This window comes from Tachypleus tridentatus, chromosome 1, assembly GCF_004210375.1.
Source record: "Tachypleus tridentatus isolate NWPU-2018 chromosome 1, ASM421037v1, whole genome shotgun sequence".
In the NCBI taxonomy this organism is placed as follows: Eukaryota; Metazoa; Arthropoda; class Merostomata; order Xiphosura; family Limulidae; genus Tachypleus; species Tachypleus tridentatus.
Window position 1 is genome coordinate 162,765,534 of NC_134825.1, and position 72,089 is coordinate 162,837,622.

General features: G+C 35.2%; 1 protein-coding gene across 3 annotated transcripts; it reads right to left on the bottom strand.

Moving 5' to 3' along the window:
* Positions 1-12,518: 12,518 nt before the first annotated feature.
* LOC143229402 (uncharacterized) lies at positions 12,519-34,630 on the bottom strand. Of its 3 annotated transcripts, XR_013015849.1 has the most exons (4): positions 34,467-34,630; positions 22,738-26,258; positions 14,724-14,817; positions 12,519-13,538 (listed from the first exon to the last, which is right to left on the bottom strand). XR_013015849.1 is itself a non-coding variant. In XM_076461692.1 (2 exons), the coding sequence occupies exons 1-2, from the start codon at positions 34,494-34,496 to the stop codon at positions 25,074-25,076; spliced, it is 1,215 nt and encodes a 404-aa protein (XP_076317807.1). In that variant the 5' UTR covers positions 34,497-34,630; the 3' UTR covers positions 20,775-25,073. The 3 variants fall into 3 exon arrangements, 1 of the variants encoding a protein (XP_076317807.1); XR_013015850.1 differs by lacking the exon at positions 14,724-14,817; XM_076461692.1 differs by lacking the exons at positions 12,519-13,538; positions 14,724-14,817 and having other exon boundaries at positions 20,775-26,258.
* Positions 34,631-72,089: the final 37,459 nt, after the last annotated feature.

Genomic DNA, 72,089 nt, shown 5'->3' on the forward strand with positions numbered 1-72,089 from the left:
TTTACCGAGTCCACCTTTTAATACGGAATCCACTCTTGTGGAAAGTTTCTCAATTATAACCTTTATGACAATATAAACATTTTGTTTAATAATTACACTTTTCTTATTGCCATTTAAAAAAAATGTTTTTTTGAGAGAAAAGAACAAAGCTTTTTACCAGGTAAAAACAAACAAACCAATATACTGGTCAAGGTACAATCTCTTGTAAACATCTGCCCATGTTCTTTGTAAAGTTCAGATAATCCGCGAATATATGGAATGATATAAAAATTACCTTGTTCAGTAATAATCGGGATTTTTCTGAAAACCTCTGGCTTCCTATTAATAACATCCAGAGAGAACTTATAACATTTAACTAATGTTGTTGCATACGTGTTTATTGTTGTTGTTTAAGTCAAGATTCTAGGGGGCATGTTTTAAAACGTTTTTAATCAGATAAATATTTTTAGAAACGTTATAAACTGACTTCCTCTTAATATACAGATCTCTATGAGAATGTCTGACTTCCTCTTAATATACAGATCTCTATGAGAATGTCTGACTTCCTCTTAATATACAGATCTCTATGAGAATGTCTGACTTCCTCTTAATATACAAATCTCTATGAGAATGTCTGACTTCCTCTTAATATACAAATCTCTATGAGAATGTCTGACTTCCTCTTAATATACAGATCTCTATGAGAATGTCTGACTTCCTCTTAATATACAAATCTCTATGAGAATGTCTGACTTCCTCTTAATATACAAATCTCTATGAGAATGTCTGACTTCCTCTTAATATACAGATCTCTATGATAATGTCTGACTTCCTCTTAATATACAGATCTCTATGAGAATGTCTGACTTCCTTTTAATATACAAATCTCTATGAGAATGTCTGACTTCCTCTTAATATATAGATCTCTATGAGAATGTCTGACTTCCTCTTAATATACAAATCTCTATGAGAATGTCTGACTTAATATACAGTATAAAGTAAAACGTGTTGTTTTGTTTTGTCAGTCCAGTTACTTCTTCTTCAGTAAATTCTGTGAAGAAATGTTTCAAATAACCACCAGGTGCCGTCGATATGTGAATGTGTTTTTCTTATAGCAAAGCCTCATTCGGCTATCTGCTCAGTCCACCGAGGGGAATGGAACCCTTGATTTTAGAATCGTAAATCCGTAGATTTATCGCTGTACTAGCGAGGAACACCATCGATATATGTATCAAAATACAACCCAAAGTTTATATTATTCAACTTTTTAAATAACTAATAAAACATTAGTAAATAATGACCTAAATAACTTCCCATTCTGATAAAACATTGAGCCAATGATGGAAAAAAAATAAAGTCTTTCTAAAACATGGGTTGATCAAAAAGCTAAATTTTTTACTTTTTAATATTTAAAAAAACTTAGAATTAAACTGTTAGAGTTTGAAAGCAAAATATTCACTCTTTGTAACAAAAAAACCCGTTTGAGACTCAAACAAATCATAACTTCAGTTAACAAAAAATAAATCATCTTAACGTGGTAAAATGTAACGATATTTTATATTCATCTTAGTTGTTTTTAACCATTTTTGTGAGTAACTAAAGAACCTTTGCCTTATTTAAAAATAATTCATTCAGTGTTTTACTGTTCGTCCTCACACTTATATTTCATGTTACTAAAACAACGCTTAACTCACAGAAGTAGAAATGTGTATACTTCAGGGTGAAAAAAATACACAATTTATTTTTTAGTTTAAATGCTTGAATATTTTATTTCACAATCACATTCAAATACATTTATTGCTTTAAATAATATTATTTACATCTTCTATCTCTCTTTCTTCTTCTGAGAATATTTTATATCAGTTTGATGATGAAAGTATACAAACTAGCATTACCTATGCTTGTTTCTTTTTTCACTTTCCTTCCGTTTATTAAACTTTGAACTCTCAGATGCAACAAAACATTGTAGTGGTTTTTGAGTCTCACAAATCGAAATGTTTCAGAGAAGCCCTTGTGTTTTTATTAATTCTATCCGTCTTTCACATCTCACTGCTGATTTATATTCTTCATTTTTATTAGGTTTAGTCACGTGAAACATGCAAAGTATTTGGATGTTCTTGGCATGTTATTGGTAACTAAATTTGTATTTATTATTGATATGTAATTATTAATTATGATTTGATAATACTTACGAGATGGATAATTGTTTTTTCGTAATTACAAAACCTTATATGGATACAATACAGAGATGAACAACAAGGAGATGATTTTGCCAAAGTTTTCCTCATTTTGGAGTTGTCTATAGCAAATATAGTCCTTTATCTTGTCTGACTCAAATCTATGAGCTTTAAAAGTCATACAAAAATGTTCAAGATGGTAGAAAGAACGTCATTGGATGAACTGGTAATGCAACGGATGCAAATATGAGACACTACTTTAGTATAATAAACTGTTTTTGTTACTAAGCTATTTTTCACCTTTATTTGTTTGTTTGACGAAACACCGAATTAACGCAATTTTTGTATTTGTATCATTGTCGACTGAAAACAATAGAACATTATTTATTTTCAAATGTGCCATAGCCTGCTGCATGATATATAAAGTTATTACGAAAGAAGAAATTCTTTGAGGTTAATTATTGCCAGAATATAAATTAATAGTTTAGAGTCCACGTTTTACTTCTGAGCCGAAGTAATGTTTTTGATAAGATCTCGTGAATATACGCAATAGTCGTTAGCTTAGAAAGTGCTCACTATTCATTATATGAACTTATAGCTTTTAAGGCCTAGCAGATTAATGTTATTCTCTATACCCAGAGGTTCTATGTGTGTTCCAACCAGGGTGGTAAGTTAAACCTTTAAAAGATTGATTATACTACGACTAAGGAACGCCTCCCTTATCAAGCCACTTAAGTCTGAGCGGATTTATTGCGTCATACAACCAATGCGTATGCTTCCTTTTCGCTTGAAATATGGATGGCAGATCATATGATTAACTGAGTTGGAGTACTGGACAACCTTGAAACGTATCTCGTGATAAATAACAATAAACATTTGCACTGGTGTTTTATTTAAAGCTGTAGCGTTTCGTTTACAAAACAAAACAGAAATTCATTTTTATTCCAAGTTTTTAAGCTGACTAACCGTTTCCTTGTGTACGGCCTTGCACTATAACACACTTGAAGAAAACCAAAAGCCTTACACACGTTCATCAATACATGATATGTCACCATTCGTCAGAACATCTTTCACTGGCAGACCATAACCCTGAATTATTGATCAAGGCCAGAAGTGTCGAGTATTCAGTTAAAAACACCACAGATTTAATGTGAATATTTCTGCTGTGATCTTAAGGCAAGATGCCAAATTACAAAACTACTAAATTTCCAGCAGAACCAGAACTGATTTCAATAGGTTATTACGTCGAAGTGTTTAGAAACTATTATTTCCAGGACCAGGTACCAATTCGGCATGACATGCAGAAATGTTTATGTGATCCCGGAAAAAAACGAAGGAAAATCAGTTTTTCTTTTCCTTTTTTATTTTAGGTTCTTATGTTTTAAAGTTAGTAAAAAAAAACACGTGGAGAGTAATAGTTATATACAGGTAGATCGAGAAACCGAAAAAAGCAAACTATTTCTTTGTTTGAAAATATCTAATCCGTTTCTGATTTGTCCGTTTCAAGTTTAGTCTGTAACACACACCGAACAGTTTTAGATTTACTTATACACCTCTGGTTAACATTATTAAATATATGATACTTTGACTTTTACCCAGTTGGTCTACATACATAAACACATAACGCTTTAGCTTTTATACAGTTGGTCAACATACAGGGTGGCCCGTAAGTCCCTACCCATCCATATGTTATTATAAACAACGTTATAATACTAATGATGAGTTGAAGGCAGCTGTTACTACGGCATTTGGAACGATAACCCTGCTATGTTGAGGAAAATGTCTCACAGAACATGGCGTCGCGTAATATTATGCAGCGAGAATGAGGGACAGCACGCAGATACACTAGATACATAAGATATATGGATGGTAGGGACTTACGGGCCACTCTGTATAATACTTTCATTTTTTCACAGCTAGTCAATATGTATAAACATATAATACTTTGACTTTTACACTGTTCGTCAAGATGTATAAATATGCAGTACTTTAAATATACTAAACCCATTCAAAAGTACCGTTATTCTGTGGATTAACATTAACTTTATTTGATTACGTATTAAAACATGTAGAGATAACACGAAGTGGAGGTATTTATTTTTATTATAAAAATAACACTTTGATTATTAAATCCTGATTTGTAACCTCAACTGAATGTGTTACTAAAAGCGATTCGACAACACTTAAACAAGTAGAATGAAGTAATTGCGTGTGATGTTTAATATTCTGTTCCTCAAGTCGAACAGGAGTTGTTAAGTTACCTTAAGTTTCTTTATTACAATATTATCTTTATTAAACAGATCTACAGTTTGAATCTTTGGGTTAGGATGAATGAAACAAAGGTTACGTTAATGCATTCCTCTTGTTAAGTAATGTCAGAACCAGAACTGTTTGTTACTAAACGTTCTCGACGCGTCTTTTTGTTTTGTTGCTGTTGTTTGTTTTATCCTGTTGTTGCTACACTTATGATATGCTTCATATATTTCAGAAACATTCGATATGTGCAAAAGTTAAGATAAATTAAATGCATAACGAAACGATAAAACCTTGGAAAAATTAGCTCGTTTAAAAGCTTTGTTTTGTGGTTTTTTCTCTAAAGAAACGAATCACTGTATTGATTGTTAAAGCTACTGGGAAATATAAGCTTCTTGTTAGGCAGACAGCCTGATAGTTAGAGTGAATAATTACTCATATGTGCGATTTCTCACTGGCATAAAAACGTGCGTCGTAAGACTGAAGGTTAAATCCCATTTTTTGGTTAACTCTAGGAAAGAATCTCACCCCCAAATAGAGGGAAGGTTAAATTTCATACCTGTGAATATCGTTAACGCTAAAAAAGTAGGCTTAACGTTATGTTTTACAAGTTTACATATACGTAGTTGAGAGAGAGACAGCTTTATTGTTCGAAAAGGCACTCTGAAAACATAGAAACGTTTTCTTTGTGTGTGTGTGTTTTTTTCAGATAGCAAAGACACATCGGACTATCTGCTGAGTCCGCTAAGGGGAATCGAACCCCTGATTTTAGCGTTGTAAATTCTTAGACTTACCACTGTACCAGCGGTGGACTCCTAAGAAGTTCGAAAAGTATCACAAACCTTCATTAAAACGACTTAGAAACGAAGGAGTTCAAATATCCCCGTGACACCAAATATACTCGTGGGGGCGTTAGAATGATACGATCAATCCCAGAATTCGTTGGTAAAAGAGTAGCCCAATATTTGGCGGTGGGTGGTGGTGACTAGCTGCCTTCCCTCTAATCTTACACTGCTCAATTAGGAACAGCTAGCGCAGATAGCCTTCGTGTAGCTTTGCACGAAATTCGATAAAAAACAAACAAGCAACCATTGAGTTCCAGATCACGTTGCTTATACGACAACAAATCCCATTCATTAGATAATATACCGTAGATACGTTTAAAACGTGAATATTGAAAATTTTAACGTTATAAGTTTTCGTACTTACGGCTGAGTTACCCTTAAAACTCCGAGCAAACCAATTAGACCTTTCACGAGCATATAAGATTGCACTTTGTAATCTCAATGACGTAGAGTGCAGTTACTGAAAAATTTTAACCATTAATTACCCCATGAACTAAGTAAACTATACAAGGCAACATAATATTAAGTTCGTATTTAGTTGAATTTTTGTTGTAAACTTATTGTGACTTGAAAACAAAAAAGGCAGAGCTCTACTAATTTATTAAGTTTTCCTTTTTTTATTTATTAATGTGAATACTTCTTAAGAGAAAATTGATATTAAACATTAGATAGAAACAATCTTAGAATCAAATAAAACATATACCGTGAGAGAGGTACTGTTCTCTTTGACACGGCAAGGTAGTTAAAACCATCAACTCGTAATCTCAGGGTCACGGGTTCGATTCCCCGTGACATTGAGAATGTTCGCCCTTTCAGCCGTGGGAGGCGTTATAATATTACGCTTAATCCCATTGTTTGTTGGTAAAAGTGTTGCTCAATGGTGGGTGGTGATAACTGGTCAGTCTTTCAGTACTAAATTAGGGAAGGCTAGCGCAGATAGTCCTCGTGTAACTTTGCGCGAAATACAAACTAAAAAACTACAAAAAAAACTTTTATCTTCACTGTGATGCTTAGCAGCAATAAGTTGTTTACTAATATTTACTTTATACTAAAACGTCACTCAATTAAGAGCTTTACTTAATTTATTCATAATTATATAACCATAATATTATAAGCAAAGCTGTCAGATCCTTAGAATAGAGATATGGTGACTAAAGTCTTCTCATTGGTCAATAGCTTACGATTAGGAACGGCGGTAAATAGCTGTACCATAAATACAGTGAATTTAGCTGTTTAATTATTTAAACAATTAGGACAGTTTTATTCGTTTAGGCTAGTTTTTCTTCTCTTAACAGAATGTGTAAAGAAAGGAAAATATTTTAATCGTTTATCAGAATGACCGAGCATCTTAAAGTGTGAAAAATACTTTGCGATGACACACGGCTTGGAACAACAACTCCGAAATTCAAAGCTCTACCACCCAACCAGTGAGCTGGTAATTTTTCTTTTATTTTACAGATACTGTGATAATATACATGGTTACACGTCCTAGCCTCTGCACTTACCAAAGCTCTGGATGTTAAGACTCAATTTACCGTTGTATGAACATCAGCTAGGTGTAGAAAATATGTATTGTTTTTATTTGACGAAGTACTACGGTAAACGGCACATCAGTTTCAACCAAAGTTTAATTGTTTTTGAGTTTTTGTAATGTTATACAACACACTAAATGTCATGAAACAGCTGTCTTGAAACACGGAATAAGTAAGAAAAAGACACATAAACGAGCCCTAGATTCTGGGAACGTTAATAACCCTAAAGGAAAATCCGAGCGCAGTAACGAGTTATTTAATTTCAATCAATTATTCTTGGAATAAACGATGACAGAACAGTGTTATTAATTAATCATGTTAACATGGTTGTCTGGTCAAACCTTATCTTTGCATAACAAAGTGTTAATTTCTATTAAACTATATTATCGGGATGGTAAGAAATGTTAGCGTTTTTTGTAAGGTAAATGATATTGTATGTTAAGCTGTTGTTTTTCAAGAAAGTTATTTTTTTAAAGTAATTGTTAGTAAAGACCCAAAGCATTCAGCTTTGACGTTTTAACTCGAATAATATGTTGGCTCTAAATATTATATGATTTATGGTCAACATATTGAGAATAGGTACAGTCGTGTCACTCTTTCAGCACAAACGATTTTAATTAGTTTTGAATGTGTTCTGTTGTATACAAACAAGAAAGTCTTCTGTAATAATATAACCTGAATTATTTACGGAGTTATTATTGTTAATACATTCTTTATATAGAATTCGAGAGTCGATCCTTCATTAGAGTGTGTTTTTCTTATAGCAAGGAAACATCGGGCTCTCTGCTGAGTCCACCTAGGGGAATCAAACGCTCACTTCAGCGTTGTAAACTCGTAGACTAACCGCTGTACCAGCGGGGTAACTAGTTGAAAGTAAAAGTTAAATCGTGTATAGTTCTGAAATCTGGATAAAAGTAAAAGTTAAATCATGTATATTTCTGAACTTTAGTTAAAAGTAAAAGTTAATTCATGTATAATTCTGAAATCTAGATAAAAGTAAAAGATAAATCATGTATAGTTCTGAAGTCTAGCTAAATGTTACAACTGAAGTAACAAATCAAATATAGTTTCGTACTTAATAATATATTTATTAGGTGATATTGGTAATGTGTATTTGCTCTTCAACAGTTGTATACTGTCTTTAATGTCCATAGACAGCAAGGAAAACAGTTCAGTTCCAGGAACAATTTGATTAATAATAAATTATAAATCACAGTTTGTATTTTATTTGTGTATTAAACAATTCTGATTTTTAAAACATGCGTGTTTATTTACAGATTTGTTTTTTATCTTATTTATTTATCGTGTTTATTTACAGATTTGTTTTTTTTTTGCTTTAAACGTAAAATTATTTTTTTTCGACTATGTGATCGTTTAATAACTTTTCAAGTTTCCTTTTCTGGAACTTTTGTGTTTTGGCTTTAACTCAGTGGTTAACCTTGTGGTTTCTCAGAAATCTTGTTCTTCTATGAAACCAAATGTAAACCAGGCGTTATTCGTAAAGATAAGAGGTTACAGTTCACTTGAGCAAAGAGTGTTTTTCCAAACTTAATTTATTATAATGCTTCACATGCCATCAGTTATCGTGTTACACTTGTCTGGCCTACTTTATCTGTTTGAGACTTCATTTTTTTATAAGCACAAAAAAAAAAAACAGAAGAAACTGTCGCGAATTAGAATACATTTTTTTTTATATATAAACAGAAATGACACGATATTTCCCGAATTGGCAAGTCAGTGAGTAAAACCAAAGGTCACGATCACCAGAAGAAACGAACAAATGGGTTGAAAAATTGAGAGCTGAACGTAGAGAAGAAATTAAAACGTTGTGTGTTACGTTTCGTTAAAGTTGCATAATTGCGATTGAAACGTTTTAAACGAAAATAATTTCTATTGCCTTATACTTCACTTCTTGGATTAATCTTTGATAAGGTCTCAACAGCACTGGTATTACAATTATTGTGTGATATACCTATGATTAACTTATAGTGTGACTGAAATTGAGACACAATGGAGAATAAAAAAACTCATAATACTTTTAGCTTCTGGCGGTTCTTCTTGCGTAAGCAATGAAAAAATTGCCAATCTGGCAAGTAATAATCAGTTTGTTTTTATTCTTATTTCTACTTATAGTAAATAGCAATATACGAAATATCACACCGGTTGAATTTCGCGCATAGCTATAAAAGTGCTATTTGCGCCAGCCGTCCCCAATTTAGCAGTGTAAGACTAGGGAGAAGGCAGCTAGTCATTACCACCTACCGCTAAATCTTGAGCTACTTTTTACCAACAAATAGTGGGATTGACCACTACGTTATAATGGCCCCACGGTGTTTTGTGTGACGGGGATTCGAATTCGAGACTCTCAGATTACGAATCGAACGCCCTAACCACATGGCCATGCCGGGGCCCACGCCGATTGAAAGTGACACAATTTTAAGATCAGTGTAGTTTCTACCAACTGTTCTCATTACATTGGCAACTTCCACTGATGACTAGTACCCCCTCCAATGACACAGCAGTATATCTGCCCACTCACACCGCTAGAAACCAGATTTCGATACCGGTGGTGGGCAGAGCAGAGGTAGCCCGTTGTGTAGCTTTGTGCTTAATTCTAAACAAACAAAATGATGTCTAGTAAGTAAACTCCAATAAGGCCAATGTTGATTGCAAATAATACGATTTGAAAATCACTTAACTGGTCTTTCTATCAGCGATTCTCATTATATAGACAAACTTATTTATAATTATTACTGTGCGAAATACACTAAGAACTGTGCCAATCTTTAGAGACTTCTAGATAATTTTGATACTGTTACAATTTTTCCTAGTAAAGTTTTTTTATTAAACGAATAGAATTCGTTGACGACCGTTATTTGAAATTCAAGAAAGACCAAGGTGATAGCGATTGCATAGTATTAAAGACATTATTTGCAATACTTTACCATAGAAACAACAATAAAAGGAAACTTTCTTAAAAATTGAAATTTATGAAGATGTAGAAAATATCCGGAATCCAGTCATAGGAAACGCCTAAGGTGGCGAAACAAGTTCTTTTTAGCCTAACAGAAACAGTTGAGATTACTCTTAACTGAATATACTTTTTCTTCAAATTACCCATAATTGTTCTTTTCCTATAGATGTTTAATAGAAGGTTGCGTAAAAATAACACTTGCTGCTTTTCTCTGCCATACGTACCTGTTCAGAACACTTTTCGTTTAGCACGGATCTAAAGATTTATATCTAAACAGCTTAAAAGCCTGGCATGGCTAAGGGGGTTAAGGCGTTCGACTCGTAACCTGAGGGTCGCGGGTTCGAATCCCCGTCGCACCAAACATGCTCGCCCTTTCAGACGTGGGGGGTTGTAATGTGACAGTCAATCCCACTATTCGTTGGTAAAAGAGTAGCCCAGGAATTGGCGGTGGGTGGTGATGACTGGCTGCCTTCCCTCTAGTCATAAACTGCTAAATTAGGGATGACTAGCGCAGATAACCCTTGAGTAGCTTTGCGCGAAATTCGAAACAAACCAATACACACCAAATCAGTTTCCAACTGAATATTAAACATATTAACTATCACTTTATATGCTGTCAGGCTACAGAGAAGTAACTGCACATTATACGAAATATTTAGTCAACAAATTTTGAAGAATTTAGTTTTTATTAATTTCCATTATAGCTGAAGAACTCTCAAAGTGAAAGCTATTGTTACGAAACAGAACCTCTAGACCCAGAACGTCATTGGAACAAAACTGGGTACAAGGCTGTGAAAAAAATTAAGCTTAATGAATTCTCACAAACAAAAATTCCTTAAGCTTCCAGCCACAACTCGAAATCCGAAATCAACGGTCGTTTTCATGAGAATGATGACCATTTCTATCAATGGCCATTGATATCATAAGAATGCCAGCATGCTTGTAAATATTGGCCGTCAGAATGAGCACAATTGACAACGGAGAAAGTAATTCCAAGGATAGCATCAGTTATTAGTCTGATATGACAAGACGTCTGGGGCGCTCGGCTCGCAATCTGCTGGTCGCGGGGCTTAAATTCTAGTCCCACCGAACATGTTCGCCCTTTCAGTCGTGGGAGCATTGTGATGATTAACTCCAATATCCGTTAGTAAAAGAATAACCCAAGAGCTGGAGGCGGTAGGTAGTGATAATTAGTTAGTTTTTCACTGCTAAATTAGGGGCGGCTAGCGCAGATAGCCCTCCTTTAGCTTTACGTGAAATGCAAACCAAATCAAAGCACGAGATCTGGAGCAGCTAACCTCGATAGAACCCAGTATATATCACATTACGGTTGATTCCTCGAAATAGGAGGAGTCGTGAAAGCAAAAGCGCAGTTATTCATAGAGAATATTTCGATTACTGTCTGTCCGCTATGATTTTAGTGACCTTGAGGAACCATGAGAGTGTGTCGTGAAACCTTATATGAGTAGTGAGTGTTGGTATAATAAGCTTAAAGTAAAGATATAGTGTGGTATCACCTAGTCTAGAGCCAAGTGTTTAAAATTTATCATGAAATTAAAAATATCGAATCACATTTAAACTTAAATTGTTTGGGATTTAAACTGTTTGCTGTTATATCACCAAATATTCAAATAAACAAATACCTCTTAAATCAACGGAGACTCTAAACTAAAAAGTAAACAAATTTATATATATCATTTTATTTGAAGTTAGAGAGAGTTTAATAAGTAATTTTAATGTGTATTTTTAGGAGTACACAAAATTACTTGACATTTCTAGACCTCAAATTGTGCCAACGCCAATTTTTATGCTGGATACATTTATCTTCAAAGGAATAATCTTTTAAACGTTCCCAGGTGGCTCAGCTGTAAACGTGAGACCTTATATCGTTAATATTTGTGGTTTGATACCTAATTTGGGAACGGTTTAGATAAAGTACTGACAAGACCTTTCAAAAATATAGAAACTGTTATGTATCTAAAGAAAAAAAGATTTAGACATAATATTATTATAGACCGGTCGTGCCCTAGTTGTTAACTTGACTAGGCTATGAATCTAAGAATTCCAGGTTTACAACCCATTGCCATTAAAACACTAATCACATTTTGCGCATTAGAAGTGGCGATTAAATATTCCAACAGACTAGAGTTGGCGGTGGGTACTGATAACTAGCTGCTTTCCCGCTAGTGAGTCAGTTTAAAATTAGCAACAAAATTTTCGTTTCTCGAATTTATCGACTGGAAATTAATGATTAAGTCTATTCCGGTTCATAAAAAAATTCCTTTAATTAAAATATACAGTTGTTCCCAATTAACTCCATTAACCTGTAGACGTTAAGAGCTCGAAGGACCAAACATCTTCATAAGAAGCTTCAACAAAAGATAACAGTTAAATTAAATAACGTTTGAATAAGCTAAGAAACCAAGTTTGAATCAGAGCTATCAAACAGTTTTTGTACTGCAGAACGGCTTGGACATGTCCAAAAACAATTTACCTTTACTAAACGGTTTCAAGTCTCAAGACTTCCCGCAAACTTTCTTTCTTGTATGTTATTTTATGTAATAAAATCCTTTTATGCTAACTGCAACTGAAAATGTGTGTTTCATACACATGCTGCATATACACACAAATATATGTATATATTACACTCAATATCGACATTAAAATGCGTTAAATCACCTTTAATTTCCACACCACCTTTGCTATTCAAAGTTTTGTGTTAATTACATCATTTAAAACGCATTTTATCATTAGATGTATTGTGTCAATGTTTTCATTTTCTCTGCTGAGAGATTAGATTTAACCTTCAGCTTTTCGATTTTGTCTGCTACAAGGTAATATTCAGCCCTCACCGATTCGGTTTTGGCCGTTTTATTCTTCAACGTTTTGGTTTTTGTCGATTAAGGGTTATTTTATTATTCAATCACGATTTACACAGGAATGGTTTATCATAATAAATATGCCGTTTCCTAAAATTGATATTAACCTTAAAGCAGTTAACCTCATTTTGTATAATATATATATAGATATAAAACAATATTAATAGCTTCTGCTTTAGCATATATTGGTTTGACCTGATGGCTCTAACGAAGGGATCAAAGCATCTCGGTGAAGAGCTGAGCGTGGCTGAAACCTGTTTTCTACTCTTTACTCTAGTATAACTTTCAGATCAAACAATATATACATCAATATTAGTCAAGCGTCTTCTTTCTTTCGTGTTTTTAATTTATTAAAAACGCAGGTTCAGGATCAACATAAAAAAAAACGGACATATTCATTTTTCTACACCGCCCTAGAGCAATAAAGAATGATTAAATCTGTTTCTTTATTAGTGCATGTAAATTAACACTTTACCAAAGTGTAAGTGGGTATTTTTGAAGGACATATTTCAAGGTCATTAAGTCCTCAAACCTGTTTAAAATCGCTGTCGAAGTGGTGCATTGATAATCTCCCTACCTTGTTATTAATCTTGTTTATTATTACACCTGTATGTTTATTTCACAACTGTTCATACATTGTAACTAATCTGAAGTTACGTGATGTTAAATATATTCAGATTTTATTAACAAAATCCTGCACCAATAGCTGTTTCAAGTTGAATAAAAACATCGAAAAATTAATAACACTTTTATAACGGACAACTGTGCGTGTGTTTTCTTCTTGTAGTAAAGCCACAACGGGCTATATGCTGAGCCCACCGATGGGAATCGAACCCCTGATTTAAGCGTTGTAAATCCGTAGACTTACCGATGTAGTAGCGGGGGAGCATAAAACACACCTATACGAGAAAAAGATATAAAAACAGAAATCGTGTAATTCAAGCTAAACTATTTCGCATCTGGAAAAAAAAAAAAAAAACATTTTTATTTTTCACAGTCAATATTCGAAACTTTTAACTAATAAAACAACCAATTATAATATAAACGCTCAAACACAAACTCTTACAAAATCAAACACAGTCAAATCAAGGCTAACGTAGTACTAGTATAATTATAAAACTTCTCTCTTCCCCCATCCAAACACGTATAGTAGGCATAATGTTTAACAAGTTAATCTGAACAAATTATGTTTAAAAGGAAAAAAAAAAAAATCACTCAAGACTCTTAAAAACGTGGCACAAGATTTATTATACTTGGACTGAAATATTATAATAAAACAGGTCTGCAGTGATTTTGTTGTCTTGGAATTTGTACATGTTCTTCAGTAATTGCTGTACACTGAATCCAAAAATGATATCCATTTTTCTTTATCACTTACAGATTTTTCACAAAATATAATGTGTACATTTACATTCGTGAATCATTTTCAAGGAAGTCGTGCCACTTTTTGTTATGCTTAAAATGTTGACAACTGGCTATAGATTTCTCTAGACCAATCGCGACGTGAGAGTCTTATCGAATCCGAACATAACAAACATAATTATAAAAAAAATCATTTTGGTAAATAAAATAATAATTTGATCTAATTATAAGTTATTTTCTCCCCAATTTGGTAAGGCACTAGACTCGTAATCCGAGGGTCGCGGGTTCGAATCCCAATCATACCAAATGTGCTCGCCATTTTAGCTGTGGAGCGTTATAATGTGCGGTCAATCCCATTATTCGTTGGTAAAAGAGTAGCCCCAGAGTTGGCGGTGGGTGGTGATGACTAGCTTGCCTTCCCTCTAGTCTTACACTGCTAAATTAGGGACGACTAGCGCAGATAGCCCTCGTGTCGCTTTGCGCGAAGTTCAAAACAAACGAACCAATCAGCTGAATTTGATTCTTCCACACAGGATTTCCGACGTTAAAAGGAAAAGAAAAGTAAAAACCCTTGGCTAATTGTTAACAAGTAAAATTCAGTAGATATCTGTTGCTTATGTTAAATTATGCCTGAATTCAGTATTGTTCCAAAACAAAAATATCATCTGCTAAGGGAAAAAAAAAGACAAGTCAAAGACATTTAAGAATTCAAATACAGTTACCTCCAGTTTTGAACTGCTGGCACTAGAGAAACGGTAACCGGTCAGCAACAATCGTTTCCACAAAGACTTTTTTTCTTTCATTCCACTCTTCGAACTGAATAACCGAAATAATTATCATTTTTACGGAGGTTGATCATCTTATATAAAAATTATTTTGCATCCTCACTGTGTAATTACAGTCAGTATTACCAGGTTCGAAGTTGTTCTTTATGATGACTGTATTTTACATTACAAAACAAGCCTAGGTAAGAATGTTATGTCCAAAGCACACCACTCCTCTGCGATTGCTTTTTTTAAAACACTTTCGACAAGGATTATGATTATGCGAGTCTTGTTATAACAGTCCGATCATACAGAAATGCACAGACGCTGCATCTTACGACTTGACTGGTATGTCTTCAAATGGGATAGCATAAATGTTAGTTTCATTCTCCATTTGCTTGAGGCATGACTATGGTGTGTATTGGCCCGCCCCGCTAGTACAGTGGTAAGTCTGCGGATTTAAAACGTTAAAATCAGGGGTTCGATTCCCGTCGGTGGGCTCAGCAGATAGTCCCATGTGGCTTTGCTATAAGAAAAACATAAACACAGACTGTGTACTGTTGCTTGGGGCAAAAGGACAGCTTTTGCCACTGAACTATATGTTGGTGGATTCTTACATGCTAGGAAACGTTGCACTTCTAAGGTATGACTAATTGCAGGTCTTATTCAGAATAGTATTAGTACTCCAAGGCAATCAGTGTGTTCCAATGTCGTTTAGTAAAAGGGTAATCCCAGTTTTGGAAATTTTAAATCCTCAGTGAGAAAATGTCTTTATGATCTGACTTTAAAATTATTTCGCATCTTAAAAACTGTTATATATACTTCCCAAAGTTGATGAAATTTTGGTGGATTCACAGTTTCTACGAAAAGTCCCCCACCCCAAAAAAAAAGGCGAAAATGTAGTTGTGATACATTCTGTTCCATCGCGATTTTATATTGGTTGTGTTTGTTCAGAATTGTTTTAATATAAAGTACTCAGCTCGTCATACGATGAGACTGCAACTAAAAGTAAAGAGTTTTTCAGCATCATGTCTTCAACCTTCGAACCACAACTTGACATGCTAATAACATGCCACCTTTTATTTAAACCAATTAAGAAATCATGCTATTCCCTATAACCAAATTAGATTTTTCAAATTTCTTCCACACTGAGACTTTTTACTTTCTCAAATAAACCACGAGCCAAAGGGTTGAAGTTATTGAGAATATTTCACGTGGGTTAAGTTAATTTGTTTCATTGAATGTCTTCCCATTTGGTTTGGTTTGTTTTGAATTTCGTGCAAAGCTACACCAGGGCTATCTGCGCTAGCCGTCCCTAATTTAGCAGTGTAAGACTAGAGGGAAAGCAGCTAGTCATCACCACCAACCACCAGCTCTTGGGCTACTCTTTTACCAACGAATAGTGGGATTGACCGTAACATTATACGTCCCCACGGCTGAAAGGGACAGCATGTTTGGTGCGACGAGGATTCGAACCCGCGACCCTCAGATTACGAGTCGCACCTCAACCCACCTGGCCATTTCGGGTCCTTCCTATTTGGTCGATTTAAACTGACAAGCACCTGGGAAATAAAATAAATTAAAACAGTGGCTCTCAACGTTTTTCCTTCCATGATTCAGCAAAAGCTTTTGATGTAAAGTTAAGAATGTATGAGCTTGTCATTTTGTTTCATAATTTAGCTTATTTTAGAAAGCTTTGATCTGAAATAAATTCATTTATATTAATGTAAAAAGAATACTTTTCATCTTTTTCTAACACGCAAAAATTATAAATTCCACCAAACTCGCTTATATTACAGTTTAAATAATAAGGAACAAGTCTATTCACCATTTTTTAACACGGAAAAAAATTACAAACTTCACGAAAGTAAAATATTTCGCTGAATCTTATGTTTACTTTTACTTTTTTTAACTTTATGTTTCAGTGGTTTGGAACCAATACATTTTTTTCAGAAAACAAATTACGACGTTATTTGGTCTCCATTACATATGGAATTCCTGGTTTAATAGATGATAAAAATCGTCATTAAATAAACTTCATAAGGAATTATTTCGCTACATAAAATCAATTCAATACGTTTCTTTTTTTTATCGTAAATAGCTGCATCAAACTTTTAACGACTGAGAAATAAAATCCATATATCTTATATCAGGATTAGAGTAGAAATTGGGATTTAGCGAAATAGTTTCTGTAAAACCACCTGGTGGACTGGAAGTGAAACGTGTTAAAAGTGTTTTGTCTTTTTTTACTCGAGATATAAAGGTTTTTATAAGCTAACGTTTTAAATTGTGTCAAGCCATTGAAAATTAGTTCATGCTATTTGTAAACGTTTAAGGAGCTACATGGTACGCAAAATTCATTGTTTGAAACTCGCTTGTATTACAGTGTAAAAGGAAAGAAACAACACTTTTCACTTTTTCCTAATACATGTAAAGAAATTATAAAGTTCGCGAAATTCTAATACTATTTAATAAGCTTAGACCAATCTAGTTCCTATCTTAGGTCAATCCCACTATTCGTTGGTAAAAAGTATACCAAGAGTTAGCGGTGGGTGGTGATGACTAGCTCTATTTTCCTATATGCTCACACTGCTAAATTAGGTATGGCTAGCGCAGATAGCCCTCGTGTAGATTGCTCGAAATTCATAACAAACAAACCATTCTATCTCAGGAACACCTAGCATGTTCAACTACCATCTCTACAGATTCGAATCCCAACAATGAACATTATTATTCTTTCAGCTTTGGGATCAGTATAATCTCACTCTTCTTTGGTAAAAGAGTAGTCTAAAAGTTGGCGGTGGGTGTTGCTGTCTAGGCACATTTAGTTTTTAGAGTAACATCGACGTTAAGGACGACTAACGCAGATTGCCCTGTAGTAGTTTTGAACGAAATTGGAAAAAAAAACAACTATCTTATCTTTCTCAGGTCCGGCATAGCCAGGTGGGTTGAGGTGTTCGATTCGTAATCTGAGGATCACGGGTTCAAATTCCCGTCACACCAAACATGCTTTCCCTTTCAGCTGCAGGGGCGTTATAATGGTAAATAGTAGCCCAAGAGTTGGTGGTGGGTGGTGATGACTAGCTGCCTTTCCTCTAGTCTTAAGCTACACGAGGGTTATCTGCGGTAGCTGTCCCTAATTTAGCAGTGTAAGACAAGAAGAAAGACAACTAGGCATCACCACCAACCGCCAACTCCTGGGCTACTTTTTACAAACGAATAGTAAGATATTAAGGTGACATTATAACGCCCTCACAGCTGAATGAGCGAGCACGTTTGGTTTGACGGGAATTCGAACCCAAGACTACCAGATTGCGAGACGAGTGTCCTAACAACCTACTTGGCTATGCTGAGCCTATTTTGAAATGAAGAATACGATCCTTTGTTTTGAGGATCAGTTGGTTCGGAGCGCTGATGGCAAAAATTATTTAGTGAAAATAAAGAAAAAAAATTTTTTTTTCTTGACATCTTAAAAAAAAAGTGCCAAACGCAGAAAAAACTAATAACCAAGGTGAAAACACGCACAAACAGAACAAAACGGTAAAAACAAACTAAAGGTAAAGTTGTAAAAGTGTTGATACACATCATAGTTGACGAAAGTCGGCTATCCAATTACAAGGAACAAATAAGTTTGCAGTCTCATTTATATCACTTGGTTTGGTTACGTTTTGTTTTCACTATAAAAACATAACTGACGTATTTACAGGAAACTGACGCTGCGGTACAGATTAGCCCTGCGGCAGATCGCTATATTTCATAGCTGGTGAGTCGGGCTCGCATCTCCTTATTTTAAACTATGTGTGCTTTGTAAAAATGACATTCAATCCATTAGCGTGGATGGGGGGTGTTACTGTCCTGCTGACTGACTGTATTAATTGCGGTCAGTTGATCAAAATAAAGTTCGGCGGCAGATAGCCTTAATAACTTTACCATAAATACAAAATAATGTTGTATCCATCTTTAATCTGTTTAGTAACTGACACTCGCAAGGTGGCGGGAGTTTGATGATTTATTTTTAAGTCCTAAAAGAAATACTCTTTTCCAATTTGTCCTGTTCTGAATAAATACATAAATGGTAAACAGTACTCTTTGATTGATTATCTTCATATCGATCTGTATTAGCGAGCATAACATTGCATGGTCACGTGGTTAAGGCACTCTACTGGTAATCTTAGGGCCGCAGGTTCGAATCCCCGTCACACCAAACAGCCCGCCTTTTAAACTGTGTGAGCGTTATAATGTGACAGTAAATCCCACTATTCAAACCAAACTTATCTTTTAAAAATTTAAATGCACCCCTTTCCAGCGGTATGTCTTCGGACTCACAACTGCTAGAAACCGGGTTTCGATACCTCTGGTGGACAGAGCACCGACAGTCCGCTGTGTAGCTGTGGATAATTAGTGACAAACAAAAGAGTTTAAATAAAGGTTAATAATTGTGATAAGACTGTTGAAAAACAAGTTAATTGGATTCTTCGATCGCGCTGTTTTTCCTTTGTAGCAAAGCAGTAAATAGGGAGATAAAAAAAGGGCATTTAAAGAACGAAGGCATACAAAGAACACGTGGTGTTTTTGTTGTACGAAAGTCTCGAGGATAGACTGTCGATTCTAGCACGCACGCACGTGCTGTAAATCAAGACAGAACCGATACGCATTTCTTTAGGTATCGTGTAATAGTTACTCGGCAAGCTGAGTGTATCGGCTAAAACAACTGTGGATTTGGAGTGACATACTTTGGAATAGCACGAACATCCTACGCGACGTGAATATTATAACATTCGCAGGCGCACTGAACCGCTTCGAATGTTCTCGTTGATTCCACGAAACTAGCACATGACTAGAAGACATGTGAACGATCGTGCATATCGCGTTTTGAGAAAACAGAAAAGTGGGTTTTTACCATGGGTTGCGTCTGCGTATTGAAGTGTTAACCATCCATACAGAACAACTGAAGTACACGATTAAACCCTAATTCAATTAAATATTCCAACTACTGTTTCACGAAATAAATAATTTAATCGGTGAGCTATAACTTAACAAAAGTTTTAAACATGTAACTCCAATTTTCTATCGTTAAACTAAGACGTGTAATACATGAATAGGTAAATCTGAAATTTCCTAAAGATAAGCGCAACGTAATGTCTTTCATTAACTAAACATATATAAACGATGTAGCTGGACAACACTAAAATATACAAAATTGACCAATTTAACTTATTTCATTGTACGTATAAATGTATAACATTGTTATTATTTGAGAAAATATTACTTAAACTATAGCACCGTATTATTAAACATGTAACCGAAAATGAAATATTCCGTAATCTGTTATTTATTAACTATTTAAAGCACATTGCTAAAACAGCTCCATGCCTAAAGGGCCCTGATGCCTGTCGTATACCAGAAATATAAATATGCTGTTAAATAGCCATAATGTTAGATATTTACCAAAGGTATAACATAGATTTCTGGGAATCCCATCAGTATTATTTGATAAAGTCATGAAACAAATATGTGTTTACATAACTAGAGAATTCCATTTTCTATTATTTACAACACATGTGTATATATTTATTAAGCCTATAGAATAGAAGGGTGACGAAGATTTCATCAACAACGATATTTAGAAAATAAATAAAGTACATTTTCCTTATCCTAATAATATTAAATAAAGATAAACAAAGTTACTAATCAAGAAAGTTAAACACACAACTGTTAACAAACCCGTAACTGGACAAACCTCTGTATGTGTTAAGAAACAAACCTATTAACCACGTAACTGAACAATGTCAGTGTCTACTGATAAACAAAGCCATTAAACACGCATTTGGGCAACTTTAGTACGTGTTAGTAAACAACGCTGTTAAAATGTATAACTGGACAATGACATTATCAAAATGTCACATTAACCAAAAATTCATATACTACAAATGTTCCAGAAATATTAAAATGGTTTAGGGTATTTTGGGTGTATGTTTGGTGATACAAAGAAATCGTGACGCCGTAAGAAAATGTTTTTTGAATATATAATTTAATAACTTTTACTGTCTATTTTACATCTGATAGGAAACTGAACAGATATGTAAATAGATACATTCCATATAGAGAAACACATTTGTTATACAAATCTACAACATCAACTTTTCTTTTTAATTATATGGCAATTTTCATCTCACACAAATAGAGAGCTGTCATTGGTAGAAAACCAAAAATAAAAAAATATTAATAAAGACATTTCGACAAACACTTTAATAGACAAACACCCATAAAACACATATTTATAATAGTCTATCATATTAGCTGAAATGGGAGATGCTTCTATTTTTGTCATATTATTTATTTATTATGAGCGTGATTAGTGTAAGAGTACTAACTTATTACGCAGTTGGTCCTGCTCAGTTTGAAGACATTGTTTTACTATATTGTTTTAACTACAAACAGAACTTTAAGTCAAGTTTCTACAAAAGAGGAATCTATTAGCTTTCACTTCATTCCAATTCCACTAAATCCAAGAAAGAAGAACTAGAAATATATTAAAGGTTTCTTACTTTCTCGTAACTTGAGTAATGTCCGTTTATTTTCTTCATCAAAAACTACGACACAAAGTTTTTAGGGTAGTGTAATAAGGAGATTCGTACTTTCATCCAAGTAGGACATAAAATTTCGTTAATAATACACTAGTGACGTTCAATTATAGAAAATAATCTAAGTAATACGTATTTAATGTGCGAAGACACAGGTATGATCAAGCAAGTCTTTATTTATTGTATATAACGGTAGAGTACGCCACTTACACAGTAAAAACTTCTGACCTGATATCTTTGTTGTTGTTGTTACTAAAACTATATCTCAAATAAACATTTTCCGTCGAAAATCATACATTCTTTTTATCCAAAATACGTTTCGCAAAACCATATTATAAATAAAACACATTAAAACGTGGTATGTTTATATATATATATATTTAAACAGAGATAAAAAAATAATGTTATATCTTATGTAAACAGAAATAATATAAATGACTTTGAAAACGAAGTAATGTGAGCATGATTTAATAAACTATCATGGAAGTAGTTGTGACACATAAAACTACATGTATTGTAGCACACTGTAGTACAGTGGTATTCCTCCGCTAAACAAATAAGCTCAGGTTACTCACCCTTGATGAATTTTTATTGTTTTTTTGAAAGAGTTAACTCACACTTATTACTTTACTCTTAATTATCCATATAATCTTATATTTTATGATATAACTGGAAACAAAACACTGCATATAACAGGAAATAATTTGAAATAAATAACTTTACCATGTGCTGTACATCAAAGAAATAACTAGCACTGGACTCTATTTGTCCTGGTATATTTGACTATAGAAATAGATCTCCATCTTACCCTATGCCTTCTTTTTTTAACATTCACGCTTTCTAAATCTGCCAAAATAGCAGAAACGAAGGAAGAACATTAGTTTAAAAACACTCTCCACATTTACGGTTGAGCACATAAGAAACATTTCTTGCATTCTTTAGAATGTTGCTGTCCTTAGAATGCTTTAAAAAATTTATGCCACTTAAATTTTATTTAAGTATTTTCCACTTTTGCTAAACTCATTTGTTAAGTTATTAATAGTTATTTTTGTCTAGGACTGCCTGCATGAAGCTAGGCAACCCCAGTTTTTATCTTGAAGTAAAAATACCAAGCAGGTAACTAAATGCAATATCCATGTTTCTATACACCCCATTTTAAAACTATTTCTTATGTCAAAGTCCTGTCTTGCTGCATTCAGAATTCACCGATTCATAATAAAATGTTATTATCTCTGAGTGAAGAAACGTTTTTCTCGTTATAAAATATATATACAAACACACACACACATATATATATATATATTACGTTTTTATCTTAACGTCCCTAATCAACTGAAAAATATATTTAGTCTTCAACAAAAACTTTAACTTGAATCTAAAGCACATACTTGATCCGGATTTTAACTTTTAACGCCCTTCTATCCCTCGTCAACAGGTTTAATAATATATATAAAACCTGCACAATTACTGCCAGGACTAGCGAAGCTGCACCTTAATAATCCTGTTTCCTGGTTGACAAGGACTAGTAACGTGGCGTCGGTAGTCTTTGGTTAGAGGAGCTATTATCACGAGTCGCTTTGTGACCAGTAACCTTGGCCAATAAAGAGGTCTGATAAGGCTATGGATAAGCAAGATATTGCCTAATATATTGTCGAGTGAAGTAGATATGGATCGCTGTTTGTAATTTAAATTTTTTATTATCTTTTTTCATATAGTTTATTAGAAGTTTATTTATGTTTTGTTATCTGTCTCGCTTAACGTTGGATTATATGTTGTTGTAAAAAACACATTTTTTAAAGTTCGCGCAGATACATAAGATAACATTTTTATGCTTATCTAAAACAAATTAAAACTTGAAACTCTAGATAGCGAAAACATAATAACTCATACTAAACTTTCAGAATATACACGTGCAACTTCATAACTATGTAAATACGAGAGAAAATGTGGTGCTTCTGTTACTTATTTAGGCACTTTTACATCACTTATTGTTTAAAAAGACGAATCACATACTTGGGCAGTGACAGATGTAATGTTACTGTAGAGATGGCGTCCGGAAATTACGTAAACTAAAGTTTTGTTTGCTCCAGAGACAGAAATCATAAATATGTGCTAGCATGCCTATTAAAATTATATTAGACCAGCGACGAACCATTATCGTATGCAAGGAATATCACGACAGCTCTACAGGGGCCTGAGAGGACTTTCAACACGTTCAGATATAAATGTTAATTTATTGATATAGTTTTTCAGACATATATACAACGTGCTTTGCTCAGTTGTATTTCTTTTACATTTCAGGTAAAATTCATAATACTTTTATGTAATATGTAACCTTTATCCACGCGTTTAACAAACTGAGCTCTTTTTAAACTGCTAGTGTACTAAACACAAATTTGTTATTGTGATGTAATTCGCACGAGCACAGAAAATATACAGAGATATATGATCGATTTCTGCAGCTGTAGGATAAATCCTGAAGATTATGTAAATATGTTAAACGCGCGTATTATACGTAGGCGATGTTTTCTTTATTGCAACTTGAATGGGCGATTATAATTAACCCGGTGGTTCTATAGACACAGCCTCAGGTTAAGCATATTAAAAACATAGAAAAACGCTCTAAAAAAGCCTTTGAAATATTTCGTACAATGAAGCCTATTGCTTTGATGACGTATCACAGACAAACCCAGCAGAAAACATGATATGAAATGCATCTTGAGAGACTAGAAATTTAGCAAAGAAAGAATAAGAGCCTGTGTTGAAAATAGTACGCAGCAAAAACTAGGTTATATGTATTTTAAGCACGTTTTCATAATGCTGTGTTATGCGTACAAAGTAGTTTGTCGTTGTGAAACCTGGCACATAATGTTTGTTTTACAGCGATCACTAAAATGCAATTTCGGAATATGACTAAAGATGACGTTCTCAACTGAGAATGATTTTGAAATATAGTGCCATCCGATAGATGTCGCTTGTGGAACAACAGAACAGGATATAAAATTAGTGCTTTGCAATATATTGAATAATAGAGCTATTGGCGATAGTACGTGCATTCTTGTGGCTTCGCGAAGTTAAAATCCGTGTCATATTTGTTTTAAATCTTGGTAGTAATGATTATATTTTTCATGTCGTTGAGACCGTAGAGATGTTACTGCTTTTCTTTCGAACGTTTTAAGCCTATCAGACATTATTAACGAAATAATATTCATTTTGGGTACGATTATTCATAGTAGTAAATTACGCACTGTATTGAAAAGTTTAAGCCTACGTTAAATGTATACGTATAGTTTTCTTTATATTCTTCGACGTTTATAATCTTCGTAGGAAAATGTTGACATATGCACAAACTTTAGGATATATTTAAATCACTTACCTACTAATTTTTTTCTTATGTTAAACATAGATGTTAAATATTTCAACGATCCTTGATTGTCCGTTCATTTAATTTTTTGAGGGAGCCATTTTGTTTTTGAAAAGTTACTTAACCAAGTCTTCGATCGACCAGTCCGAATGAATGCATAAGTCAGTTGAGTAAAAGTGGTCCCACTATCGGGTTAAACCTGTATATGGCAGGCTACAGTAATATCGAAATCTCGATATAAAATTAATGCTTACATACAAAGGTAAATTATTTCCTCGAGGAACTACACCTGTCATGGTTTGTCAGAAAATTCTAATATTCTTTTTCAGCTCTCTGGGTAGAATTTACTATTTATCTTCTTCATACAGCTGTGTGTCTTTTCATGTGCAGCGACAAATGGTCCGACCTGGAAAATGCACGTTCACACAGACGACACTGAAAAGGTCTGTCACCAGTATGTTTTCGATAGTGTCTGGTCAATTCGTCAGATCGAGCGAATTTCCAGCTACATCCCTTCCACGTGCACTGGTAGGGTTTCTCACCAGTATGAGTCCGAAGGTGAGCCTTGAGGTGCGAACTCTTTGTGTACATTTTATTACAGCCCGGGTAAGAGCAGGAGTGGCTTGTCACTTTTTTTCGCCCTATATTACGACGACCTTTTTTGTTCTTGATTGGAGAGGGACCAGGCATCTGAACCATATTCGTTGTTGTAACATATCCGTTTCTAGCAATATTGGCTCCATTTAGAAGGTCCACAAGGTTAGGAGAAGATGGCGGTGTCATCATCCTAAGTTGTTGCTGTTGTTGTTGGATGGGATGACGAGAAGCTGGAGCTATAAGACGGCCCACCTGTTGTAATAGGGGCTGTTGCGGTTGTGTCATTGTTGATGAAACGGTTAGAGGCACTGATGTAAAAACATGTAAATTTGTAGGAGGAACTTTTTGTTGCAAGTGAAAAGCTGTCCTTTCTGGTGATGCTGGCGGTGATATCTGGCTTGACACAAAGGTCTTGTTATTATTATTATACTGCGTCCAAGAGAGGTCTCCATAAGATGCCGCTGTCGTCGTAGTTGGACAAATTCCTATATTATAGGCTGAACTTGTCTCATTTGAGGACGTTGATTGAGTGGAGATATTACCTAATTGTGAGCGAAAAGTTTCGCAAGTGGTGGTAGAAGTATCCACAGAAGTACGGTAAAACGGGAGGACCTGTTTCTGTAAAACTTCTGTGTGGTTCTGCGTTTCGATGTAGGGACTTCTTCCATCAGGATTGAGCACAAAGTCCAAGTCCAGTAAAAAGTCATCAATGTTACTTTGAAGCTGAATTTGTTTCTGTTGCCTTTGTTTGGACTGCAATTCCTGGACAAATGAACCAGAGTTGACCTGTGGGTGCAGCTGCAGTTCCTCCCTTTGAGTCTGAGGCAGCGTCTCAACCCTTGGAGGCATATGTAAAAAGGAAGCACTCGTATTCGGTTGCATCATTTTGAAGTTGTGGTCAGAGGGATGTGAATCGACTAGCAACACACTCTCTATGTCATGCCACATCTGAAACGATTAAACATTCCCAATAAATCAAAACTAAAGCCATCTGGTGGTTTTTATGAACATCTATTTAAACAGTACGTAAATAAAGAAAAATGTTATCACAAGAAAAACATAAAAATATTTTGCGGGCTCAAACATTTTTAGATGTAAAAAAATTAATTTTCTTCAGTTCATAGCTATAAAATAAAGTAGTAAGCATTGAAATTCACTGTGGAACAATTATTTTTCAACACTGAACTTTTGTTTTTTTTAAAGAACGCTATTTACTTAAAATAATGTTGAATAATGTTCGCAATCCAGCAAGGCCAAGTAGTTAGGATGCTCAACTCGTAATCTAAGGGTCACGGGTTCGAATCCCCTTTGCACCAAACATGCTCTCCCTTTCAGCCGTGGGGGTGTTATAATGTCACATTAAATCTCACTGTTTGTTGGTAAAAGAGTTGGCAGTAGGTGGTGATTACTAGCTGCCTTCCCTCTAATCTTACACTGCTAAATTAGGGACGGCTAGCCCTCGTGTAGCTTTGAACGAAATTCAAAACAAAGAAACATCTTTTCACATTACCTTCCTTTTATGAACGTGTTTTTGTTTTATATTAATAAATAAAGCGCATTTTTTTTTATAAGTCAGCTGTAGCAATTTGTTTTGCATCATATAAATGCCATTGCTATCAAGTTTGGCTACAAATTAAAGGTTCTGTAAACTTAGTCTGACACGTTGAAGTGATAAAACCAAAACATGGAATTAATTAAGGTTTAGGAACCCGATTCTTCAAATTTTATTAATTAAAATTTTGTATTCTAGACAAAATTGATTTATATATAGATCCACCCCAAGTGCGATTTTTACGTTTCCTAGTGCTACAGTCACTCGCTGGAACAACGGTAAGTCTTTGGATTTACAACGCTAAAATCAGGAGTTCGATTCCCCTCAGTGGGCACAGCAGATAGCCTGATGTGGCTTTGCTATACGAAAAAACACAAACGCACACATACACGCATCCTAGTATTGTATTTGCCCCGAATCGGGTAGCAATTTTTACTTTTAAATATTTAATAAAACATTTTTTTATAATTAATAACATTGTTTTGTAAGAGAATGTGTCAGTACTGACGAACAACATATTGATATATTTTGGAAGACTAGCGGCACATTATCTCTTAAGAGGAAGACGATGTGTTTTCATTATGATAAGGCACTAAACTAACCAAATGCATACAATTTCTACTTGGTCATAACAATACTGCTGGAATTTATAACTCATTGCTTCTTATTAGAATCCGCTTACTAAACATCTAATCACAATACTTTTAGCCCTCCAGTGGCGGCATGTCTACGGACTTACACCAAAAGAAATCGGGTTTCGATACCCGTAGTGGGCAGAGCACAGATAGCCCATTGTGTGGCTTTGTAATTAATTCCAAAACAGTAAATCATAAAAACTATACAATACTGGAATTAAGTAACTACACAAAATACGGAATACTGTTTACATGAACCCAGAAAGCGCGTACAAGTGTTAGATCCAAAACTCTGAAGTGAAATCACACGAGATTTAGAACCAAACTTTTGAAACTCCGTTCATTAAAATATTTTATCCTAGACAAAGTCGATTTTGACCTGAGCCTATATCATGAAATTAATCGTATTCAGACCCGTGATTTAATCTTATCTGACATTAACCGTCCAGAGGTAATCTATCTGTAATCCTTAACACAGTTATAGCCACCTCATCTAAGATATAGCATAGTTACCCCACTGAACGAATTTCGTGTCCGCGTGTAACAAATAGAAACTGTAAGAAATTTCTTGTTTCACACTTTATATCCTCAGAAAACTTTCTCAAAGCTCGCGAAAATATTCATACCTCCACATGAATTTCTTCAAACTGTCCATTAATCTTTCTGATAAAGAAAAACTGCCAGCATTTGTAAACTTCAACAAACTAAACACACATGGTTTTAAATTAACTAATTAGAGCTTAGACGAAACCGAGACATTTCACTCAAGATTATTAAATGTTAACACGATATTATGAGTATAAGCAATTTAAAAATCATAATTAGATATAACTGAAAATAAAAAGTATGTCCCACGTTCAACTATTCAGTGTATAATTTGATCTTCAAGCCTTAATAAAACAGCGCATATTTGTAACAATATGTATATATATATGTATCATTAAGAACTATTTCTTGCTAATATACTCAGATGTTTGATTCTAAACTTGTCTACAGAAATTATTAAAGTAACATTGATAATATTAATAATTGTAACCATATTATTGTTAATACTTTATCATTTCGTTATTGGTGTGAATGTATTTACAATGGAAGAAATAACTTTATAATAAACATACTTTATCAGCATCCGTGTGTATATTACAAAACACGTATTTTAGATACTTGAACATCAGTTCAGATAATCCAATTAGAAACACTCAAGGAGATAGTTATTTCACAGATAAAGACACCATATGGTAATCATTTATTTTATAAGGTGAGCAAAAAATGAATCAATTCCACGAGAAGTAATTTGCAAGGTGCTTTTAAATATTTATTGTTATATTTTGTATGGTCTTGTTAATATAAAATTCTGTGTTTCATTCTTGTTTGCTTGTTGTTAAACGTAAAGCAACACAATGCCCCCCAGTGGCTCAGCGATATGTCTGCGGACTTACAACGCTAAAAACCAGGTTTCGATACCCGTGGTGGGCAGAGCACAGATAGCCCATTGTGTAGCTTTGTACTTAATTCAAAACAACAACAACAACAACAGCTACATAATGCAGTGTCTGTGCTTTGCCCCTAAAGAATATCTAAACCAGACTTACAGTTGATCGATCAGAAGGCATCTGTCTTTTATCTAAACATTTTCAAAAGTTGCTTGTGCTTTTTAATAGCATCTTCTCTAATCTTGTATATAAGTTTCACATACGAATTTTATTTCTTAGAGTCGATTACCAGTTATTGTTTTACACAATAAGTTTTCTGGAAAAAAACAACTAAATTTCATTTTCTAATAAAATTTAACTTTGAAATAATAAAAACAAACAAACAACAAGCGAGATATTCCACTACATTTGCCGCCTTTCAATGATCGGTTAAAACTTTTTACAAGTTGAAACTATCCACTGTTTAAATTATTATAAGTATTTTTCAGCAAGTTCGTTTGTTTTTGGATTTCGCGCAAAGCTACACGAGACCTATCTGCGCTAGCCATCTCTAATTTAGTAGTGTAAGACTAGAAGAAAGGCAGCTAGTCATCATCACCCATCGCTAACTCTTGGGCTACTCTTTTACCAACGAATAATGGAATTGACTGTCACATTAAAACACCACCACGACTGAAAAGGCGAACATATTTGGTGTGACGAAGATTCGAACCCGCTACCATCTAATTACGAGTCGAGTGCCTTAACCACCTGGCCATCAGTAAGTCTGAAAAACTCCGAAAAACAGTTTTCCCGCCGTTCTATGATGTTAATACGGTACTTCAGGTTATTCTGTTAAGCATGAGTTTGTGTGTATGTGTTTTATAGCAAAAGGCCCCGGCACGGACAGGTGGTTAGGGCGTTCAACTTGTAATTTGAGGGCCGCGGGTTCGAATCCCCGTCACACCAAACATGCTCGCCCTTTCAGCCGTGGGGCGTTATAACGTTGCGGTTAATCCCACTATTCGTTGGTACAAGAGAGCCCAAGAGTTGGCGGTGGGTGGTGATAAATAGCTGCCTTCTCTCTAGTCTTACACTACTAAATTAGGGGTGGCTAGCGCAGATAGTCCTCGTGTAGCTTTGCGCGAAATTCAAACCTTAAATAATTCACTGCATATGGATACACACCTTTATATACATAACGCCACAAATCGTTACCATGCGAAATAATACAGAAGAATCACGCTGGTGTATTTTTTTTATATGTTGTAACACAGATAACCAGAACGTCAGATTCACTGTATATGGATACACACATTCGCATTTAATAAAGAAATAATCTGCTGATGATTCACACGATTACCTTTCAAAACTGTAAGATATTAAAACTTCATAGGTGGTTTTCATTATTCTCACTTTTCATTACTAGTAATCACTATTCCATCCCTTACTAGCAATATTAATGTAATACTCTTCAGTGCTTATATTTATTACAGGAAAAGCTCATCCGCTATTTAAGTTTCATTTTGGTTTTTTTCATTATTTTTAAAACTAATTCCGTACATAAGTATTTGTGTGTGTGTTTTTTTCTGTATCGCGTTACTTGATATGACGTTAAGTTAGTTATTTTGACGAATAAGACGCCACATCAGGTTGCGAAAGGTAATGTATGAAGCAAACAGTTTGTTAAAACTTTTCTACAACAATTTACGTTCTGCATTGCACCTTGGAACGTGCTAACTACTAACGCATTTTAAGAAACAAATTTCCAAGCCCCAAGGCACGATTGATAAATGTGAATTTCTTACATTGTCCCAAATACAGCTACTATTTTTGTAACAAAAGGGAAGGAACGCAAAAAAAACGTCTCTTGACTAAACATATTTACATTGTACAAGTTGCAATACGTTACAGTTATGCTGGAGATGAAATTTGAACAATGATCAACCTAAATAACAAGGAGCAAACGTAGCCATCTTCCATAAATTATTTATAGACACAGAACCCAGATTTTACATTCATGTCAATTATGAAACACAAAACAAAAACATTTTGTCGTTAAAAGAGTACGAAACATTTAAAAACAAGTAGATTTCATGATCTCCAGTAGAGGTAGGTACTTCGTAAGCAAACGTAGTACGATATTTACAGGCCCCGGCATGGCCAGGTGATTAAGGCACTCAACTCGTAATCTGAGGGTCGCGAGTTCGAATCCCTGTCGCACCAAACATGCTCGCCCTTTCAGCCGTGGGGGCGTTGTAATGTTACGGTTAATCCTACTCTTCGTTGGTAAAAGAGTAGCCCAAGAGTTGGCGGTGGGAGGTGACGACTAGCTATCTAGCCTCTAGTCTTGCACTGCTAAATTGGGGACTGCTAGCGCAGATAGCCCTCGAGTAGCTTTGCGCGAAATTCAAAACAAAGAAACAAACGAAATTTACATTATCCATTTCGAAGACGAGTGAATATTTACTATGAATAATGTGGATATGAACACGATGTTTTTGTGAAATGTTAACGATGTTCTACTAACAGGAAGAAAAATGGAAAGAAAGCAAACCTAGTTTTTCAAGAAATATTCTTTAAGTTATTTTGAATGAAGGCTGTACAAGAATATGTATTGCTTAATATTTGGAAATATGCAACATCGTATCACTGTTTAATTTGCTTTTAAGGTCGAACCAAGCTTAATTTATAAACGCAACAGATCTGGGAAAATACGGAATCCTAGATTTAAAATAAAATAGCTTCTCATCAGAAAACCTCAGATTTATTCAGATCAGCTGGAACTTCGTGAGAAGCATATTAAACTAATATGAAGAGTTGCAGGTTAATCTGCCTTAGATATGTAGCTTCAGGTTGCAGGTTAATCTGCCTTAGATATGTAGCTTCAGGTTGCAGGTTAATCTGCTTGCGTTTTGGCACTTCGTCTCAGTTTGAAGTAATGTTGTTGATTTTGATCAGTTTGTGTTAAGGACGCACACTAGTTAGGAAATTTTCTGAACTTTGCAAAACTATCAAAACGATAATAAATCTGTGTTTTTGGATTACCATATTAAACACGAATCGTAAACGATTGGAGGAAAAGAACTTGAATCTAGGCCATCCAAAATATTTTAAGCATTCATCTTAGCTAAAATAATCCTAAAATATTCACAAATGCCATAAAAGCGTTTACTCAAGAAAACGCGTCTAATTGTCCTACTGGATCCTCAGCTCGTGCATTGAATGCTTGAAACCAAGCATAGCAAATATAATTAATACTTGAGGTATCATTACAATCTCTGTTAATAACGACATAGTTGTATAAGCATGACTAAGTCGAGAGTGGACTTTTTCTCACACCAAAACTAATATCTCTAAACCAGTGTCTTTTCGATAAGCATATGGTAAATTAACTACAAACTATTCTCTATTATATGTAAGAAACATCAGTAGCACAATGTTTTACTGTTTTCTGCACATTTCTGACTGGAAGTAAGCATTGTAAACGTAATATTGCAGAAGTTAGGGTAAATATTACTGAAGTCCTCTAACTTTCATTTATATTCATGACCTAATCTACAATGCTCGTATACTTCAGGAAAAAAAAACAATGAAACTGCATTCTGTTTGGCTCTAAACCATTCAAATTTATACAATTATTATATTGATAGGTATAGTCTTGTAGTATTATGCCTTATGTAATTAAATTTTAATTTCGGTCGTCCATTCTGACTTAGAAGATGGATTACTGGATATTTAGTCGTGGCCAATGCAAGGACTACGACTTTCTAAAGTTGGTCTACGTAAGCGTGATGATGAAATGTTTATGTATGTGCGTGAACAGTCCAAATATATTTTGAATTTTGAGTTGAACCATTTTCAGTTTTATTTATTTGTCATAAACTCACCTTGTTTTTTATCACATTAATCATGAGTTAAGACACTACAATATAACGTTTTACAATGATTTGGTTTGCTCCTTTTGTGATGGAACATAACTGATTTGGTTTGTGATGGAACATAACGTACTTGCATAAAAAACATCCTAACCATCATTGGATCTTATAAAAGCCTCCGATTCTGACTGAACGCGAATAGACCCTTAACAATATACATCATAGTAGAAAGATTAACATGCGACTTACTTGTTGATACGAGGAATACGATATTCAATCGGCAAAAGAAAAAGAGAAGTTCTTTCATTATATTTGTTGTTTTCACATTCAAGTGTAATAGCGTAAACGACAGGTCGTCAATGGCTTTATGGAACATTTTATTTGAATATCTGAGTGTAAGTAAAAAGATCTATTAATAAACCTAAAATATGTTCTCATACGTTCAGTCAATTACACATTTTTATGATGTTTAGTTGTGCTACCGTTCTCTTATAGTCGTAGTTTCATCATGAGCTAACACTGTCTTAAGGAGTACAGTCGATACTTCTAATACTGTCTTAAGGAGTACAGTCGATACTTCTAATACTGTCTTAAGGAGTACAGTCGATACTTCTAATACTGTCTTAAAGAGTACAGTCGATACTTCTAATACTGTCTTAAGGAGTACAGTCGATACTTCTTTGACATAAGAAGTTCAAGTCACTAAAATGAGTCGCATTCACGCCTGTTGCACATAATATATTGCATACACCTTAACGACACACACCGAAATTATCAATACAGCTATAATGAAATTTAAGGGTATATTTCTCTTTACTGCATCAGAAGATTTGTCTACGGTAGGACAAGTTTAGTGTTACAGCTTACGGGAAGGGAGATTAAGACGAGGGGAGGGGTCTAAAACGTGGAACGTAAACATTGATAGCTATTTAGAATAGAAAATTAAACTGCATCCCTCCTAGGCTTCGTTCCCAGTCATCCCTTGTTTAAAACAGCGTAGTGTCCTACTTCTGTGACGATGTTCTAGCTGGTGCTAGGAAATCGTGAATATTTATTTTGGCCTGTATTCAAAGGAAAGGCAGGTAAAATACCTGGACCCATACACAGATACATTGGAATGCACCATTTGAAGAACCTGGCTTTAAAACGTGGGACGGCTTTTCAGACCAGAATATTTTCCCACGAGCACAATATAGGAAAAAAAAACAACAACAAATAAAAGTTCAAACCGCTATCCCTGTTCACAATAAGGCAACACCAGGGGGCATTATTTCCGCTACTCTTGGTATGTGTAATATAACATTAACAGACAACAGTTTTTAAGAGTTGTAAAAGAATAATGAACCTCGAGCTTTGAAAATCTCCTGAAAATAAACTAAAACAATATGAATCCGAGGTTTGTTCCTGCCATCATTTTAATATTTATAAATTGTTACGTGCACGTGTTTGTAGCACGTAAGTTACAACTTAGATCCTTGGTCTTTTGTGATTAATTCAAAGTAATTAATTTTAACTGATCTCCTGAGCCAAATCTATCGCATTCCAGAATTATCGGCCATTCTTTTAAGACTGATAAAAAGTATGAAAAAGAAACAGCGTAATTAATACACCAATTTGTTTTACAAATGAAGTAATCCTTTTATTTTAAATGTTATAGATAACCTTTAAATATTACTTACGTCGTGAAAATCTGCCATTGCAGAGGCCATTGGTTGAAACGGTGGAACAAGGGCCAGGACAACCTGGCTGGTGAGAAGTTCCTTCGACTTGTAAATTCTGCTATGTTCCGTCTCACCTGTGTATCTGGTTGAAGCACGAACTGTTCTCGCACCTGTCTACTGTCCTGAGTCCTAAATAGACAACTCCTGCCCCCCTGTTGACAAACTGAGAAAACTTTGCGAATGAAGTCCGGACCTGGATCAGCAATGGCAGAGAGAGGCATGAATGAGCGATACTTAGTTAACCGCAGACCAATGGGTTTCCCAGAGTACCGTGAAGGGGTTTGCTTGTTCAGTTATGGGATTTCTTTCTGACGTCTCTGCTCAGTTGAAGTTTCGTGATCTCGTCTGTAAGCGCTCTCCAATCTGAGTCTAATATCTGTCAAATGAACGGGATAATTATTTTCCCAATTCAACTTCTTTGACAGTTACGTATTGTTCTGGCTTCACTTTTCAGGCTAACAACAGGTAGAATATCCCACAATCAGAAACAGAATAATACTCCACAGGGAACATATCGGGGTGGATTAAATTTCACGAGCAGTTAGAAGTCTGAGTGAAAGAAAATATGAATCGATGTTTCATTCACATTGTTACATACAATTGTAAAATACGTTGATTGGTTTATTTAGCTCTTCAACTTTGATTGACATCATATGATATTAACGTAGGCGATTGCAGTTGACATCATATGATACAAGTATTTTGCGCGCAATATTTTGAATAACTCGTCGCAAAAATTCACGAATCTTTATGAATGGGGTGATGGGCAGACTTGCATAAACGAAGGGTTAATGAATAACGTGGTTTGATTGAAATTCTGTTTCGGGTTTTTGGTGGCAAGCGGATGGAACAAAAGATTTTTTGCGAAAACCAACATGTTTGTCTATTCATTTTCTTGTTTTTTAATCTGCACAAACATTTCGTTTATCTAAACAAACCGAAAAAACAACAATACTTTATTCCCACAGATAGTGGATATTACATGTTAATCGATTAGAATTTATTTCACGGTGTTTCCCAAAGTTGGAGTCGTGAAGCTTTTTCTGGAAGGCCGCTTGAAAAAGGGACCGAAATCAAAAATAGTGAATTAGTTATAATTCTAAACAAACAATAAGCCAATAAAAATTAAATTGAATTATTTTATTGATAGAGTATGTCGAAAAAAGATGTTATTGTTCTTACTACGATGTTGTTTTTCAATCACCACGCTGCGGTTTGAGAACCTCACTCCGTTTTATTCACTCAAGGGAACCTCAGACTAAAAGAGTTTGAGAGCCATTGGATTAAAATGTCGCGAAATGTCTCTTTACATTTCAGCAAAATTAGTAGATTGTTTGTTTTAGAGGAAGTGTATTTTTTTCAATCAGAGAATGGTTGGAGTGCAGTCCCACTTCAACAAGGTATCAACTTGAAAATAAAAAAAATTAACAACACGTTAAACACTATATATATCGAATTCCATTTGTATTTTATTACAACATCATTACTGAACTTAAGATAATAACTGCGAATTAAAGAAATTTAGAATGCCAGACTAGAGGGAGACACCTGGTTAACACCAGCCGCCGGCAACTCTTAGGCTGCTCTTTTACCAACGAATAGTGGGCTTGACCGTATCATTGTAACACCTCCGGCCAGGCATGGCCAGATGGTTAAAGCACTAAATTCGTAATCTGAGGTTTGCGGCTTCGAATCCGCATCACACGAAACATGCTCGACCTTTCAACTATGGGAGCGTTATAATGTTACAGTCAATCCCACTATTCGTTGGTAAAAGAGTAGCCTTCCTTCTAGTCTTAAGCTGCTAAATTAAGGGCTGCTAGCACAGATAGCCCTCGTGTAGGTTTGCGCGAAATTACAAAAAAAAAAACATAACCAAACTCCTCCACAGCTGAAAGAGAGAACATGTTTGGTGGAATAAAAAAAATTACTACCTAGGCTGAAGTCAGTTTTGGAAAAAAAAAATAGTAATAATAATCATTTGTTATGTTTGGTTGGTTAGCGTTTACTGGCGCAAAGCAACTACACTATCTGCACCAATTTGTTATAGAAACGAACTGTTTTTTTCTCTTTTGGGTTCCTCGCTCTTGTCTTCTAAAACTTTGTTGTATTTTTATTTACTTTTAGGCTTCTAAAGAAAGAATGTATTGACTTTTTAATTTCACAATTTAATTATGGTTCTTATGATTCACTCTTCAAATATTGTTAAGACATTCCATCATTATTATTTATTCGTCAAGTCTTATTCGTTTCTTTAAACTGGTGGGGAAGAAATATTAACTAGAATGATCCGTATTTTATGTGGTATTATGATACCTTATAAATTTTGTCCGTCAAGTCTGCTTCCTCCGTTTCATTCGCGCCAACACCCACCAATATGAACGATGAGCTTGAAACATTTCTTACCGGAAACAGGAAGTTACGTATTCGAACAGGCAGGTGAAACTTATAAATCCACGCAAGGCATATACTTTCAGTCGACTATGACCACCTTGAAAGTACCGCATCGAATGTTTTTATAATAAATATAATACATTATTCTTTCCAAAGGATATTGAAAATGCCTTTTGTCACCTTCGAAACATCAACTAATATTACACAAAGAAACTCGTATTTGTTCTTGGGTATTACTGGTTGGTGCATATTTGTCAATTACAGACGCGTTGTTTCACCAATGTTTGCTGTAGATTGTTGAAGTTTTATTTATAGAAATATAAATGTAAAAAGAAAAAAGAAGAGGTCTTGTGAGAGATTCACTTGTTTCTTTTTACATATTGTTTGATCAGAATGTGTTATGTGTACAAAAGCATCCAAATTAGAATGAAGCTATATTAAAAACTGATGTAAACATTAGCTAGGTTATATTAGATCAAACCGTTTTACGCGTGCATAAACAGACAAGCTTGGTTTGCTTAGCTGTTTATCGTTAAGTACATATATACCAATGGTTTGCCTGTGGTATGTTCACCACGAGTATAAAAACCTGATCGCTGATCCACAAGCGGTACGAAATTAAAATAAAATAACATAAAGATGGGATATAAAAAGCAACCAAGTTATATCTGACCAAAACAATTCATACGTACAAGAATGGCAAAGTTAGAGTAAAGGGGCCATTCATTTAAAAATATGATATCAAAAAGAGCCAAACCATACAACGGCCCGGTATGGCCAAGCGTGTTAAGGCATGCGACTCGTAATCTGAGGGTCGCGGGTTCGCATCCACGTCACACCAAACATGCTCGGCCTTTTAGCCGTGGAGGCGTTATAATGTTACGGTCAATCCCACTATTCGTTGGTAAAAGAGTAGCCCAAGAGTTGGCGGTGGGTGGCGATGACTAGCTGCCTTTCCTCTAACCTTACACTGCAATATCAGGGACGACTAACACAGATAGCCCTCGAGTAGCTTTGTGCGAAATTAAAAAACAACCAAACCATACAAAAGCACAAGTCTGTAAAAATGCAATATAAAAGTGGGTGGGATAACGCTCTTGACTCGTATTCTGAACATGTTCACCCTAGTTACATTCCGTCTAGATTCACTGCTATATTAGGAATGGCTAGCGTAGATATTCCTTTTATATCTTTGTACGAAATTCAAACCAAACCAGGTACTGAAGAAATTTATCAACACAGATGCAGCATTTCAGATCACCATACCATCTCCCCACTTTAATCTCTCTATCTGCCCTATAGACCTTTAACTCACTAGGTCTAACCAATTAGCTCTAGAGACTAATAAGAAAAAAAAAATACTTAAAGAAATATTATTTGATGTTTTCAAAAATCTCTAATTAGTTAATTCGTGTAAGAGAAATTAGAATCGTCTAAACATTTGGCCAAAAATTTGGATCAGTATATAGAGTTACGGTTGTGTTAATGTAACATTCTTTTATCGTTACAAATTCTTATTACTCCGTATAATATACGTGACAGAGTTCGATTATTGGAAATGTTGTTACAAAGAATACTGGAATGTCTTATAATCTTAAGGTTACTGATCTGTTATTGTAAACAATAGCAGCGATTCAGGTAAACTGGAAATATACAATTACTTACGAGAGGTCGAAGTCTTATAAAACACGAGCAATTAAAGTACTTTTATCTTCCAATAAGCGTTTCACGATTATGCGTGAAAAATCTAACAGCCAATCAAATCATTTGTGTTGCTCATAGAGATGTTAGAAACTAGATTAGAGTGGAGGGTGGAACTGATTCCACACTATTGTGATTATATTTTATTTTAAGACTGTTTGACGTTCGGAATTACCAGGACCAGTGAACATTGACAAAACGTTATTCGAAAACATCACACGGATCTCAGGAACAAACACGTGCCGTACACGCGTGTTCTGCACACCGGAGTAAATAAATCTAATCGCATATGCATGTTGGCGCATGTTTGAAAGTTAATAAAGTAATGAGAGTGTACAACACTGTTGAAGTAGTAAAGGTACACACCAACTGTAATGTTTTATCAGTTTTGTTTCTATTTCGTAGCAGTATGTTTAGTGAGAAAATACACCCCCTGCTTCATACATTCATTAACATCGAACGTATCCATGTTAAATATTCTATTCATAAGCACTCTGATTGTTATATATCAAAGCCAATCGCCGTATTTCAAAATAGTTTCAACTCTACTGGTTATTTAGCGCTAGTAACTTACTTAAGCCTAAAGTTTATTGTCACTTTTACCTGTAATTATTCAAAATAATGTTTAACGAGACGTAATGATTAATATTACTACACACAACTTTAGATTTAATCGTAAATTATGCTTAATCAATACATTGTTCTAATATTCGTGTTTATTTATTCATTTGATATTTAGGCTTAAGCCAGACGTTTAAATAAGCATAAAACTGATTTATTTGTATTAATATATTTTCTTTTGTGCGATATGTATTTTTTCATAATTTTAACTTGGTAAACTCACTAAAACTTTGTTATGTTTGTTTGTAGTTAAGAACAAAGCCATTAAATACACTATCTGTACCATGCCAACAAAGGGTACTATTTTTTTGTGTTATAACCCGCAGACTTATCGCTTACCCACTCTGAAGAACTGTTCAGAATTTATTCGTAACTGGAAAGGTGTCACGATTTAAAACTCTTCAGTATCTGACAATATTAAAAAAAATGAAACGAGTAGTTCGAAATCAAACTGCCACTTTTCAATCAGTGCACGATTTTCTTTGTCATATAAGCAAGGTGTTTATTGATACTGATACATTTTATCTATTTTACATAATTAGGTCTATAAACAGGAAAGTCTGAGAAAATTCAGCTTTACACCGTATTAATCACAATGTTATCGTTTTGTTGTAAATAGGTTTGTGTTATAGAACGAAAGTACTTTGATTATTAAACACGTATTATTCCAGTGTTCTAATTTCCAGCTAGTTAGCTACAATGCTATATAAAACTATTCATTATTGTCAAAAGTAATATGAACTAGGGTTACGTGTATAATATGTATAGAATATAACGAATCGCTATTGGGGAAAAAAAGCTTTTAACCGTCTCGTCGTTACAGGTTGTTAAGAGCTGAGAGCTATGTAGATTTTTTAGAGTGACCCTCTATATTTTCTCCATATAAGACTACGGCCATCATGGGCGCTCCGAAGCCGAGCTAACCCGCGGTGGCTGAACACAGCAGGTACGGGAGTGGTTCTTTGATTGTACGGGAAGGTATTTACTCCGATGGGCGTACTGATCTGTGTATCCTCAGAAATGATGCTCTGAATGTTGTGTGTTATAGGGATGAAATCCTGACAACCATTATCAGACCTGTCGCTAGCTTTGTTGGAACCGATTTTTATTTTCGTGAACAAAAACGGTCGCCCTCACTGTGCAACTATCGTCACTGCCTGCTTTGAACAAAACACTTTTGTGAGAATAGAGTGGCAAGCATTTTCTCAGGACCCCATCCCTACAGAACACATCTGAGACCGGCTCCAGAGACGGATTTCACGTCTACCAAATCAACCGGTGAAGGAATTGAGCGTATTTACAGAACTGTTCTAATGGCTCGTAGAAAACGGTATTTCATTGGACCCTCCAGGTACACAACCGCTCTGAAAACTCTAACCTTTGACATATTCATTCATCGTTTCAAACATTTCTAAATCGAAAGGGGAAAAATGTCGCAATCCAGTTGAGGACCAATTTCGCGTCTACGGCTTGAAATGATATTTTCTCGTCGGAAGAAGACAATACATTTAATTTTCGCGAATAACTATCTACGAAATACGTACCAATAATATTTTGATCCCCAGTTTATTTTGTTGAATATAAATATAAAGGAGGCAGCTTGAGTTAGGATAGAGAAAGAGTTTGTAAACCTAAGTTCTAAAGACTAGAGACACGCGGTATAGAGCTATATTTATCGTACACGCCGAAAGTGCTCAGTTAAAAATAAAAACCCAAAACCAATCGTAATTCTGCAATTTATTTATTTGTTATACATTTTTTGCCAATTTTGAACATCTGGAAAAATAAGATAACGTAAATGTAACAGATTTTGTAGTCAGTGTTATGTAAGAATTCATGATTATTTAACGTAAATTCAACTGTTATGGACCCTCCCCTCTCTGTTGATTAACAGCGTAGCAGGAGGCTTAGATGTTTTTTGTTCTTTTTATGTGTTCTGTAGTACAACTGACAGGTAGATTGTACGGAAATACGAGAGTGGTGTCAAACTTGAGTACGAGATAATATTCAGAAGGAACATAGATCAGAATGGTATCAGCGAAGACATTAGAATACGCGTTTTCTAATATTCAGAAGGAACATAGATCAGAATGGTATCAGCGAAGATATTAGAATAGGTGTTTTCTAATATTCAGAAGGAACATAGATCAGACTGGTATCAGTGAAGACATTGTTGTGAAAAAGGGTATTATATAAGATAACTGTAGACGTTTTGAAGGATAACTACAACCCGCTCTAATTTTATAGCGGAGCATAAAGTACCACAGAGACGGTTTCAGTAATTCTAGCAGGAACTTTATTAAACAGATTGGCTGAACAAACTCGATCGCATGTCTTTTATACGCAGAGGGGAATGTTGCTTTTAGTTTAGTGTCTACCATATTATTATTAATGGCTTACAATAGGCTGTGTTGTAGTACAGTACATATATCGTTAGGAAACAAATCAATCACAATTTATACAAGAAAGTAAGCCCACTTGTTTATTGAATTTCGCGTAAAACTACAGGAGGGCTATCTGCGCTAGCCGTCCCTAATTTTCTAGAGGGAAGGCAGTTAGTCATCACTACCCACCGCCAACTATTGGGCTACTTTTTTACTAACGAATAGTTGGATTTACCATCACATTATAACGCTCCCCCGGATGAAAGGGCGAGCATGTTTGGCGTGACGGGGATTCGAACTCGCGACCCTCGGATAACGAGTCGAACGCCTTAACCCACCTGGCCATGCCTGGCCCGTAGAAAATAATCACAGTTTAGGTAAAGAAGTCCATTTTAGTTTGTATGTAATGTCACTCACTCGTACTTCCGTGGTTTACGTGATGTTTTACTCATGTAAATCTTGCGAAATATCACAGTCTTGCTTCAGTGAGACTAAAACATCTTTTATTAAGTGTTTCTAAATGTATTTTTTAACGATACATGAAGATTGAGTAACAGACGTAGAGAAACTTAAGGTGTGTCGCATATATAGGCTTATACTTTTTTATATGAAACAAAATAAAAATCAAACTATGTAACAATGTTTGATCTAAGCCTAAACAACTTGTAGCGCGGCAAATGTAAAAACAAGAACCATTGGACGTCCTTGTCACGTTACACATCAACAAAACAATTAGTGGTAATAATATATAACATTATGACGTTTCATTGAAGTAACTTGTCATTAATCACAAAGGTACGTGTTAATTCTGGTTTACCTAGTAATTCTGATGTTTATAAAACCTTTGTTACTTTTACAAAAAGTTTACATTATACGATGTGATGAGCAGAGCAGAAAAGTGGAAACACTAAGCAGCAAGTGAGATTGTATAATATATTGTAACTCCCAAATATTCTATATTGTATAATATATTGTAACTCCCAAATATTCTATATTGTATAATATATTGTAACTCCCAAATATTCTATATTGTATAATATGTTGAGCGAATTGTAACTCCCAAACATTCTATATTGTATAATATGTTGAGAGAATTGTAACTCCCAAATATTCTATATTGTATAATATATTGAGCGAATTGTAACTCCCAAATATTCTTTTTGTATAATATGTTGAGCGAATTGTAACTTCCAAATATTCTTTTTGTATAATATGTTGAGCGAATTGTAACTCCCAAATATTCTTTTTGTATAATATATTGAGCGAATTGTAACTCCCAAATATTCTATATTGTATAATATATTGAGCGAATTGTAACTCCCAAATATTCTATATTGCATAATATGTTGAGCGAATTGTAACTCCCAAATATTCTATAGTCTAGTAAGTTACAGTTTTCTAAAACTGATATTTTTTTAAATGATCACCAATTCTTTATAGAAAAATTTTCATATTAAAATTGAGGAAAGTTTAGAAGCATTTTTGTAGTATTAGACAGCGACTTGATGACATTGAGGCTAAAACTAGAGTATGCGAGATGTAAGTAATAAATATAATGAACAGTTTGTAGTCCATTGTTTATCACCATAGAAACACATCTCCAGATGCGAATAATTCATGGTCTTATAATTTATTCAACAAAAACGAACAACGATAGATGTTGTTGTTTTGAATTAAGCACAAAGCTACACAATGGGATATCTGTGCTCTGCCCACCACGTGTATCTAAACCCGGTTTTTAGCGTTCTAAGTCTGCAGACATACCGCTGAGCCACTGATGGGGGGGGGGGAACGATTGAGGAGAGTGGTTGAAAAATTGAGAACATATTATGTACGAATCCAAAACTGTGGTTTCACTTAAAAACAGCTCTTTGGAATTCAGTCTGTTTAAGAAAAAAACATTGCGAAGTGTTCGTAAAATCGTTAATTATAACAAAAATAAAACTAGGCAAAAACACGCAGCTGTAGGTAAAGAATCGCTTGATACCGTTTAGTAAACGAATTCAGTTCATTTACCTCTGGCATTATAGTTTGTACTTCATTATCGGTAATTTTACAGGTTTTTTTCTCTTTTATCAAACTATGTGTGTGTGTGTGTGTGTCTTTTCTTGTAGCAAAGCCACGTGGGACTATCTGCTGTGTACACCGAAGGGAATCGAACTCCTGATTTTAGCGTTGTAAATCCGAAGACTTACCGCTATCACAGCGGCAGACTTTTGTCAAACCAATCATTGTCAACATTTATAACGCGACATTCCATTTGTAGATTTTGATTCTGATTTCGATAGCAGGTATTAGTTTTTCTTATAAATAATGCATCTCACCTCTCAGTGGCTGAACGATGACTTTGAGGCCTTATAACGCTAGAAACCGGGTTTCAATATCTGCAGTGGGTATAGAATAAATTCCCATCACGAAGGTTTACTCCAAACAACAAACAAAGAAGCGAGCTATAGATAAAACATAGGAAACATTGTGAAACGTTCGTCTTTCACAGTGAACGTAAACTGTTGCTACCACAAACTTCTGCAGCCCGGCATGGCCAGGTGGTTAGGAGCTCGACTCGTAATCTGAGAGTCGCGGATTCGAATCCCCATACACCAAACATCCTCGCCCCTTTCACCCGTGGGGGCGTTATTATGTGAGGGCCAATCCCACTATTCGTTGGTAAAAGAGTAGCCCAAGAGTTGGCGGTGGATGATGATGACCAGCTGCCTTCCCTCCAGTTTTACACTACTAAATTAGGAAAGGCTAGCGCAAGTAGCCCAAGTGTAGCTTTGCGCGAAATTCAAGAACAAACAAACCTCTCCATCTGTCCGGAACTAGAAACAATAAAAAACGGACATTAAAAAGAAATCCCCTTAAAACAACAATGTTCGCGCTGTTGCTGAAGTGAACAGTATAACAGCAATATATTGTTATCAAACTTGCATAGTTTTGATTGTTATTTTCTTGTAAATGATTTTAAGCTTCAACAAGGCGTGGGAACATATTATTATGAAAAGGCAAAGTTGCATACCATAAAACCCAACATTTAATTAACTGAGTTTCCTGTAAGTTTAAATTAACTCAAAAATATATTTAAAAAAAAAAGAATTCCAACCCTATTATAAGTTGCCGTCAACGTACATACAATTTTGTATATATATATATATAGTTATTTATGTTCTAAACTGCTTTCAAAGATCTCATAAAAATAGACTGTTTTGTCTATCGTCATTATGCGGTTACTAGATGCCCCCCGGAAAACAGTTTTCAGCCATTGTTGGGAGAGGTTTATGAATAGCGATTCGGTTGAACTGAGCGATATGTGTAATATTCACGTTTGAAGTGAGCGCCATTTTTTACATACCACAAATCCATATATTTCCGGTCGTTAGTATGAGAGCATATCAAACTGTAGCATAAGGCTTAATACACAGAGATACTTTAAATCCATCAACATTTGTCAATATACGTTGTTTAACAGTCTGAAAGTACGAGGATGGATGTGGCCTGGCGTTAGCATGAAGATCCACGTTTCGAGCCGAAATATACCATGCAATGCGCTCTGCACATTAAGGTGTAAGTACTTTGGAATTGTTAGAGGTAATACTGATATTCAGGTGAGAGTCGCTGATAAGCATTTCGAAATTAGAGATGACTCCAACTGGACTGTTAAGTTTCTTGACCTGGCCGTTTGGCCTACGTGTTCAAGTTGAACATAATAATACCAGGGCCAAACTTGTACGTACAGAAATATTCACGTTCCATGGTAACAACCAAAGAGCTCTTGTAACAAGGATAGAAACAGAGAAATAATAACAATGTGATTTGAGAGTTAATATAAGGATAAGGTTTTGGATGACACATCTGAAAACAATGTTGAGTTAATCAAATTAATGCAAGATAAAGTTCTCAATAGAAAGAGACACCTGTTCTGTTTTGTTTTAGAATGAGATATCTGTGGGTAACTTATTTGCATTTCGGTTGAAATATTTTACTAGATTTAAATAAACATTAAAAACAGATTATTTCTGTGGGAGGTTTTTCTCCCAAATTTTCAAAACCTTACTTCTTTATTCTAAAATCACTAAAGATTTTGTTCTTTTGATGGTTTAATTGTTTAGATAGTCCAATGTGGTGAAAATAGAATGAATACTCTAGTAAACGTTCGGCACGTGACCAGAAATATGGTTTTGGTTTGGTTTGGTTTGAATTTCGCGCAAAGCTACACGAGGGCTATCTGCGCTAGCCGTCCCTAATTTTGCAGTGTAAGACTAGAGGGAAGGCAGCTAGTCATCACCACTCACCGCCAACCCTTGGGCTATTCTTTTACCAATGAATAGTGGGATTGATTGTTACTGTATAACGTCACCACGGCTGAAAGGGCGAGCATGTTTGGTATGAGGGGGATTCGAACCCGCGACCTTCAGATTACGAGTAGAACGCCTTAACTCATCTGGCCATGCCGGACCTAGAGAACATAATTATTGCTGAGATCATCAAGAGCCTTGGTGGGGTCTTGACCTGACCCTTAGTATTCGGACAGAGGGATTATTTTGACCTTGTAATGACAGTCAATTGTTCTATCTCACAATCAAAGCGCCACGGTTCCTGTACATACCGTGGATTCACATTTCTAACCAAACACTAAAGCACATTTTGTACAAAATGATCAATACGTTGGAACATCTTTTACGAAAATTACCAGCTGTAGGTTTTCTTGCTTACAACAGTAAAAACAAAAACCTGTTTTCTATATCCCTAATGGGCAAAGCGTAGATAGCACACACAATATGTAGCTTTGTACTCAAAGAAACACAACCAATTTACGAAAGTTACTTAGGACGGTCACTATCGCCACCTACACGGCTATAAGTGAATCAATCAATTATTTTATTATGTTGTGCATACTTGAATTTGTGGGTTTTTTTCCCCTAAACAAAAATATTAAACAACAGACACAGCTGGAGACCACGAAACACAGTGTTTGTTTATTAAATGTGAAAACTAAATGCACTCTGTGTTGTGTTTGGTGAAGAAAAAAGTTAAGTTCTCAAACACGATTCTGAACACGAGTTCATTTTACATTAAAAATCGGAATTGCCCAAAATTAGTTATAGTTGTAAACCACTATCACATTGCTATGGCTGGTACATAACCATATTACAAGCACTCAGAAACACTACCTGCTGGTACATAACCATATTACAAGCACTCAGAAACACTACCTGCTGGTACATAACCATATTACAAGTACTCAGAAACACTACCTGCTGGTACATAACCATATTACAAGTACTCAGGAACACTACCTGCTGGTACATAACCATATTACAAGCACTCAGAAACACTACCTGCTGGTACAAAACCATATTACAAGTACTCAGAAACACTACCTGCTGGTACATAACCATATTACAAGTACTCAGAAACGCTACCTGCTGGTACATAACCATATTACAAGAACTCAGAAACACTCACTACCTGCTGGTACATAACCATATTACAAGTACTCAGAAACGCTACCTGCTGATACATAACCATAATACAAGTACTCAGAAACACTACCTGCTGGTACATAACCATATTACAAGCACTCAGAAACACTACCTGCTGGTACATAACCATATTACAAGCACTCAGAAACACTACTTGCTGGTACATAACCATATTACAAGCACTCAGAAACACTACCTTTCACTTACTAGCATTTTAATTGAAAATCCAGTTTCAAAATTCATTTTACATAATTTGGTTCTCTTATTTTCAGAGTGTTACACATTTTCAGAGTCAGCGATATAAATTTTTAAGCAGTCGGAAATATTTTAAAGTAACGATTTGGAATGGTAACAATAAAAATATTAACTTTATTTTTTAAATCTTTTACGATGATTTGTCAAGAACTGTGTCCTAATTTCACTCGTAAAGCTTTTGAAATAAACATCTATATAATAAAACATGCTTCTAATTCAATGCAACCCCTTTATCTTAAAAGGCACGGACACTGAAAACTGAGAAACTAAAAGTATCGCTGGAAGCTGACCACGTAAAAAGTGTAACAGTTTATTACATAATAATACCGTCTATGTTATGACAGATTGTTAGATTTCTTTGATTCGAAACTCACACATTCTCGTTGTATTGTTAGTTACGTATGTAAAAACAAACGTTTTATTGTCCAAGACTTAAGCCTAAAGTATCGACCGGCACAAATAGTCAAATTTTATAAAGCTGAGCTTAATGTTTTTGATTTTATTTTGTATGAAATATTTAATTTTATAGCACGTGTTGAGTAGCGCTTTTATTTGCAAGTATTCTAATATTCTTTTATGCACTAAAAACAACAATCGTAGACGATAAATAACTTCAAATATTTCATATACCTTATTCGTTTTGTTTTTAAATTTCGCGCAAAGCAGCCGTCCATAATTTTGCAGTATAAGACTAGAGGGAAGGCAGCTAGTCATCACCACCCACCGCCAACTCCTAGGGTACTCTTTTACCAACGAATAATGGGATTGACCGTCACGTTATAATGCCCCTATGGCTGAAAGCGCGAGCATGTTTGGTGCAACCCTCAGATTACGAGTCGAGCGCCCTAACCATCTGGCCATGCCTGGGCCTTTTCGTACAGCAAGCTACATTTTACTTTATTTTACACTGTCGTTGAATACTTGGAGAGTCCCCTAATTAATTTATGTTAAACACCTTTAGACTTTCTTTTTAAGACACGTGATTTCACAACGCTCCCTACTGGTGAAAGCAGTAGGGCATGACTTATTATATATGCATTCCATCTATGACGTAGGCTGCTTATTACGCGAGTCGTGACTTCGTTGTGCCCTTTGTTTGTAAAGGCGTAAAATACGTGGAATTACTTGTACCACTAAAGAAGAAATACAGAAAGAAATGAATCTCTCGAAGATTTAACAACTAACGGTATTTCATAAACTGTAATTCTTGTTGTTGTTGTGTTTTGATAAAAAAACAACGACAAACAAACGCAAAAAAAAGATGGCTGACACCTGCAGTGAAACTCGCCAGCAATGCTTTGTAATCATGTTAATGTTGACAATGAATAATGAATCATTGTACAGTTGCTAATTCCTTTACTCAAGGAATGAATGTTAAAAGTGAGAAGAAACCAGACTCTCTGACAACACCCTTGTTTTTGGTTAGCTTTTTTGCTCACTTTGTGTTCAATACAATCTGAGAAAATAAGACAGTAAATAAAGATTCAAATTTGTAATGGGCGTATACGTCAGCTGCACGAGAATTTGATGAGAGACATCGTGACCTCCGTTTCCCTTGCAGTTTTTTTTTTTTTTTTAACAACGAAAGAAACAAAAGAGCCAGGATGTACATTTGTCGATTAATTATCCACGCGAATAATACATGAATAATAAATAGGTCCTTTCGTCAGAAATGCATTTTTCGGTTATTCTTCAGGCATCTTATTTCTTTCTCGTAACGTTATATCTGAGCATTGTGGCACAAAAAAAGTTTCTACATTGTGGCACAAAAAGTTTCTAAGAAAACGTTTTATAAACCTATCACACAAATCATAATTCTCTGGTGAACACTTTGTTACTTTGTTAATCAGCACGTTTATCGCTTCCATACGCAGACTGTTTTGTTAGTATTATGATTAAACCCATAATTTTGGCTTTTCCGTTATTACAATTTCACATAGAACCATTTACGCATAATTTTCTCTAAAAACTGATATTCTAGAGAGAAGACATGTTGTCAACAACACCCACCGCCAAATCCTGGTCTGTGTACTCTTGTGTAGTCGAATAGTGGGTTTGACCTTCATTCTTATAACGCGTCTACTGCCTTAAATTGCAGAGTACTATTTTTTGAGAGCGAAAGGATACGAACAACAGATCCTTAGATTCACAGTTCCAACACACTAGTTACAAATGCAAGCTAAATCCACATTTATTTAGTAATGATTTTTAATCTGATATTTTAATAAAGTTCAGGTAATCTTACTTCTACTTATACAAGACACATATTATTTCGCCCAAAGTTGTGTTGTTTGCGATTCTTTTAACTCTATGCTTCTTGTTTGGGGCTTCACTCTGTTAAGAACGCTTTCCTGCCAAACATGATTTTAGACTTAGTGGATTTTCAACGAGTCAAACTATGGCCTGGGAAAACGTTTCTTGTCATTAAACTAGCTATTTTCGTATAACGCTACAACACCAAACTTTACAAAGAATAAATCTACCTATATGAACGTCATCTAGATACACATTATACACACCATTGTCTCTTGGAATTGGTCAAGCGTTGTCTTTCATGTCTCTCCTACCATGACCCTATCAGAGACTGGACAAAGGAAACGAAGTAGCCCACTTCCTTACAGCACTTGCCGTGTGAGCAGCTAAGCTGAACCAGAACAAAGATGGAGAACTCTAGTAATTTGGCTTTACGACATTATGAATAATGTTGCCTTCTATCAGTCAACTGAAGCCTAGAGTTCCAGGAAACGTGAAAACATTATCTACATTTTAAGGACGGGGACACAGGGGGCTTTGCGCAGCACATTTTTTCTTAATTTTATGCTATTGAAGCAGATCTTATAAACAAAATTTGTTTTAAGGCATTGCATGGTGAAAACATTTAATAAGATGTATTAAAAGAATGTTACAAGTCAGTTTACACCTTTCTGATTAAAGTTAAGACCCAAAAATGTGTATAAATATATTATTGACGTAATCTTTAAGATTAATAAAGTTCTGAGTAAAACAAGAATAAGCTGTCTTTGAAAAAAAAAAAATTCCCAGAGATAACATGTGTTATGCTCAAATGAACCAGCAGATGGCAGCACATAAACCAACTTTTAGAATTAAATATTTTGCGTGGCACCAAATACGTCTGTAAAGAATAAATAACATCATTTCTCATAGCTCAGCCTGACCAGGACCATATGTGTTTATTACGTGACTATAGCGTGTTTTGTTGTAACTACATTTGATCAAAAATAGATAGTGAATCAAAGTATGCCAACTCTAGTGTCTAGGGCTGGCATGTTATCAATCATTTTCGTTTCTATGTATTTTTCGATCACTGTTCTGTTTGAATATATTTTGATTATAATATCCTAAACACTGGATATCATTTTTCTGTGATATTTACTTGCAAAGGCTTATCTTGGGATTAAATCTATGGAAAATAAATTGGGGTTTGGTGGATAAATGCATAACAATAGTTTCTTAGACATAAAGTTAACTTAATTTAGAATTATATTTTATTTTGCTTTTATTATCACAAGAACAAAAACGTTTGCATTTAACAATATTCTGTGCTCATACTGAAACCCAATTGAAGTAGAATTGTATCTCAAGACCGGTGGTATGGGTATTAAAACTTTAATTAAAATAAAGTACAGTAAAACGTTTCGACCTTCTTAGGTCATCTTCAGGTTAACAAAGAGAGAGTTTGCAATATTTACTTCCCTCGTATTCAAGAGAAAGAACTTTTTCCATTACAAAAATCAGAACTGCAGAGTTTAATGTGAACAGTTTGTAACAAATAATGATATTTTAGTTGGTTTTGAGATATGTTGACTCAAACTTTAGATGTTGTAAGTTGACACTATAATGTGCATTGACATTAAAAGCGGTGGCCAGAAGAGTTAAAATAATGACCCGTACGTCTTGCATATTAATCAAGTTCATAAACAAAACGACTTATTTTATGAGGATCTCACTTAACTCACGAGTCTGGAAGTGAACATGGACTAAGCACCCAAGTCAGAGGTAAAGTTATCTATAACTTTCAGACACTACCTGAGAGCAGACATCCATTCAGTTGCTCCCACTGACACAAGGTAACTACCCGTATTTATGAACTGGATAACGGAATTGATTATCACTCTTATAATGTGTTTATTACTGAAAGTGTAAAACATGTTAAGCGGGATTACGCCGCGAAACTCAGATCTTCCGAAAAGCAGCCCGATACGTTAACCATTAAGTTTCGATTAATGATTTGAAATTATGCATTATCAGTTCTCTCAAAATAAACAACATGGGTATGACGTAACGTATCCATGCTCACAGCTCATGTAATTTGATCTACGTCACTCTCCTTCATAAATCCTTTGTAAGAACATAAATATTTTACTGGAAAAAAATCATGTTTGTAATAGCTTGAAATTTTATTTCAAAATACATTTGAAATATGACGTCTTTTGAGATATTATAAATAGAAATAAATTGTGTGCATGTGTTTTTACTGTTTTTCTTCGTGGAAAAAATAACTTATTTAAATGTTTAGGTGTTTATTAAATTTATTTTAGGCTTAATACGAAATACGAAAAATAATATGATTAATTAACCTAAACTATCAACCCGCTGTAAGTAAAACTAATGTCACAAGAAAACTAAATATTTATCCGATGTAGTTTGAATAGATCAACCATTCTTGTACTTTATTCATGTTTACGTTATTTTCCCAAGATTTTATTGATTTAAAAAAAAACGTCTCTGTGCAAACAAATACGTAAATCATTTTAATGACAATCGCATGTGAAAAAAACAAACCCGACATGTATCAAGTATACGTATTTTGATGTATTTTAAAAATTCATTGATACAAATTTATTGTTTAATCACGTAAATGACTCATCACCTGCACCCTTTAACGGATATTCCTCTTCTCTGTATTATAAAGGACAGTCAGTAATGGTGGCGTCACTGCAGCTCGCCGTCAGCCAGGTGTTGAGCAAGAAAACGAGGCAACGTAACCGTCTGTCTGCTTCACTAGAGCCCTCTGCCGTACTGACAGCCTTATTAACTATTGCTCAAATGAATGTGCCACAGTAATTAACTAAACATTAATGTGTTTAACTTCCACCGCTGCCTTTTGACTTCCCTATAAGAGCTCTTGGTTTGGTCTATAAAACGGTGATAGAGTAATAATAATAATAAAACAGTACATCAGGACGTGGGCAAACCGACCAATCAGCGAGCCAACCAGCTTAACAAAGCTGCTGAGAAGGTATCAGCTCTCTCGCTAACACCGCTGGGAAGAATGGATGGCTAATGCCAATCTGAAAACCAATTTTCCTAATTGGTTTTTCGGGAAGAGGTCGCAAGAGACCTGTCAGCTGATTACAATACAGCGCTCTATTTATAAAGCGCTGAATGAATGTTATCATTCTAGTACACCAGATTTGAAGACGGCGTGATGGTACAAAGTTATTGATTTTGCTCCAACGTGCTGGAATACACCCCATTAGCCTAAAACCTTTGCTCTAACCAGCCAGCTGTGAATTAGACACGCTAACACGTCGTTTAAAAGGTAATGCTTGTAAATGCAGTCAAGAAATACACCAAGACTTCATTACAGAACATCCCAAACAACTCCGTTATGCAAAGAAGGTTTATAGTTTATTTCTATTCGAATCACTAAGAAATCCATTAGTACTTTTATAAAATAATGGTTTTGGAACAAATTGAAAAACAACAGAACAAACAATTTGTTCTTTACTTCTATATTGCTGAAAGTACAATTAAGGCTGCTTTTTGAAAATAGCTAATAGTAAATAGCATAGAAGACATTCGATGAAAAATCTAAAGACGGCCATATGTATAATCTGAAAATAGTATACCTTATTTTTTGTGTGTCAAATTTTTTGTAAGATAGATTTTCTGGCCAAAGTTTACTCGTGTCTTTTAACGTATTAGCCTAATTTTGATTATTTGTTTATTGAGAGCAGAAAATACAAAACATGGAAAATTAATTAATTGTTAAAAGTAGAAATTCAATATCGTCTATCTTACTAAAAATGTACAAGTAGCAAGTGGCCATAAACAATTTCATAACACGTGCTATATTTTCAAGTTTTTTATGAGAAAAACTTTTAAAAATTGTTTAAAATGGTAATAATACCATTTTATTTTCGTGGGTTAATTAAATACGGTTGTTTTAAAACACATAATACATATAATTTACTCACTACCAAGAGGAAATATTAATTTTACTAGAGCGCCATCTGTTGGCCATTAGCTACCAAAGTTTAATTAATTACTGTGTTGTGATTTTATATAAATGTTTGTTGATAAAAGAAAACAGTTTGAGAAGGAAAGAGGATTTTTTTTACTTGAAATGTAATTAATAAATGTTTTTAAAAATCATTCAGCAATTTATCATTTACTAAAGTAACCTTATGTATGTCAGAACGACTGGTATAAGTATTAACACTTGTACTAATAAAGCAGAGAACAACTTTTCGACCTTCCTAGGTCATCTTCAGGTCAACAGAAAGTAATCTTAATGTAACTATTGAAATTATTCTCTTCTCAAAAATACAATTTCAAAGTTAAATCAAAATAAAACGTAGTCAAAATATGTAACCACGCAACTAAATAATAACGAAGTTAATGTCATACATTATATTTAAAGTCATTAAATCACGATATTTCACAATTGCCTCTTTACAAAACACAGAAAATACAATTGGCTCAATTATGTCATAATCCTAGTTCCAACAGAAGTTGTCTCTTTTAAATCTAAAATCGTACTTATGTTGTTAGATATATGTTAGAATGTTAAATAGAACCACTTACACTAATTGAAGATATTCCACTAATTATTTAAATGAGTTATACAATGAAAAGAAAAATACGGATTGTATAGTTATCATTAAAAGTCAAGTTAAAAGCAATCGCCATTGGAAAACAAATAGTTTAATAAGAAATGGAAGATATACAAATTCCAAGTAACCTATTTTGCTATGCGGTCAACTCATATAATTTTATCTAATCATAAGCCACGTAGTTACATAATCAACGGACAGAGAATGTTATCCACCCCTTATAAGAATGTTGAAATATACGTGCGTGTGATGTAGATGCAAGCCGTGACGTCACTTGGGACGTAATTAGAACCTATATATGCATATAGTTTACACAAAAGTTCCAGCTATTCGACACTGAAGTTATTCCAACTAAGAATTAGGTCTTTTTGAGGAATAACATTCCTATACCAAGAACTTTGAGCTATATAGTGACCAAAGTGACATCGAATTTCAAAGAAGAACGACTTCATGTTCCCAATGCAAGCGAAAAAAAAAATCGCAGCAGAATGCTTAGAACAATAACGGTCTGTAAAATCACGCTTCAAGCAAGACCGGAGAAACGCTCTCATCTGCAAAGTGTTTGTTTGTTTTGGAATTTCGCACAAAGCAACTCGAGGGCTATCTGTGCTAGCCGTCCATAATTTAGCAGTGTAAGACTAGAGGGAAGGTAGCTAGTCATCACCACCCACCGCCAACTCTTGGGCTACTCTTTTACCAACGAATAGTGGGATTGACCGTAACATTATAACGCCCCCACGGCTGGGAGGGCGAGCATGTTTTGGCGCGACTCGGGCGCGAACCCGCGACCCTCAGATTACGAAGCGCACGCCTTAACGCGCTAGGCCATGCCAGGCCCTCTGCAAAGTGAAAGCTATAGTTACGAAAGTGAACCGTCTCACTCAAAAGAATGCTATGAAGTTAAACGTATCTACTGGTACAGACAAACCATATTATGCAACACTGTAAAGCTGAACAATATATTTGATGGAGTAAAGATAAACCTTGTTGTTATATCTGACTTATAAATATTTTACTAAATAGTATCAATTAACAACGTTGTAAAGTGTTCTGCATCTAGTTATGTTTGTTTTAGTACAGAGCTACATAGTAGCCAGCCACGGGTATTGAAACCCAATTTTTATTATAAGGCTTCAAACGTACCACTTTGCTATTTGGAACATTTGAAGTCATAAGGGCTTTTTACATTGAGAGAACTACAAGATACTCAAGGAAAAAATCCTTTTTAAAAAAGAAATCTAATTTTCCTTAAAATTCACTGTTCAAAACTGGCCCGGCATGGCCAGGTGGTTTGGGCACGGGTTCGAAACCCCGTCACACCAAGCATGCTCACCCTTTCAGCCTTGTGGGCGTTATATTGTGAGAGTCAATCTCAATGTTCGTGAAACAGAAGCCCAAGAGTTGGCTATAGGTGGTGATGACTACCCTCTCGTCTTACACTGCTAAATTAGGGATGGCCGTCGTATAACTTAGGGCGAAATTTTAAACAAACAAATCAAACCCGGTGTGAATGGTTTGCTTAGAATTTTAAAGCAAAGCTACAAAAGCATCATCTATGAATGTCTGTCCGTAATGTTGAAATGACAATCTAGAGGGAAAGCAGCAGCTAATCATCAGTAACCACCGCCAATTGTGGGTTATTACTGTCTGACCATTACTGTCTTGACCAAATGGTGGGATTTGTTCCCCACTGTTAAAACGCACAAACGATCCCTAGATTTAAAACACGTTTTAGCAGCAACGAAACATGACTGACGAATACCAGGATTCACAAGACACCTTAAACACTTAGCGACGCCCGCCACCAGGTATTAAGAGGAATCGATTAGTTAAGATCCAGGCAAAGTTCACACAAGATATCATATTGATCGTATTGTACGTTTTCAGTGCAGTAACGTCAGCTATACTTCAGATCACCACTAAAGAGGTCAGCACTAGTTCAATGTTACAGTTTTGTAGCGTTACACATGATTCTGTACAACATTACATCAGCAAGACACATTTTGACTATAAATAGACAATGTTGTCACTATAGCATATTATTAACATGTCTTATTTACGTAGTGTAATGTGAAGGGTTAGCAATAACAGGTGTAAATATACTTCTGATTCTATTTTAAGATGGAGACTATAGTTGGAGTAGTTTCTTGTCTCCATCAGTGAGTTAATGGAAGGATAACTCTGAAATGTTACGTATTTAACTCCAAGATTGCGACCCTCAGACAGTATTACTATTACATAACAAATCATTTTTATTTTCAACTGTTTTTGTTGGGTTTTTTTCAGGTATTAGATACAACAATTTTCCAGGAAGACCGACAGTTTTAGTTCTCGTCTGCATGCTTACAACTTAATATTTTTTTTATTTTCAACTGTTTTTGTTGGGTTTTTTTTTTCAGATATTAGATAGAACAATTTTCCAGGATCACGATAGAATATATATAATTTCCAGGAAGACCGACAGTTTCTAGTTCTCGTCTGCATGCTTACAACTTAATATTTTTTATTTTCAACTGTTTTTGTTGGGTTTTTTTTTCAGATATTAGATAGAACAATTTTCCAGGATCACGATAGAATATATATAATTTCCAGGAAGACCGACAGTTTCTAGTTCTCGTCTGCATGCTTACAACTTAATATTCGAACATGCTCATCCACCTACAAACCCAAATCGATTTCTGTTTCGTAACAGCCAGAATTAATTTACTATAGTGTAGCGGTTGAATCATATGTCAAAACATAAACCTTCTCATTCGAATTCTGTATGATTATTACCTTTCTGATTACCAGCCAATTACTATAGACTTTCTAGCCCCATTATAACCCCCCGAAAATTCTCCCTCCCCCATCTCCCCTCATTATTTGAGACTACGTTTAGACCAACTCATTTGTTGTAATTAGGAGTACAAGACCACGCCCTTTTCGAGACTTTGTCTTCATTACGCATGACATATACGGTCTTAATGATGATCTGTATCCAACATAATGCTCACTGCCTCATGTCTCCGGTGCTGGAGTTAGAAGAGATGCACGCGCAGAGAGAAATCAAAAGAAAGAGTTATAACGAACTGTCAGTTGTAAGTTCTTGAAAAATAACATTAAAATCCGCGACAATTGTCGCGAATGTCACTAGAATTGTTTTATGCTATTTTCAATACGTGTTGAAGAATTTGAACATTCGTATAATCTTCAAATAAACGTTTCTCTTACACAGGCGTGAAATCCCTAAATTAGTACACGTGGTCACGTATTTGTCCAGCTACCTATAGGTTTGTAGATATATATATATCGTTAAAAATGCAATACAATTATCGGTCCGACATGGCCAGCTGGTTATAAATATGCTTGCCCTTTCAGCCGCATGGGCGTTATAATGTGACGGTCATTCCCGCTATTTATTGGTAAAAGAGTGGCCCAATAGTTGGTGGTGATTACTAGTTGCCTTCCTTCTATTCTTACACTGCTAAATTAGGGACGGCTAGCGCAGATAGCTCTTGTGTAGCTTTGCGCGAAATTCAAAATAAAGGAAATGAAGCAATACAAATTAAATGTGTTTATTTGTTTTTTGAATTTCGCGCAAAGCTACTCGAGGGCTATCTGCGCTAGCCGTCCCTAATTTAGTATTGTAAGACTAGAAGGAAGACAGTTAGTCATCACCACCCACCGCCAACTCTTGACGCCAACTCTTTTACCAACGAATAGTGGGATTGACCGTGGAATTATAACGCCCCCACGGCTGGGAGGGCGAGCATGTTTGGTGCGACCGGGATTCGAACCCGCGAAATTTAATGTGAGCTATCTACTTATTTAATTAGAGTTCATTCTTGATGACGAGAAGCCCACTTCAAGAAAAATATATCTCAGAACAGTTTCGACATTGACAAACAGATTAACCTGAAGATGACCTAAAAAGGTCGAAACGTTGTTCTCTGCTTTATTAGTAAAAATGTTTGTTAGTACCCATACCAAGCGTCCTGAGACATATTAATCAAAGTTCAGTGTTCGTACAGAACCTTCGAATGAGTACACTTTACAAAGACGTAACAAATCACACCAATTAGATATTTTCTAAAGTCACAGAATACACTGTTTTTATAAACAAATAATTTATCCGTAATAACATGCAGTTTGGATTGATTTCAAGATATTCCGCAATACAAGTTCGAAACTGAGTGCAACTCTTATAGGCATAATTTAATCATAGTTTATAAAGCTACAATTCGAAATTTGGACTTTACAATGGTCAAAGTGCACATATCCCACTGCAACTTTGCGCTTAACTACAAATAAACAAAATGACCTAATCGTCTTTGGAGATAGTGATGACCCGTGTAGGACTTTTATCATCTACTACTGACTTGCTTTTAAATCCCGCTACGCTACATGGCAGCTAAAAATTAAACTTAGGTAGAGTAGCCATATGCTGAATATTGCGCTGTTGCAACCGTAAGTGAGCAAGTATAAAGCGATCAAAGTTTATTCTTATCATAATGTATTAGTGTAACTTTTGTCTCAGTTTTTTTATAAGTTCACACGTATTATGCTAGTCATAAATGTCGCCGTAAGCAACACGCATGAATACGTGTTTCGAAAAATCCACGTCTCTTTCTGAATCTCAAATACTTCCATTAATAGCTGTACCTACTGTAATCTGGATTACAAATCTTGTGAAAAAACTATATCCTTCTTTTAGCTGGAGTTTTAATTCCACACCCCTTCCTTTGAATCTCAAATCCTTCCACTGATCTGAATTACAAATCTTGCTAAGGCTAACTGTATTTATTAACAAAGCATCAGTTTATCAGAACTCTGATTGTAAATCTAATCCAGTCTTGTTTCATTGTTTGATTCTATCAGACCTAACCTAAACCTGTAAACACTATAAACCTAGTAATATGCTAATAATATCCTCAGATTTATTTCATATTCTTTGAATGCTTACATCATTAAACGTTAGTTTGCTTTCCGAGTGTTAAAACACTATCAATAACGATTGTGATATAGTATTCCGAACACTAAGTATGCCGTAAATTTTTAGTTTTATGTTTATTTTACGAACAGTTAAAACACAATAGTATTCAGTTTCTTTGTTCCCTAGCTCCATGAGTACAAATAATGTGATTATTTTAGGTCCTTATTTAATCCTAACGGTATCAATTATATATTAATATTACGTCTTGTGAATATATCATGCTTTTAATTTATATCTCAGCTCTTTTCAATGTCAACAATGCCAGACGTGTAGCTGTACCTTTAACCATGTTGATGTCAACAGTATCAAACGTGTAGCTGTACCTTTAACCATGTTGATGTCAACAATGCCAGACGTGTAGCTGTACCTTTAACCATGTTGATGTCAACAGTATCAGACGTGTAGCTGTACCTTTAACCATGTTGATGTCAACAATGCCAGACGTGTAGCTGTACCTTTAACCATGTTGATGTCAACAATATCAGACGTGTAGCTGTACCTTTAACCATGTTGATGTCAACAGTATCAAACGTGTAGCTGTACCTTTAACCATGTTGATGTCAACAATATCAGACGTGTAGCTGTACCTTTAACCATGTTGATGTCAACAGTATCAAACGTGTAGCTGTACCTTTAACCATGTTGATGTCAACAATATCAGACGTGTAGCTGTACCTTTAACCATGTTGATGTCAACAATGTCAGACGTGTAGCTGTACCTTTAACCATGTTGATATCAACAATGCCAGACGTGTAGCTGTACCTTTAACCATGTTGATGTCAACAATATCAGACGTGTAGCTGTACCTTTAACCATGTTGATGTCAACAATGTCAGACGTGTAGCTGTACCTTTAACCATGTTGATATCAACAATATCAAACGTGTAGCTGTACCTTTAACCATGTTGATGTCAACAATGCCAGACGTGTAGCTGTACCTTTAACCATGTTGATGTCAACAATATCAGATTGCTAGAAGATTTTCTGATTCTGACAGTGCTAAAAATATCAGACTTCTAGTTTTACCTCTAATCGTGTTGATGTCAACAATGTCAGACTGCTAATTATATTTATAATCCTTATATATATGTCATGTATAGCGCTTAATGGACTATATCTTTGCAATACCACGGGCATTCTGTAAATAACGTATTAGCCTAAGCCCCAGTATGGTGATAGGTATGTAAGGCCCGATGACGAGAACCCACTTGAAGCAAAAATGTATTTCAGAATTTAATTTTAGATCGTGAATTATCCCGAACCTTCCGATATTATTATTGAACTTTTATGGAAAAAGTACAAATAAATGAAAGTGTCTTCAGAATGTATTACTCCACCACTTGTTATTAAAACTGACCACGTTAATAAATTAAAAATAAACAGTTATTAAATAGACATTCTTTCTCAGTCGACGACGCTGCACGTGCCAGAACTTTAAGTCAATATTTATTGATCGATTTCTGCTTATGCTCTTGTCCCAGAGACATATTGTTAAAGTTAACTAGTACTTATAGTAAAGAGTTATATTTTAGGTAAACAATTTAGTCGATTTTAGTTTGGTTAGCGAGACAATTGCTCTCACCAGACCTTAAGGATGAACTTCTTGTGCAGTTTCTTTTCATGTGGTACAAAATTTAATTTGTAGGAAAGAAAACATTACATTTTGTTACCAGCTACAAGATGAAGTAAATAGAGACAAAACACTAGAATATAATATACAACGAAATATTACAGCTTGTTTCCGCTTCTTTCTCGAGTTGTTATATATAAGTTGGTATAAAGGAAGAACAAAAAATTATTTCTAACTTCTCCACTTGTCTTCTCAATCATATCTTAAGTCATAATTAGGCTTAAAGTAAACAAGAGATTTAAAGGTTTAACTCCCCCATAATCTAATTTCCTTCATGTCCCTAACCCCATGTGGCCAGGTAATTAGGGCGCTCGACTCATAATCTGAAGATCGCAGGTTCGAATCTCCGTCGAACCAAACATGCTCGCCCGTTCAACTGTAGGGTTGTTATAATGTCACGATCAATCCCACTATTCGTTGGTAAAAGAGTATTCCAAGGGTTGGCGTTGGATTGCGATGATAAGCTGGCTTCCCTCTTGTCTGACACTGTTAAATTAGGGACGGCTAGCGCAGATAGCCCTAGTGTAGCTTTGAAATTCCCAAAACAAACGAACCTTCTTGTCTATCATATTTATTTAGAGACACAAACTACTAAGTGATTTACATGTAAGGATGAGTCATTTTCACCAATGCTTTTTTTCCACACACACACATTCCACTAGTTTCTATTCCAATCCGTTTATCCGGTTGTCTATTCTATTAGTGATCATTCCGCCAATTAAACTGTTGTTGTACATCGCCAGTGTATTCTGTTCGTATTAGGAATAAGTGTAATAAAACGTATGTCTTTTTCGGACGTCCTTTAGAGCAGCAGTGCCATCTCCAGTTACCATACTGTTTTTAGAAGATCCTTTCGAACCAGCGTTTCATTAAAGTTTCAAAACCTCACGGCAAGCGGTTTATCGAAATCTGTCAAATTAAGATAGACTCCTAGGATGTTCCTCCGCTACAATAGATTCGGACCACACCCAGTGCAAGGAAGAACAAATGAAAGTAATAAATTATGACATGAGTAGTTCGTGTTTGCTGCCATAGAGAAGTCTATACGAACTACGTACGAGTTTCTCTCTGTCTTTCCATTCACTGTTTCTCGTTTACTGCAGATAGATGGGTCATCATATGTTATGCAGGTGACAACAAAAACCATTTTAAACGAGACCACCAAACACCTGCCCTGTAGCAACGTATTCATACTGAGCTCTCTTATCGTTGTACGTTTACTGAACATATCAAAAAACGTTTTATGAAAGTCCTCGTTTACTCACTGTTTCACTGAACAAAGTCGTGAAGCTGGAATCTCTCAAACTCTGATGTACTGGCCCCTTAGTGGCACAGCTGTATGTCTGCGGACTCGCACCGCTAGAAACTGGGTTTCGATACCAGTGGAGGGCAAGAACAGATAGCCTACTGTTTAGCTGTGTGTTTAATTCCAAACCTACCTACGTACCAGCCATGTACTGTATATATTAAATAATAACGTGTTCTTGCTGTTGCATACCACGTGTTCTTGCTGTTGCATACCATACAACAGTATGATATTGTGCTACAACATGTGTGTATGTGTGTATGCAACATGTTAATATTTTGTGCTTTCTTTTACAGTCTTTCTTGTCGTGTTCTCTTCAACGTACAAAAAAAAAACGGAAAATAAATAACCTGACAACATGGTCTGGTACGTTAAGGTGGTATTATTATACGAAGTTATAAAATGTTCTCGGTATAATTATGAACAAATACTTATCTTATATCAATCTAGGAGGTTGTCCATATAGCACCTGGCTTTCCCCCTAATGAGTCACCTGCATTAAGTCACTCAAAAGTCATCCGAAGGTAATTCCAATTATCATTCTCATATGGGTTTGCGTGAAGTAGGGACCATCTGTTATATAACAGTATTTATGAAGAGCAAGCAGAACGAAACCTCTACTCTGTACCCCTGTAACCTCGTCACGATATCTCATTTTATCATGTATTTTATGCCAACGTGCACTGCGGACATTAAATATATCACCCCTTTGGGAAACGAGTGGATGACGCTTATACTGCTTTTTAATCATAATACTTAACATAAGGAAAAAAAATGCATCTGATGAAAATCTTTGATATCGAGTCTATAATCACTGTTATTCATATATATGAAAGTTTATTCGGCAAATTTGCTTTTTGTTTGTTGCAATTCATTTTTGAAATTTCCTACTCAAAGTTTGTTCTATAAAAAAGTTGTAGTCAGGCCAGACGTTCTTTTACCTTTTGAAAAGTTTGATCTGAAGCTAACCTATTTTATTTTACACGTAAGACAATCGTTTGAACAACGAACAGATGTACATTATTAAATATTCCCAGTTATTCAAACAACTTATCTTTCGCTTGGTTACAACAGTTAACTATAAATAAGAGAAGTTAATAAGAGCTTGAACATCACGTGTACCGTTTTGTTCTAATTCCACCATTTTAATCAATTCGGTATTTTGTAATTTATAGAACACAGCCGTACCAAACGAACTCTATTCTTTTGATGTTACTCTGGACGTTAACAAGTAAAACACACTACAGACCAATCTGATATAGTAAAATACAATGACAACAATTTTAACGTTAAAAGTTCTTGCAAAATTCATGTAATCCAAAGCCTTTCTATGTGTATGTGCTGTTGTTGTTGTTGTTTTTAATTGAGCACGTAGTTACCCAATTGGTTACTTATGTTTCTTTCACTCACCTTTTTAGTGTTATAAATTCTCCAACTTACTAGCCCGGCATGGCCAGGTAGTTAAGGCACTCGACTCGTAACCCGAGGGTCGCAGGTTCGGATCCCCGCCACACCAAACATGCTCGCCCTTTTAGCCGTTGAAGGCGTTATAATGTGATGGTCAATTCCACTATTCGTTGGTATAAGCGTACCCTCAAAAGTTGGCGGCAGGTGGTGATGACTTGCTGCCTTCCCTCTAGTCTTACACTACTAAATTAGAGACGGCTAGTGCAGATAGCTCTCGGGTGGCTTTGCGCGAAATTCAAACAAACAATCCAACATACTCATGAGCTACTGGAGTTTTTAATGCGTCTCCTACAAAATTAAATTATTTAATATTTCAACGATAGATGGCACTAAGTACAAGCTATTACACACATAGTGAAGTTTTTGGTGGAGGTGTCCTCACTACCATGACAACAGACGACTACACCCACAGAGCTGATAAATGACATACATCGTGTCTCCAAGTGTTCATTATGTGTAATTGAGAGCATTGAAAAATTTTCTCGAATTATGAACACTTTGTCTCAAGTGTATATTTTAATAGGCAGGGTTCTTTGTTTCCCTAAACATACGGTCTCGAGTTTAAACATGTGCCGCCTTAGCTCCTTCAAGCCAATTAACCTTGCTTTCAGTCTGTTTTTCTCGATGAAAACAACGGTCGTGGGGGCCTAAAACTGGCATGCTTTCTTGTAAGGCTTTTTTTAATACGGGATTCTCACAACCATTTTATAATTTCTATAATTGACTATCTTCATGTGAAAACAATTCAACAAGATCTTCAACTGCTCTTGTCAGACACATTCCATACAGAAGTCACACCCGGGTTAATCACTTGTAATTTTCATAAATTTTCCTTCGAGAAAGGTTAACAAAATATCATCTGTAATTATCATTAACTCATAACATTAGTTCTTCTTCAGTTTAAGATTTCGTGTCAAACCTCAGTTCTCGCCATTAATTGTCCAAAGTGTATGTCATTCTTTGAGATATCTTTAGATAATAGTATTTTAGGGGAAAACATTTATCTGTCATCAGATTGGTTAGATAATTTTCCATTCTTTAAATTTAATTAGCCGATTGTCGTTTTGTTTATAACTATCCAGTATGTATCCACATAATCAGAAGGCGTTTGTTAACATAAGTCTAGGTTTTATTCTGCATAATTGTTTGTTTGTTTTTCGAATTTCGCGCAAAGCTACTCGAGGGCTATCTGCGCTAGCCGCCCCTAATTTAGCAGTGTAAGACTAGAGGGAAGGCAGGTAGTCATCACCACCAACCGCCAACTCTTGGGCTACTCTTTTACCAACGAATAGGGGGATTGACCATCAAATGACAACGCCCTCACGACTGAAAGGGCGAGTATGTTTGGTGCGACGGGGATTCGAACCCGCGACCCTCAGGTTACTAGTCGAACGCCTTAACCCACCTGGCCATGTCGAGCCGATTCATTATGGAACACAGCACCCTCTCAGTTCATTCTAGATTAGCACTTTCTCGCTTCATTGTGGAATAGTTATCCTTTTTATTAATTGCAAGGTATTCAATACTTCAGGCGTTCAGTGATTTCACCCTGAAGCAAAAAGCAAAAAACAAATATCCATCATTGTACTGTTATTAGCCCATGCTGTCTGGCTTTGATATTTTCCTAAATAAAGGTTTGTGATAATTCATCTTCAAAGGATTGGTTTATGACAGACGAATAGAGTAGATGCTTTATTTCCTGAGTAGATATCTAAATCTATCGGCGTAATTTTTCACTTTCTTGTAAAACCCTGGTTGGAAAAGTTGAAGGAAAAATAGTGTCAGTTGATAGCGTGTGATAACTATGTTGAATATGCATTCTCGTGTTCAAACCAATGAAGTATTCATTAACTCGTGCAAATAGGGCAGGTATTTAACAAATAACCACCAATCACGACAGCGCAAACCGAGAAAGTTCGTGCCACACCTATATTATTACATGACTAAAATGTTTTGCGAAAACGCAAAAGCGAAGAGAGTAAAAAATTCGAGTATTCGAGATTGAGTGTACTGAACTAAAATACGTTATTACGTTTTGCCAAACTCTGATACGTAAATTAATACAAGTGCAACCGAAGCGTGATAAAATCCGCAAATAAAAAAGAAATGACCACAATCAATGCAGATTTTGCTTGTTTATATGACTATGTAAACAGTTGTTCCTAATCTTGAGGTGCCGGGCTACTAGAAAGAAGCCCAAGAGAGCTACTTTTCAACTCTTATACTAATTATAATTAAACTGGTATTTGACTGCCACTCTCATAACACACCCACAGCTTCAAAGTGCACAGCGAGATTTTGCGACAACGAGAGGCGAACCATTGATTTTTCGATTTACAATCCGGAATGCGGACAATGGACTACGCCTGCCCCTACACCGCAATGGTAAAAAACAAAACAAAACTAGTCAACGATTTGGTGAAACGAACCTTTATCAGGTACTTACTTTCAATAACTGGACGAACGGCAAGTTAACTTGAGAAGGTTTCCAATCCGTTAAATGTTCTTGTTTTAATTTAAAGCAAAATGTTACACTGACTTTAAGAGAAAATTAATTTAATTTATTTGTCAATGTGTACATTTGAATTATGATCAGGAACGAGGCCGGGCATGGCCAGGTGGTTAAGGCACTCTACTCGTAATCTGAGGGTCGTAGGTTCGATTCCCCGTCCTACCAAACATGCTCGCCCTTTCACCCGTTGGGGCGTTATAATGTGACGGTCAATCGCACTATTCGTTGGTAAAAGAGTAGCCCAGTAGTTGGGGATGGGTAGTGATGACTAGCTGCCTTCCCTCTAGTCTTACACTGCTAAATTAAGGCTAACAGCTAGCGCAGATAGCCCTTGTGTAGCTTGACGCGAATTTCAAAAAAGAAACAAAGAAACGAGGAGAAAACGCGCGAAAATATGACGCATGCGCACCATCTTTTTATGAAGATTAAAAGCAGTTATAATGCATGATGAAAAATAGGTAGTACAGCCTGCCTTTTGGTGACATTTTCCAAAATTATACGTGTATTTCAGTAAATCAATCAGACCTTAATTTGTCTGAAATTGTTTGTTTTTCTGGAGACGAGTAACACGTGTGCTTCAGATACTCTGCAGTGTTTGACGAATAAGTACGTGCAGGTCATTAATCTGCAGTTTTATCGTCAGATTTAATGAGTACAAACTACACGCGTAAAAGGCCGGTTCTTCGATTTTGTTGACATGGCTTCATCATTGACTTTATTTAGTTACTGGTTTGTAGAACTTTCCCACAGACAAACCTTTCCCTGTGCGTTTTCAATACGAACATTATTTTCTGTCATTAGTTTTTAAAGTCAACTTTAGCGACATCCTATTTGACGGTCAATTTCCCCGAATCAGAATTGGTTAATAGCGCCAAGTAATCAAACCTAATGTGCTCGAGTCTTTGAACGGTAAGTGTAAACTTTCTAGGAAATAATTTCAGCTAATACAACAGAATAACACGAGACAGAGAGGGAAAACAAGCAAAGTTTAGCAAATATTTACCTATCTTCCCTTTTCAGTCCTAGATATAACCAACACTACATAAATTAAAGCTGGTTTGGTACGTTGTTAGTTGTATTCTAAAGCTTTATGACAAGTTAAACTTTTGTTACGTTCTGAACACTGACGCTGTTTCGTGTTGTTGTTTGTTTGTTTTGTTTTTTACCTTTTGTGACTCGTATTGGAAAATTCGTGTGTTTTAATTTATAGCTCATGTGAGAGTCAGTTTTCGGTCGTGCATGTGCTTAAGCGGATTTTAATAATAAATACACGAGAAGTGTAAGTTGAAACTTGAGAATAATATTAAATAGAACGTCCTATTTAGAAAGTGATTATAACCTAAAAACACTTTGTCTCAGATAAACAGGCTTTCACTGGAAATAAGTTTTTAAACTATATAGCCCCGCTCCCCGTGGATCAACGGTAAGACTACGAATTTGCAACGATAAGCTTTGAGATTCGATTCCTCGCGCTGGACATAGCAGATAGCTTAGAGTGACTTTGCTCCGAAACAAACAAATGGTTAAAAACATTTTGTATTGCATACCTGAAGTAAAATTTAGTTTATTCTCTCAACACTAAATTGGTGATTAGAATTAACTGAGTGAAACTCAGTGAACACTGTCTACAACACATTATGCTTACAGTGAGTGGCTTTCTATTGGAAATAGGCTTAACATTCTCATTGAAAATGACTGACTGAGCACCGTCTATGGCAGACGTTGAAAAACCCGATATTACATTCAAACCTAACTAAGTATGAATTATGATTTCCATTGTTGTTTTTATGGTGAAAGTTAATTTCCCTAGAACAAGCAATTTTGTAAGAGACTGTAATTTCAAACATGGCCTTTTCTTTGTAATAATCCCCCGATAGAACAATGGTACGTCTCCGGATTTACAATGTCCTCGGTGGACACAGCAGACAATCCCATGCAGCTTTGCTAACAGAAAACACACACTTTCTTTGTAATAACCGTACAGAAAATATTTGTAGCTGTAAACAAAAATGATGTGTGATTCTATTAAATGGAGTGCATACATATTTTAGGACGTAATTCTCATACACACGAGCCACGAGCGCACTCTTTACGTGGTGAAATTATCATATTTAGATTTTTGGTTTCCGTTTTTTTTTCCGACAAAGTTGTAATTTTTTTAAAGTTGTCACATTTCTTGTTTCATATCTTAGAATTTCAAAAAAAGAAAATAAATAAATTATTCGCTCAATCAAACTCTAACACTTAAAACTACTTGCTAAGTTTAGTGTACTTCTGGTAAAACTACTTATGTTCAGTATCTATGTTCAATCTAGTTGAGTTTTACGTTTTTATCGTTCTTTCTTTAACGTCGTACAAACTGAAAAACTACAAACAAAAAAAATTCAAAATGCTCAGCAATATACTTTAAACCAATTTCCACTACTTTGTTTCTTAAGCACAAACATACGCGATGGGCTATTTTGCTGTGTCCACCACGAATATCGAAACCTGGCTTGATTGTGGTTGTTTTTTAAGCTTTCAGGCTTACAGATGAGATACTGGAAGACATTTTCATCACATAACGTTTTAAAAGAAGTAATGTATCAGTCACGTATGTTGTCGTAACGTCTAACTGATGTTTGCTGAATCGAAAATCAATTCCATAAAACATCCTTCAATTAGTTTTCAAAGAAAATGTTATCGAATAAACATTATTTTCCCAAATGCTTTATATTTATACCTTGGTGTTTTTGAACAAAAGGCCAGCAATAGTAACTGTTATATTAATATCGATATTTGTTTCGATTTTGCGCAAAGCTATCCGAGGGATATTTGCACTACTGTCCCTAATTTAGCAGTGTAAGACTAGAGGGAATGCAGCTAGTCATCACCACCCACCGCCAACTCTTGGGCTACTCTTTTACCAACGAATAGTGGAATTGACCGTCACATTATAACGCCCCACGACCTGGCCATTCAGTCGATAAGTAAATGATACAGCTTTATTTTATCGATTTTAAACAAATGTCCAGAAAATTTCTTAATGAATAGTCGAGTGAGTAGTTTGTGAATATTGTAGGTGCAGTGCTGTTTTGATATTATTAGGATTTTCTTTTTATATAAGATTAATTATTTCATCTTCAGTTGACACGTGGACTAAATGACTAAATTATAAACTCTGAAATTCGTGTATTATCGCCCCTCATTTAGAACTATTGAACAGGAAAAGGTCAACCAGCCAGTCAACCTCGGTTCGTATACAACACCTATTAATCGAATAGCGAGAGAAAGTGTTAAAGTTATAGACCCAAGTATGCTAACAACTAAGCCAATTTAGGCTTATCAGAACAAAGATTTCGGATTATCTATCTTTTTTACCAGCGTTTCGATAAATATGTGATAATTGAAAATTTGACACTTGTGTTTACTATTCATACAGGGTAACGCAATCATTTCGGTTGTATTCAAATTGATGTCTTTGAACCGTATATTACACCCTGCTATTAAGAAAGTCTGAAGAAGCCATTTTCTAATTTGTTTGGAACACAAAACCAGTTTATTTTGTGAAGGAAAGCACCTTCAAGATCCCTTTAACCTCATGTTAACCTGTTCGTACGTTACAATAAACTTTCCTTGTTTAACTACAGGTACAAACTGATTAGTAAAATGAACAAAAATGTCACTAAAAGTAACGACGAAAGTTGTGTTAACTGAAACAAAGATTAAATTAATCACAAACATTTCTCCACAACAGATTTAATAATTCTCTCCCCCCACTTTTGTCAGTGATACGAAAAGCAATATTGATCATAACAACTTTGGGGAGGGGTAGAGCAACAACATTTGTTTGGTAGGGGGAAAACACCCCATTTTCCGTGATTCATACTTTGTAGGTGGAATGCTTAAAAGAAATCTGTTGTGGTTTATTTTATATTCGGCCATTTTTTTTTCAAGATTTTACCATAAATGTCTTTACTGAACGCTTTAAAAACGTCTCGCGCCCTCTTGCACGTGGTCAAATTCCCGAAGACTAACCTATTACTGTATTTTACACATCATCAGTTTTGTAACAGTTACATATACCTTAGAACCGTGGGTTTCCTATTGAAGACGACACCCTCGAACTGTGGCTCTATTGAAGACGACACCCTCGAACTGTGGCTATCTCAAAAGCTGGCTTTTATTGTCTAAAAAAACTAAGTCATCTCCTTGTCTTCTGTAACATGTTTAGCATACGTTGATACACCCGCTAGTTGTTTGGGGATCTATTGTTACGTGGCATTTGTGTGGGAAAGAAAGCTAAGCCTAAAAAGTCTAGAAGAACTACATCAGATGCTAGCAAGAATCCACACTTCCACACACGCCTACCCTCTTTAGATTTTCAGTTTTGTGTTCTGGTATCAATCCCACCTGTGGTTTATTTTCTTGTTATTTGAAGTTAATGCGTGTGATATGTGGCCATTATAGAGATGACCATGAATCATCAGGGAGTTACAGGAGTTTCTCCTGAAAATAATTATATCTTGCTACCAAACTCCTCAAAATAATTAATACCTCGTTCAAATATTAACATTACCTGTTATCTACCCTTATTCATCTGGCTGTTTTCATGAACTCAATCGATAAAGATTTTTCCTTGTTGTATAATTATGATAAAAATCTAAATGAGAAATGATATGTAATCCATTTAATAACAGTTAACTTATTCATGTATAACATATATATTAGAATTAGATAACAGGTATCTGTAGTATGTATCGTAAACAAATATACTTTTTCCTAAATAACTACAATAACCTCTTGTGGATACTTTAAATACTTCTGTGATTGTTAAACAGTTATATCAATATATATATATATATTTCTACAGAAATTGGCACTTATTCTGCTAGTTTATGAAAGACAAAACCATCCCATAATGTATTTTATCGTTAAGAAAAGCAGATCCGAGATTACGTGTGTTCTACAATACATAAGTTATATCTTGATAACCAATAATTCAGCATATCAAACTGTCCCTGTACAGACACAGGATAAAGTACTATCTCAATGATGAGCAAGTGTTATTCTAACTCTTTTGAAAATCTTATGCGATCTCGTGTGTTACTTTAATGACTCTTTTGAACCCTAATACAAGCAACTAGGTGAGTTTAATGGCTCTTTTGAAGCCCTAGTTTTAACAATTAAGTAAGTTTAATAGCACTTTTGAACCCTAATACAAGCAACTAGGTGAGTTTAATGACTCTTTTGAAGCCCTAGTACCAGTAACTAGGTGAGTTTAATGAACCTTCTGAAGTCTTAGTACCAGTAACTAGGTAAGACTCCAATTCACGCAAAGATAAAAATTATATTTGACACTCACACAGTGTATATTTGACACTCACACAATGTATATTTGACACTCACACAGTGTATATTTGACACTCACACAATGTATATTTGACACTCACACAGTGTATATTTGACACTCACACAATGTATATTTGACACTCACACAATGTATATTTGACACTCACACAGTGTATATTTGACACTCACACAGTGTATATTTGACACTCACACAATGTATATTTGACACTCACACAGTATTATTTGACACTCACACAGCGTATATTTGACACTCACACAGTGTATATTTGACACTCACACAATGTATATTTGACACTCACACAGTGTATATTTGATATTTGACACTCACACAATGTATATTTGACACTCACACAGTGTATATTTGACACTCACACAGTGTATATTTGACACTCACACAATGTATATTTGACACTCACACAGCGTATATTTGACACTCACACAGCGTATATTTGACACTCACACAGTGTATATTTGACACTCACACAGTGTATATTTGACACTCACACAATGTATATTTGACACTCACACAATGTATATTTGACACTCACACAATGTATATTTGACACTCACACAATGTATATTTGACACTCACACAATGTATATTTGACACTCACACAGTGTATATTTGACACTCACACAGTGT

What these genes read in the sequence shown, in the direction of transcription:
- LOC143229402 (XM_076461692.1), bottom strand. Translation starts at nt 34,496, where the DNA reads ATGGCCTCTGCAATGGCAGATTTTCACGAC. An exon ending in CAATGGCAGATTTTCACGAC is followed by an intron (nt 26,259 to 34,466) that starts GTAAGTAATATT and finishes TAATCGTTTCAG; the next exon opens with ATGTGGCATGACATAGAGAG.